At 40.0% G+C, this 72089-nt stretch overlaps 3 protein-coding genes across 4 annotated transcripts; all 3 read left to right on the top strand.

The window, feature by feature from the left end:
- The first annotated feature begins 3787 nt into the window (after positions 1–3787).
- Positions 3788–5483, top strand: LOC148097624 (tripartite motif-containing protein 16-like). The gene has a single exon (XM_087832207.1). The coding sequence runs from the start codon at positions 3788–3790 to the stop codon at positions 5444–5446; it is 1659 nt and encodes a 552-aa protein (XP_087688333.1). The 3' UTR covers positions 5447–5483.
- A 37191-nt stretch (positions 5484–42674) lies between these two features.
- On the top strand, positions 42675–44763 carry LOC148097623 (zinc finger BED domain-containing protein 4-like). The gene is made up of 3 exons (XM_087831296.1): positions 42675–43257; positions 43319–43537; positions 44759–44763. Exons 1-3 carry the CDS (start codon positions 42696–42698, stop codon positions 44761–44763), a joined length of 786 nt encoding a protein of 261 aa, XP_087687422.1. The 5' UTR covers positions 42675–42695.
- Positions 44764–51451: 6688 nt separating this feature from the next.
- On the top strand, positions 51452–57855 carry LOC148097622 (tripartite motif-containing protein 16-like). 2 transcript variants are annotated; one of them, XM_087832407.1, is made up of 2 exons: positions 51452–51658; positions 55842–57855. In XM_087832407.1, exons 1-2 carry the CDS (start codon positions 51617–51619, stop codon positions 57492–57494), a joined length of 1695 nt encoding a protein of 564 aa, XP_087688533.1. In that variant the 5' UTR covers positions 51452–51616; the 3' UTR covers positions 57495–57855. The 2 variants fall into 2 exon arrangements, with proteins under 2 accessions (XP_087688533.1, XP_087688534.1); XM_087832408.1 differs by lacking the exon at positions 51452–51658 and having other exon boundaries at positions 55833–57855.
- The last annotated feature ends 14234 nt before the right edge of the window (positions 57856–72089 follow it).

The raw sequence follows: 72089 nt of genomic DNA, 5'->3' as shown, positions 1-72089 counted from the left end.
AGTGAGATCATTAACAACACTGGCTACGGATACCGACTACGGAACGGAGCAGTTGTCAGCCACCTCCTGTACATGGATGACATCAAGTTGTATGCCAAGAGTGAACGAGACATCGATTCACTGATCCACACTACCAGGCTATACAGCAATGACATTGGAATGTCGTTCGGGCTGGAAAAGTGTAGTCGGATGGTAACAAAGAGAGGGAAGGTAGTCAGAACTGAGGGGATTGAACTACCAGAAGGCAACATTGCAGACATAGAGGACAGTTACAAGTACCTGGGGATCCCGCAGGCGAATGGGAACCATGAAGAGGCCGCTAGGAAAGCTGCAACCACCAAGTACCTGCAAAGGGTCAGGCAAGTCCTGAGGAGTCAGTTGAACGGTAAGAACAAGATCCGGGCCATCAACACGTACGCCCTGCCCGTGATCAGGTACCCTGCTGGGGTAATAGGCTGGCCAAAGGAGGAGATAGAAGCCACTGACATAAAGACAAGAAAGCTCCTTACCATGCATGGAGGGTTTCACCCCAAGTCCAGCACCCTGAGGCTGTACGCTAAGCGGAAGGAAGGGGGCCGGGGACTGGTGAGTGTCAGCACCACAGTCCAGGATGAGACAACGAACATCCAAGAATACATCACGAAGATGGCCCCAACTGACAGCGTGCTCAGTGAATACCTCAGGCAGCAGAAACCCAAGAAAGAGGAGGGAGACGAGGAACCATCATGGAAGGACAGGCCCCTGCACGGTATGTACCACCGGCAGATAGAGGAGGTGGCTGATATCCAGAAATCCTACCAGTGGCTGGACAAAGCTGGACTGAAAGATAGCACAGAGGCACTAATCATGGCAGCACAAGAACAAGTTCTGAGTACAAGATCCATAGAGGCTGGGGTCTATCACACCAGGCAAGACCCCAGGTGCAGGCTGTGTAAAGATGCCCCAGAGACAATCCAGCACATAACAGCAGGGTGCAAGATGCTAGCAGGCAAGGCATACATGGAACGCCATAACCAAGTGGCCGGCATAGTGTACAGGAACATCTGTGCCGAGTATAACCTGGAAGTCCCGAGGTCAAAATGGGAAATGCCCCCAAGGGTGGTGGAGAATGACCGAGCTAAGATCCTGTGGGACTTCCAGATACAGACGGACAAAATGGTGGTGGCTAACCAACCGGACATAGTGGTAGTAGACAAACAGAAGAAGACGGCCGTAGTGATCGATGTAGCGGTTCCGAATGACAGCAATATCAGGAAGAAGGAACACGAGAAGCTGGAGAAATACCAAGGGCTCAGAGAAGAGCTCGAGAGGATGTGGAGGGTGAAGGTATCGGTGGTCCCCGTGGTAATCGGAGCACTAGGTGCGGTGACTCCCAAGCTAGGCGAGTGGCTCCAGCAGATCCCGGGAATAACATCGGAGATCTCTGTCCAGAAGAGCGCAGTCCTGGGAACAGCTAAGATACTGCGCAGGACCCTCAAGCTCCCAGGCCTCTGGTAGAGGACCCGAGCTTGAAGGATAAACCGCCCGCAGGGGCGTGCTGGGTGTTTTTTTTTTTTTTTGTGTGTGTGTGTGTGTGTGTATTTAACACTTAACATGTAATATATTTAGTTTTAAATTCAGTGTTAACTGTATCTAGGTTCAAAGTGTTAATCCTATCTTGTTTTAATAAAGAACTCTGTCATATGTGTAACCCACCTAAAATTTGCCTCATGAAAATGAACTGCTGTTACCAAAGAATGTCAGTAGGTGGCACTATGAGATTGTTTAGTGTTTGTGAACTTGAGTTGAGATCTATAGAGAAGGAGAATAGCGCTAAGGCTACGTATACTGGTCGGAGCTACTCACCGAGTTCTTCTTTAATCCTTGTTCAAGAAAAAGGTTATGTGTGAAGACACAAATTGGATTTTACTTTTCCGCTTGTTGGGAAATGCGGACACTTTTTGTTGATGCCGATGTACCTCTGTTTTTGTGTTTTTTGTTCATTTCCGGTGAGTTGACTAACTGCGCTAGCATAGCAAGCTAATCGTTAGCTAATCATTAGCTTAGTATAATGTAAATTTCATGTGTTCCTTTTAAGTGCTGTATTATCTTTTTATTTCTTCACTTGTGAATGTTTTAAACCAATCGGAAATATTTATTTGGAAGCTAGTAGGTAAGTTTTCTTTATTGTAATGAGATGATAAATATGAGCAGTCTTTGGCTAAATAGTACTGCGACCACGTTTTGCACTTTCCTCGTGCATCAGTAATGTACATTCTCTCAATTCATTGGATTGATGTGACTGCTGTTCACAAAATATGAGATTTGAGTTAAATTTGTACGATGTGGAAATTGTTTTAAGGTTTTCTGATTAATTTTATTATTGATTGCATTAAGTCGTTATATACAAAGAGTGAGAGGCATTTGGTCACTAGTGTTGATTAAGTTGTTATATGATATTCATGTAAAATATGTTCACTGCCCTGTGCAGGTTGGTTTTTTTGTTGGAGTCTTAAGTTGCGAGCCAGGGTTCCGGATCCACAGCTGCGATGCAGGAAAGATTTCCAGCCTACTTAGAAGTGACAACTGCGTTACTTCTTGACAGATAAGCTTATGAGATCTCAGAACAATACACTACCCGTGTAGTACTACTAACATTAACACTATACACACACACTCACACACCTCAACTGCAAAGACTGAAAAGAACTCTGAACTCTAAAACTGAATACACAGACTGACAAATATGGACTATTGGAACTGTTGTGAACTGTTGGATGACTGTTTTTGTTTTTGTTTTGAATAAATGTTGACTGTTCTTTTAGCTGTGTGTCATTCGCTCCTTAGTTGATTCCTAGAGACCATAAGCCTAAGATCCTAACTTTCTCTACATTCAGTAGTGGTAAAGTATCGTGTATTACATATGCAAAACTAGGGTGGCAAGAGATCATTTTAGGGTAGCACATGCCACCCCATAATACCCCTCTAGATCTGCCCCTGCCTGGTGCTGAGCTCCAGATTTTCCAGAGAGAACGGCGGGCAGGAAGACAGGCAGGTAGGAGCAGAGCGATGACTGAATCCAGAGAGACGCTTGTAGGAGGAGAGTGTAAACTTTGTAGCAGTGACCAGAGTCCAGAGATTACTGAGGAGTTTGGAGTGAACCAAAATGCCTTATTTAGAAGAGTTAGTGAAACAAATTGATCTTATCCTGTCTTGTGTTACAAAATATAAAACCTCTTTAATCCACAAGGGTGTAACCATGTTATCCTTGCATCTGTGCATTGTCATTTTGTACAATCCAGCTAACGCTTCCAAGTTTGTGTGTTTTTGTTTTTTCCTTCTGACCAGATGCAGCTTTTTACACAATTTTGTCAGTGTCCTTATACCACCATGCTGTGTCTATGTGCTGAAAGAAAATGATTTCCTTTTAACTTAAATCAATCAAGAAGTACGCTTTCATTAACTCATTAACACAAGACATTTTGTAGAAGCAAAGTTAAAAATTAACAAGGTTAGGTAGGTCAAAGTTCTTTACTACATACTGTAAATGAAACAGAACACACCCTGGAACTCATAAAATAAGCATTTTATGAGTTCTTGGAGCCTCCCTTCACAGATGTGTCTGTATCAGGATGGGTCTAAACAACATGGTGTAAATGCAGTTGCTGGTGAGCCTCATTTCCTGTAGGAGGTGAAAAAGAGCAGAGATCTGTTTCCCTTCAGAGCACAGAGGTTGTTTCTGTTCAGAGGAAGTAAAACTGTCTGACAGTCACTGAGAGACGGTGAAACGGCACAGCACATGAATCAAATGGATCAAACAAAAATCTGCTGTTCAGTCTGTTTGGATCTACTGAAGGATCCGGTGACTATTCCCTGTGGACACAGCTACTGCATGAACTGTATTAAAAGCTTCTGGGATGAAGAGGAAAAGAAGAAGATCTACAGCTGCCCTCAGTGCAGACAGACTTTCACAGCGAGGCCTGTCCTGGTGAAAAACACCATGTTAGCAGATTTAGTGGAGGAGCTGAAGAAGACTGGACTCCAAGCTGCTCCTGCTGATCACTGCTATGCTGGACCTGAAGATGTGGCCTGTGATGTCTGCACTGGAAGAAAAATGAAAGCCTTCAAGTCCTGTTTAGTCTGTCTGGCATCTTACTGTGAGAAACACCTTCAGACTCATTATGATTCACCTACATTCAAGAAACACAAGCTGGTGGAGCCCTCCAAGAAGCTCCAGGAGAACATCTGCTCTCGTCATGATGAGGTGATGAAGATGTTCTGTCGTACTGATCAGCAGAGTATCTGTTATCTCTGCTCTGTGGATGAACATAAAGGCCACGACACAGTCTCAGCTGCAGCAGAAAGGACTGAGAGGCAGAGAGAGCTGGAGGTGAGTCGACAAAACATCCAGCAGAGAATCCAGGACAGAGAGAAAGATGTGAAGCTGCTTCAACAGGAGGTGGAGGCCATCAATCAGTCTGCTGATCAAACAGTGGAGCACAGTGAGAAGATCTTCACTGAGCTGATCCATCTCATCCAGAAAAGAAGCTCTGATGTGAAGCAGCAGATCAGATCCCAGCAGGAAACTGAAGTGAGTCGAGTCAAAGAGCTTCAGGAGAAGCTGGAGCAGGAGATCACTGAGCTGAAGAGGAAAGATGCTGAGCTGAAGCAGCTCTCACACACAGAGGATCACATCCAGTTTCTACACAACTACCCCTCACTGTCAGCACTCAGTGAGTCTACAGACTCATCCAGCATCAATATCCGTCCTCTGAGCTACTTTGAGGATGTGACAGCAGCTGTGTCAGAGGTCAGAGATAAACTACAGGACATTCTGAGAGACGAATGGACAAACATCTCACTGACAGTCACTGAAGTGGATGTTTCACTGTCAGATCCACCAGAGCCAAAGACCAGAGCTGGATTCTTAAAATATTCATGTGAAATCACACTGGATCCAAACACAGCAAACAAAAAGCTGTTATTATCAGAGGGGAACAGAAAAGCAACAGCAGTGAATCAACAACAGTCTTATTCTGATCATCCAGACAGATTCACTGACAGGTTTCAGGTCCTGAGTAGAGAGAGTCTGACTGGACGTTGTTACTGGGAGGTGGAGTGGAGAGGGAGAGGAGTTCGAGTAGCAGTCGCATACAAGAATATCAGCAGAAAAGGATGGGGTAATGAATGTTTATTTGGACTTAATGACAAATCTTGGTCATTAGATTTTTTGAACAACAGTTATACATTTTGGTACAACAACATCCAAACTCGTGTCTCAGGTCCTCGTTCCTCCAGAGTAGGAGTGTACCTGGATCACAGAGCAGGTATTTTGTCCTTCTACAGCGTCTCTGAAACCATGACTCTCCTCCACAGAGTCCAGACCACATTCACTCAGCCGCTCTATGCTGGACTGAGGCTTTACTATAATTATGGAGACACTGCTGAGTTGATTAAAGTGAAATAGACTGAAGTCTTTCATATTGTGGGTTTAAATCTGTATTTTAGTTTCATTTTATTTTCTCTCCATCATTTCTGCACAGAGATCAGCTGTCAGTCAAACATTATGGGTGGTACCTCCACATCTTCTAGTTGTTCTCTTGATGTTTCTGAGTTTTTAAAGGAGATCTTTCCTGTGACTGTTTATGGAGGCTATCACTGCTCATCATCATTTTGATTTACTAAAATATTTCTCCACATGAAAATGTAAACTTCTCTATCCTCTAAATGTTTCTGGAATATTTGTATTGAAAAATGTCGACATTTCTCTTCATGAGTATGGCAGACCATGTGTGTGTGTTTGTGTTTGTTTTTGTCAAAATCATCAAACAAATGAGGAAAAACTGTGATTTTAATGAATGAATTCATATATTGTGTTGATGTTTTATTGTGTGAATAAACTGGAAGGTTTGACTATAAATCAAACTTTGAACAAAGTCTTTTCTTCTGTCTTCATTCCAGGATCTCACTCAAATCTGATGCAGAAAATATGAAACTAATCTGAGAGAATAACTGAAGCAGTTTTCCTCCTGAAGCATCACAAAGTTCAGAGTTCATGTTTAGAGCAGAAGATTCAGCAGTCGCTCTGTGACCTTTCAACTTTCTTCACTAAAACAGCTTCATTACAGAGAAACAAGTCACATTTTCTTCATGTTCTTAAGTCCTTACAGATGTTTTAATGGTCCTTGAATGCAGCATCAGTGTCGCAGGTTTAAAAGGTCACTTTCTGTTGTGTTCAAAGATTTCCTTCAGATATGGTCTTTAATCAGTAAAGCCAGTGATACAGCAGTGTCATTAGCTGTGTTATTGGCACCAGGCTGTGTTTATGTATGTATTTAATTCTGTCTGAGGATGTCTTCAGCATGAAATGATCATTTGCTCAGCTGCTGTGTCTCATCTCTTATCAGACATTGGTTGGAACAGAGTTTTGTTGCTGACCATCTGACAAGAGGGTGAAGAAAAGCTTCAGGCTTCATTTGGACACTACGTTGGACAGAAGTCTCCACAAAAATGACTCAGAAACACAAATATTATTAATGAAAGTCCAAATGTCAAAAAGGGGTCATACATGATCCTGAGAAATGTCCTTGAACATTTGAACATGAGTCAGAGGGTTGTCAGGTTTCTACACTGCATCGTGGCATCAAGCCTGAGATGTCTGTGTAAACAAGTATGGAGGACACAAATGCACAGACGCAGTCGAGCTGTTTACTGCTGATGAGGAAGGAAAATAGTCTGTTGGATATTAAAGCAGCATTTATTAGAGTAAGAACAGATACTTGTGTCCTTCATTTGATCCCCGTCAATTTACAGAAGACTTAAGGACCCTTTGACTTCTAACATACAGCTGCATGTTTACAATTTTATTATTGATTTATTTCTAGCAAAGCGAGACTTTACTGATTAAAGACATATAATCAGACATATTACTGTTACTTTCTGAAAAAGACTCACATAAAGCAGATTTATCACAAGCAAACATCAAGACACATCCTTCATGGCTTAAAGTTGCAGTGGGACTCTTTCGCCATCTGGTGGTTGTAACAGTTATGACAACTGTTCCTGCATATATGTCCCTCCTCAGTGTGAAGAAGACTGGACTCCAAGCTGCTCCTGCTGATCACTGCGTGTTCCTCCTGTGTCTAAAATCTATTTCCATTATGAATCAGGAAACTGTTTGCACCAATCATAAAGGCAATAAAATACGTCACACACTAAGAAATAACAAAAAGGAATTGTGGATTTCAAGGAGATTTTTCCCTCGTTTTTTGAAATCATAAGAATACAAACTAATGCAAGACTGTCATGTTTTCATAAGTTTGTAGAGACACTGTTCTGTTGTATTCTAGGACATCAGTCACTTTTTAAATGCATGCTACTCCTCCTCCTCCTCCTCCTCATCATCATCATCATCAGCACTGACTAAAACCATTGTTCCAGACCTGCAGCTAAGATACTCGAGTATCTTCAAATATGAAGCTGAGTATTACTTCCATACTTTCCTCCACTGCTGATGACCTTGTTACCTGCTGCTCCCTGTTAATGATCAGCCTCAGTTCTGATAGTAAACTGTTGGCTCTCGTTCTGTCAGCTTGTTGCTCAGTGATGTCTTGTTTTCATTTTCCTTCTTCTTCAAATGTGTCTTCCTTTAACTCTTTGCTTTTGTTTCTGCTTCAAACACCAAATGATACACGTGCTGCACCTCTGATGGTTTGTCAGAGAGCAGAACAATTTACATTACAGAGAATATTTTACAGTTGAACATAAACTTTCACTTTTTTCCTCTAAAGTGTGCTCACTGGTTTTTCCAGCTGCTGTGAGATGTTTATGCCTGACTGTAAAGATGGAAATAAACACAGATGGAAATGTAGCCCTGTCTGAAATTATTCGGGCTTGCAGGTTAAAGAAAAAAAGTCTACTGTTATAAAAATGGTTAAAATATAAATAGTTGATAAAAGGTTTAAAAATCATATGCTTTAAAGTTAAGAGTCCAATAAAAAAAAATGGTTTCATGATGTAGAGTTCATTTTCTGTGCAGAATAAATATGTTGGCGTGTAACCTTGTTTATTTACCCATTTAATGTCAGTTACCTCAATGTTGTTTTGTCATTGGTTGTTTGTGCTGACGAGCCAGTCAATGTCATTCTTCTCTGTTATGGGGGCGGGACGAGTGGTAAAGTTTGTGTGAATCTGTGGGAGCGGACACAGAAGCTAAGTCCGAAGAGAGAGATGTCGTAAGGCAAACGTGGTGTGGATTTTACATCTAAGAGTATCATTGAGGTTGACTACCCGTGGTCCTGATATTTCTTATTTGTGATCTGCAAGAGGTAAATGAGTCTGTGTATCTTGACATTTGTACTGTAACTATTCGTTATAGTGGTAAAATGGCGCGATGTGTGACGCTAACTAGTGGCTTGCTAATTAGCGCAGCTTACCGCGTTATGTGCTGTGATGCCATGCTGTATGTTAAGCTCTGTGATTTTTAGTCAAAGCATGCTAATGCTAAATCGTTATGTGATAGCATTTGTTATTGTAGCTCAAGTGTTTTAATATGTTTAGAAGCCGAGGGACGCTCTGAAAGGAGAGGGAGAGAGAGGTTTCTGCCCGGATGGACCCTGCTGTTTTCTCGCCCCTGACTGTCTTCACTACTGGTGAACTAACTGCTAACTGCCCGTTTGTGATTGCCCCACTAACAAACTCATTGGACTCGTGAGTACTAACTGGAACTAAAGTGCACGTATTTTGTTTATGGCTCAGTTTGAGTGAAGCGGCCATCAGTTTTAGGCCTCACCGCCCCCGAACTTCGAATCAGGCCTGCAACAAGCACTGTGCTACAGGTGTAGTGTGGACAGGTTAAAGTGTGTGTGTGTGTGTGTGTGTGTGTGTGTGTGTGTGTGCCCACTGTTACAAATTTGGTTTAAATTGAGTAAGTGTGTAGTTGTAAGCAAAGCTATTATCAAAGGTTGAAATTCATCCCTGTTAAAGGTGTGAGCTGTTGTAACTGAAATAACAGTTGGCACCTAAGAACGAGGTATTTTGTGTTGATAATCTTTTATTGAAAACCCATGTAGTCACTTTTACAGTATTTTTGTTTGTTTATTTGACTTCAATTCGTTTTATAAAAGTAACTGTTTATTTTATTCATTTCTTTGCTGTCTAAATAAATACCTGGTGAGGGATTTAATTTGTGTAAAATACAGTTGTGGTGGTCCTTATTAATTCAATTAGAGGGTATCAAGTATCATGATTAGTAGCACTATGAACCCAGGCCCAGTCTCATTGTACTAAATAAATAATCATTTATTTTTTGTTCATTTGTCTAAATTCTGGGAAAATAAAGAAGTTTGTATTTGTTTCAGATACAATGAAATCATATTTTGACATATTGGAAGATGACATGGAGCTGAAAAAATACTACAGGTATAAATGGAAACTACAGTTTATTTCTGTTATTTCCTGTGATAGTGTTTGTACACTCGCTCATGATAACTGTTCATTCAGCTGCTGTTTTTGTCTGCTGGACATCTTTAGCTTTCAGTAAGGATGCATTCATAGATCAGCACATCTTTTTGAACCACATTTCTTATGAGACTCAGAGTTTACATTTTGGAAATGTGGTGAGACCTGGGGTAGAAAGAGACTGAAGCCAGCTTCAACCTCGGCAGTTTTGTGTGTGTCTGAAGCAGAAAGATAAGAACTGTGTGGCCAACTCATCACACACATAATCCTGAATCAGAAAAACAGCATCAAGTGTTGTAATTGTTAAACACAGAAGTGTGATTTATATGTGGTTTTACTGATGGTTAACACAGTCGCACAAACACCTGAAACTGATCAAAATATAAAACAACATATTAAACATAAATATGTGCCAGTTACCAGAACTTATATGTGGTTTCACTGAGGTTTAATTATGCTCAGTTTATCAATACTCACTCATACAAAAGTTTGTTATGTTTTATTGATTATTTGGCTTTAGGTTTTCCAGTTTTCCAGCTGCTGCTGTTTAATGTTTGCCTGGAAAAATAAATTTCAGTTAGTATGGGAAGTTTGGTTAAGCTGGTGGAAAACAATACTGTTACACTGACCTTTTGGATAAGATTGTCTTACCTGTGGTTTCTCTGATGTGCACGACAAAACAGTCTCCAGGCAGCTTGAGGCCCATTTAAAGGTTCCTGGTGGTACCAAGTGATTGAAGAGAGGATTGAAAAGCCATATTAGTTTATTGTAGATTGTAGTCAGTTGGCCAAGCTTGTAATGAAAAACGGTTCATTACTCGAAGCTTTCATCACAGTCCTCTTTGGTGACATCTGGTGGACAAATATATGAAGAGCAGCTTGAGTCTGCAGCTTATAATGAACTGCTTCATTATGATTGCCCACTCTGCAGAGCTGACAGCTTGTGTTTGATGTCATGTGACAGTTCTGTGTGTAACGGGCTGATATGTTGCTTTGAACGTGAATTTTTGGGGGTGAAAAAATTATGTTATCATCAATCAATCATGTGGTCAGAAGAATCTGTGCTTACCTTACAGGAATGTTTTAAATTTACAGATTGGGAAGTTTTTATTCAGTCTTGATGCTTTGGTGGATGTTAGCTCATATGCAGTTTTTTGTAAAGACATGATTATACCCCTTAAGCGTGCTAAAGTGTACCCTAACAATAAGCCATGGGTCACCAAATGCATCAAATCCTGTTTAAGGAAAAAGAGACAGGCTTTTAAAGAGGGGGCTGTTACTGACTTTCAGGCAGTCACCAAAGACTTGAAAATCGAGCTCTTGAAAGCAAAACAGATCTACAAAAACCTTCTTGAAAGCAAATTTGCTGCAAAAAATTTTGGGTCTGCCTGGACTTGTATGAAAACCATATCAGGGTTTCAAAATCCCCAGAGCAGCAGTCAGATCATTGTAGACGGTTTTAAGTCAGACAGAGATTTGAATATGCTTTATGCTCGTTTTAGTTCTTCTGAACTGAAACAGAAACTGAAAGATACTCAACACTTCATCACTGAACTCAGCCATGTCCAAAAGGCCTTTCATACAGTTAATGTGAACAAGAGCCAGGGCCCTGATAACATTAGTGCCGCCTAATTAAATCTTGTGCTAAAGAGCTCAGTCCTAAATTTCAGGTTATTTTTAATAAATGCTTTCAAATACAAAATGTGCCCTCGCTTTGGAAGGAAGCTGTCGTCGTTCATGTCCCTAAATCTAGTCGTCCAAACGTCCTGAATGACTTCAGGCCTGTTGCCTCACCTGAGTTGTCATGAAAGTCTTTGAAAAAATCATCAGAAATGTGATTATGGAAGAGATTGAATATCAGCTGGATCCAATGCAATTTGCGTCCAGGCCCAACAGAGGAGTGCAGGACGCGCTTTTGACTCGACTAAATCTGATTCTTAAACATGTAGAGAGTAAAGGGACTTTTGCAAGACTTCTTTTCATTGATTTTTCTTCTGCTTTTAATACAATACAACCCCATATTTTAATTAAAAGACTTTTAGAAGAGTTTGAAATCAGGAAAAACCTGGTTTGCTGGATTTTAGATCTTTTAACTGACGGGTCACAAAGAGTGAGAATAAATGGGGTTCTGTCTGACCCAGTGTTCTCCTCCACAGCTTCTCCTCCAGGGTGTCTCTTATCGCCCTTATTATTCATTCTCTTTACAAACATGTGTCAGAGCAGATATGAAAACAGGGCCATCATTAAATTTACAAATGACTTTGTTATTGTCAGCTTACTGAAAGAGGGTGAAACTCACCACGGTCCAATCATTGATGACTTTGTTCAGTGGTGGGAGGAGTCTTATCTCCAATTGAACATATCTAAAACCAAAGATATGGTTATTGATTTTAGGAAACAACAAAATGGGCACAGAGTCACTTTAATTAAAGGTCAGAAAATAGAGCAAGTGCAATCATATAAATATCTTGGGACCATAATCAATGAAAAACTGAACTTTTATTGCAAATCGGTCTGTAAAAAGGGTCACCAGTGCCTTTACTGCCTCAGGAAACCTGCTCATTTCCACATCGACCGAAAGATTTTAACTTTGTTTTATTGTTCTTTTATTGAGTCTGTTTTATCTTTTTGTTTGGTGGCATGGTTCAGTCAGACCTCTGTCACAGAGACAAATTCACTGAATTAGTGAGATGGTCCAGTCGTCTGATAGATGAGTCACAGGCCTGTTTAGACTCCCTGTACTCTAAACAGGTACCACAGATGGCTTAATCAATCCTTAAAAATGGTTCCCATCCTCTACGGGGTGGATTTAGCTTCTTTCCTCAGGACGGAGGTTTCTAGTTCCAAGATGCAGGACAAAGCATTATAAAAACAGCTTTGTCCCTGCTGCTGTCACTGAACTCAATAAGAATTGTTTTTGATTTGATTCATTTTGTTTAATTACTAAATGTGTGTTTTGTCAGGTTTCATTAGGTGTGTGTGTTTGTGAAGGGAGGCCAAATGCTATCATTGTTCTGTAAAGCAAATTTACCTGTGGGTATAAATAAAGGAACCTTAACTTAAAGCTTATAGGAGGTTGTGAGGTCACTGCCTCCACCTGATTATGTAATTAACCAGCAGACTGGTACGTTTATATATAATATACTATAAGTTATATCATTATAATTATGTGTATATCATATTTCTTATGTACATTTTAGACCTGGGAGCAGAAATACTGATGAACTGGTTTTTATTCAGGAACAGGCAGAGCGTCCTCTCTTCCTGGCTCCATGTCTATAATTATGTCACACACTGATTCACTCTCACAAAATCACCAAAACACAGCACAAATCCCATAAATGATTCAATTCCTTATAAATCATTGAATCAGGTACTGAAGCAGAGACGTGCTGAATGAAGCTTCAGACGACATTGATCACGTGACTCTGTTCAGTCAAACCAAGCCTCAGCAGCGTTTCTGAAGCAGTGTGTTGATTTTTTTGACACATGTGCCGGAGCTTCAGCTTCAAACGGGCCGTCACCATCAGAGTTGCTGGAACCATGTCCCACTACTGGGCTGGACTGGGACACAAAAAAAAAATCTGCATTTTTGGTCCAAGCACCCCAACCCCACATTATATTTACACATATATATGAATAACATAATTTCATGTGCTGTTGTCACAACACATGACTATGTGAAGCCAGACAGCCAGTGAACAAAATAAGTCCACACAAGGCTTGCTTTTCTTGATTTTACTGAAGATCTGTTTAAAACTTGTTTTATAAAGTGAAATTTATGAAAATAAAAAATAAATTAATAGCTAATACACACATCTTAATGCCAGACTTAATGATTAGCCTAGCTTAAACACATGCACATTACATTACATGGACTAAAATGTTGTGCCAAACACACATCCAAGTTCTTTCTGAACGCATTAATAGTCACAAAGATGAAAGTCTCCTAAGGCACAAGCGTGTAGGGTACATTTAGCATGTACATGAGTTGTTGTCTGCGTTATTTCTGCTTCTTCACAACATTACTGGTGACGATCCGGCAAAGATAGATTCAGGCGTGGTACTGTGTGTGCGGGGCGGGGTGCAAGTTTAGACTTCCCCATTACAAACCCAGTATGGGATTGTCCTTCATTATCAACTGTATGCAGATAAGCAGCGGGGGGCCCATGACACGTTGGGATAAGTGAGCATCAATATTGTCTCCTTTAATGCCCGAGGATTATCTGTTGGGCACAGTGAATTTGACCAATCACGCTGTTTAACTGTGGATAAACGTTTGACGTCCTGTGATATATTGTGTGTTCAATAAACTTTTTTACCTAAGCAAGATCTGGAAGAACTGAACTGTTTGCACAACGACTTTCATGGAGTTGGTGAATCCACCACTAATCTGAGCTCTAGGGTGGTTTGTGGGATAATTTCTGGTGGTGTCACTATACTCTGGCACAAGAAGTATGATCAGCTGGTTAATGTTGTCAGACTGAATGTTGATTGGGCTATAGGAGTTGTTTTATGCTTTGTTATTTTTTTGGATTTTTAAAGTTGGTGAATAAACACATGGTTGGTCTGCACCTCATCTCTGCCGAAATCCTCCTGTTTGAACCCAGCTGCTACAGGGCATCCTAACATGAAGCAACACACTGGAGCCACTAATCTCAGAGAATGTCTGACTTACAAAATGTAAGATTTAATAAAAGAAGCTGCACAAAATAAATAAAAATGAATAAATAGTAATTAACAAACACAGTTATAAAGTCAAAGAAAGTATTTCTCTGTATTTGAATTGGAAACAATTAATGTTCATGTGAAAAGAAGAAGACAAATCTAACTGAAGTAGACTTACAGAAACTGGATGAAGTGAATTATATCCATATAGAATAGAATAGAATAGAATAGAATTCAACTTTATTGTCATTGCACATCCACAGGTACAGGGCAACGAAATGCAGTTTGCATCCATCCAGAAGTGCTTTAGCCGTGATAGAGATATATTACAATATATATTAGCAATAATATAGATATGTAAGTATATTACAGAAATGGGTCTATTGTGGTATGTTATAATGTACACGGTATGAAGTATGTTATGAATATTCTATAACTATAAGTATGAACAGGATATAAATATGAAATAAAAAACTATACAGAAATCTGAGATATACAGTTATACAGAAATGTGAACTATGCAAGTTATAAACAGTTGTAGGATTAAAAATTATCGTATGTACAGAATGATTATTTACACAGAACAGTTAAGATAAGTGAGATATGTGGATAATTTCTACAGAGGCTATAAAGTGCTGGTGGTTGTGAGTGGTGGTTCAGTCCATGTTATTATTGTGTGTTTGAGGGTACAGTTGTCCATTGTGTGTGTAGGTGGTTGTGGGTGTGTGTATGTTCAGTCCATTGACTGTAGAAAACATGGACGACGCGACCCCGCCTCCTACCATTGTGCAAAAATGAAGCCAAAATACCCCGCTTGTGGAGGCTGCCATCCTGCAAATTTGGAGCCAGAGTCTGCGCAGGAGTGACTTGAGGTGGAGCGACTGTGTAACGCTCCCGCCCACACACCCGCTGGACGTGACCGCAAACACGCCCCCTACACTTTTTACGTAGCCCGGCTGCTCGAGTTTTTTTGCTGGTTTACCGCGACTGACGACTCGTTTAATTAAGGTAAATACAACCATGTCACTGTTATAAAAAAGACACACAGCTCATCATCTTATAGTTCTAAAATCGCTCTGTTGTTAATTCGTTAGTTAGATTAGCCCAGGGGTGTCGGACTCCAGGCCTCGAGGGCCGGTGTCCTGCAGGTTTTAGATCTCACCCTGGGTCAACACACCTGAATCAAATGATTACTTCATTACCAGGCCTCTGGAGAACTTCAAGACATGTTGAGGAGGTCATTTAGCCTTTAAATCAGCTGTGTTGGATCAAGGACACATCTAAAACCTGCAGGACACCGGCCCTCGAGGCCTGGAGTGCGACACCTGTGGATTAGCCGCTAGCATACGCACTGTGTTGGAGGCTTGTTGCTAGCTAGTTAGCGATGCTACACACCTGCTACTCTTAATAGTCTTCAACACTTATGTTTTTTTATCCATTTTTAGACAGCGATGAGATCAGCTGCACACTCCACGGAGGCCCAGAGTTACTGTTAATATCAAAAATATAATGCTGTCCTTTGAGATTTTAACATAAGACTGAGTGTAATGGATCTAAAACTGTTTAAATCTTCAGAGCCCTCTACAGCCTGGTAACATAGAGACTTTAAATACATCAGCAGAACGTTTCAGTAGTGTAGTCTAATTTGTTCTTTTCATTTAATAATAGAGTCCATATTATATCAACAGCTACATTCACCCTGGAGAGAAACTAGTGAGGGAGACCATCAGGACCAAGCTGGGTTTCCTGGGTCCAGAGGTTTGGAGAAACTTCTTCCCTTTCTTTCATCACAGCTGTCCTGTGCCATAAGTTCTGTTGACCCGCTGTAAGAGGCATCATTTAAGAAACACCAGGAAGACTGAAGCTCATGGCATTGATCAAGCAGGACTCATGATCTTCACCAGCAGCTCCCTCACAGGGAAATCTTCAGCACTCCTCCGTAGGCCCGCCCCAGGAGATGGATAAACCCAGCATTTCATCAACACTGTGATGAGACCTTTGGTTTGTTTAATGTTATAAATACTCAGATACTCCCCAGAGGCTCCGGACTTTTACATAAAGATATTATATTCAGTCCTGTAGAAAGTTATAGATTTAAAAGTATGTGATCCTCTCTTGTTACTCTGGTATGAATAACTCTGAATCACTTTATGGTAAATAACACACTATGTGTAAAAAAACTGAAAAAATTCCAGATGGCAAGTTTGTAGTTCAGCATACAAGTGACGACCTTTGACCTTCATCAGGTTTTATTTAATTGTGTTAGAGAAAATCTCATATGCTCTTCATGCAGCTGAGTACATCAAGTGTTTAAAACGGAAGCTGTGCAGGTCTGAGATCAGCAGCTTTGTGAAACACCAAACTGAGGTCCTGTTAATGCTGATATATAGTGACACAGTTACATGGGTGATTAATCCTTTTGTTTTTTTGTCTTTAACTTTATCAATAAAACAGCTGCAGCTTTCACTACAGCACGTGTGGTACTTTAACCTTTGTACTGTTTTCATCAGTTCATTTTGCAGTTAACATGTGAACATGTTGGATGATCTGTCTGCTGTCACTGGGTGGTGCTGAGGTCTGAATCTGAGGGCAGCTCCTGTAATCACAAAGACAACAGAACCATCAAACTCAGATATAAATTTTATCCCTCAATATTGAAATAAAGCTGATTCTTCTGTCCTCACACACTCAGGATCTGAAGTTCTTCTCTTACATTTTTTTCAGTATTACAGTACACTACAGTACTTTAATCCATAGTTCCTGATTAATGAGGAGTTACTGAAGTACAAGCTTTTAAAAAAAAATGCTACTGTCTTTACAGATGTGGCAAGAGATTGAAAACATGCTGTTGTTTGCACATATTTAATATTCAGCTCTGCACAGGAGCTGAAGCAGGATGCAGCCTGTTGCTTTAACAGTATAATACTTGTAATAAAAGTACAGTAACAGTATTTAGTGACTGAGCAGCCCGGAGCGTTTCTCTTGATTTCTTTAGTAAATTCATTCACCTGCACAGCTAAACAAACCCTGACAGCCGAGTGCTCATTTTAGCTAGCTAGGTCTCAGGAGCTAGCTAAGGACGGTAGTTACGGATTAGCTGATGTCACGGGGTGGAAAGGGACAAGTTTTTAGGTTTTTTTACTATGCATGTTTTGCTGTGTTTTATCGTTTTTAATATTTTAATATTGTACATTTGTTTATATTTTATGAGTTTTATTGCATGTTTTTTATGGTATTATTGGATGACTTGTCCTGGAAAGACTCCGCCCCTACCTAATTACCAACCTGAGCACACCTGGGAGGTCCCGGAGGCCAATAAGAGGGCCTGGAAGACCACACAAAAGAGAAGGCTTGAGGAACACTTTGGGGAAAAAGAGGCTTGAGAGACGGCAGGCAGGTGGTGTCAGGCGGCGGCGCCTGCAAGCCGGAAGGCTGGTGGAGCTTGGCGTCAAGCGAGACGGGAGGACACAGCGCCGGCAATCGAGAGACGCAGAGCGAGTGGCTGATTGCTGCAGCAACGCGAGACCCGAGTACGCATCTGTGGAGAACTGGAGGCGAGGAGACGGGCTGGTGCCGAGTGACGGCTATAAAGAAGCGGCGGGCGGAGTTGAGAGCTCTGCCCACCCGGGGTAAGTCTCTGGACTTTCCCCTGTTAACGATTGAAAGCCGTCTGAAAGAACAGTAACTGCCGCTGCCTCCCTCCTTTAGCGCACCGGGCCGCAGAACGTGGGAAGGAAGGCGAGGACGCCGCCGGGTTCCCCTCCTGCACCGCTCCGCTGGATTTTTTTAACTTTTTAGTGACTTTTATATCGTGGCGGACGCCACCGGATTTTAATGTTGTGTTTTAATTTTATTGTGTTGTTCCCTGGCCAGGGTTGTTTTAATTCATTTTACACTTTTAACTATATAAATATAATAAATTATATTTTAATTATACAGTTTTAAAGTTGTGTGCTTTCCCTTGGCGGCTCCACTGCTCTATCCGTTTCGGAGGAAGGTTTCCCCTCCTTTAAACGAACACTGGAACAAAATAATCACCTTCCCTCCGTTACACTTACAAACACGTTTAACTTACTGAAAAAGTGCAGCAGGGCCTCGGGTCCTTCTGTCGGGTAGTCCAGTTTACTGAAGAACACCTCAGGCTGTCAGGTTAAAACACTCGGTCGTGTTTTCGTAGCGTAAACGCTGGGCGTCCTCTCAGAGCCTACGCTCTATCTGCTATTCGCGAACAGAGATACGCAAGTTTCTCCGTGACTGCAGCTGTCAGTCAAAGCTCTTATGATGACGTTTCACCCCAATTTAACATCACCGCGGTAGGAATTAGAATCAAACTTATGGGAAAGGAGACCCCTTGAACATCAATCAGCGTGATGAGAACTATTGAAAACAAAAGAAAGAATCTTTGGAAAAAAATTATCTAAGGAGAATTAATTTATTTTAGTCTGACCCCAGTCCCATCCGCTAACATGGAGGAGGCGGGGTTTATGACCTATACTGCAGCCAGACACCAGGGGGCGATAGAGACGTTTTGGCTTCATTTTTGGGGAGCTGTCAAGTCGTCCATGTTTTCTACCGGCCTTTATAAACCAGAAGAACTAGGTCAAAGGGTGACAAGTTTCCCTGGCAACAGACTTTAGAAAGGAGAAGTAAAGAAAGGAGGAAGTTTAGTGCAGAGCTACACCGGAAGTCTGACACAAAGAAAGAGGAACTGAGTAAACTGAGGGTGTGTGTGTGACGTAGCCGAACAAGACACACAGAGTCATCTTGTGATTTTTTTTTTTTTTTTTTTTTTTTTTTTTTTCCCAGAGCTGTGGGTGCATGAGAGCGCCTAACAGCTCCCCATTCCCAGGAATGCAAAATAAAGATCATTTTTGAGTTAGACCACTTTGAGCTGTGAGTCTTTCTTCGCCGCCAAAAGAATACAAAGAACTGAATTTAATAAAACTCTTTACATGTTCATGTGGCGAAAGAAAAATTATTTTCTTATAACTAAAATAGATCGAGAAGTATGCTTTCATTAACTCATCTATATAAAACATTTTGTTGAGGGTACAGTAGCCGTGGTAGTTTATCTTGAAACAACAACTGTAATCTCAATATACTTCAACTATTTCCTGGAAAAAAAATTTAACTTTAACCTCAAAATAAGTAGTTTTATCTTAAGGAGGCTCTAATACTTTGTAATAAACAAACCACACCCTGGCTCTTGTCACTGCCAGGATATTTCTTTAGTGCCTCCCTTCACAGATGTGTCTGTATCAGGATGGGTCTAAACAACATGGTGTAAATGCAGTTGCTGGTGAGCCACATTTCCTGTAGGAGGTGAAAAAGAGCAGAGATCTGTTTCCCTTCAGAGCACAGAGGTTGTTTCTGTTCAGAGGAAGTGAAACTGTCTGACAGTCACTGAGAGACGGTGAAACGGCACAGCACATGAATCAAATGGATCAAACAAAATTCTCTGTGGATGAACATAAAGGCCACGACACAGTCTCAGCTGCAGCAGAAAGGACTGAGAGGCAGAGAGAGCTGGAGGTGAGTCGACAAAACATCCAGCAGAGAATCCAGGACAGAGAGAAAGATGTGAAGCTGCTTCAACAGGAGGTGGAGGCCATCAATCAGTCTGCTGATCAAACAGTGGAGCACAGTGAGAAGATCTTCACTGAGCTGATCCATCTCATCCAGAAAAGAAGCTCTGATGTGAAGCAGCAGATCAGATCCCAGCAGGAAACTGAAGTGAGTCGAGTCAAAGAGCTTCAGGAGAAGCTGGAGCAGGAGATCACTGAGCTGAAGAGGAAAGATGCTGAGCTGAAGCAGCTCTCACACACAGAGGATCACATCCAGTTTCTACACAACTACCCCTCACTGTCAGCACTCAGTGAGTCTACAGACTCATCCAGCATCAATATCCGTCCTCTGAGCTACTTTGAGGATGTGACAGCAGCTGTGTCAGAGGTCAGAGATAAACTACAGGACATTCTGAGAGAGGAACGGACAAACATCTCACTGACAGTCACTGAAGTGGATGTTTTACTGTCAGATCCACCAGAGCCAAAGACCAGAGCTGGATTCTTAAAATATTCACGTGAAATCACACTGGATCCAAACACAGCACACAAAAAGCTGTTATTATCAGACGGGAACAGAAAAGTAACAACAGTGAATCAACAACAGTCTTATTCTGATCATCCAGACAGATTCACTGAATGGTGGCAGGTCCTGAGTAGAGAGAGTCTGACTGGACGTTGTTACTGGGAGGTGGAGTGGAGAGCGAGAGGAGGTTATGTAGCAGTTGCATACAAGAATATCAGCAGAAAAGGATGGGGTGAATGTGTATTTGGACATAATGACAAATCTTGGTCATTAGATTGTAACATCAACAGTTATACATTTTGGCACAACTACATCAAAACTCGTGTCTCAGGTCCTCGTTCCTCCAGAGTAGGAGTGTACCTGGATCACAGAGCAGGTATTTTGTCCTTCTACAGCGTCTCTGAAACCATGACTCTCCTCCACAGAGTCCAGACCACATTCACTCAGCCGCTCTATGCTGGACTGAGTGCTTACTATGAATATGGAGCCACAGCTGAGTTGATTAAAGTGAAATAGACTGAAGTCTTTCATATTGTGGGTTTAAATCTGTATTTTAGTTTCATTTTATTTTCTCTCCATCATTTCTGCACAGAGATCAGCTGTCAGTCAAACATTATGGGTGGTACCTCCACATCTTCTAGTTGTTCTCATGATGTTTCTGGGTTTTTAAAGGAGATCTTTCCTGTGACTGTTTATGGAGGCTATCACTGCTCATCATCATTTTGATTTACTAAAATATTTCTCCACATGAAAATGTAAACTTCTCTATCCTCTAAATGTTTCTGGAATATTTGTATTGAAAAATGTCGACATTTCTCTTTATGAGTATGGCAGACCATGTGTGTGTGTTTGTGTTTGTTTTTGTCAAAATCATCAAACAAATGAGGAAAAACTGTGATTTTAATGAATGAATTCATATATTGTGTTGATGTTTTATTGTGTGAATAAACTGGAAGGTTTGACTATAAATCAAACTTTGAACAAAGTCTTTTCTTCTGTCTTCATTCCAGGATCTCACTCAAATCTGATGCAGAAAATATGAAACTAATCTGAGAGAATAACTGAAGCAGTTTTCCTCCTGAAGCATCACAAAGTTCAGAGTTCATGTTTAGAGCAGAAGATTCAGCAGTCGCTCTGTGACCTTTCAACTTTCTTCACTAAAACAGCTTCATTACAGAGAAACAAGTCACATTTTCTTCATGTTCTTAAGTATTTTCAGATGTTTGTAATGGTCCTTGAATGCAGCATCAGTGTCGCAGGTTTAAAAGGTCACTTTCTGTTGTGTTCAAAGATTTCCTCCGATTTTATTTATTTGTAGCAAAGCGAGACTTTACTGATTAAAGACATATAATCAGACATATTACTGTTACTCTCTGAAAAAGACTCACATAAAGCAGATTTATCACAAGCAAACATCAAGACACATCCTTCATGGCTTAAAGTTGCAGTGGGACTCTTTCGCCATCTGGTGGTTGTAACAGTTATGACAACTGTTCCTGCATATATGTCCCTCCTCAGTGTGAAGAAGACTGGACTCCAAGCTGCTCCTGCTGATCACTGCGTGTTCCTCCTGTGTCTAAAATCTATTTCCATTATAAATCAGGAAACTGTTTGCACCAATCATAAAGGCAATAAAATACGTCACACACTAAGAAATAACAAAAAGGAATTGTGGATTTCAAGGAGATTTTTCCCTCGTTTTTTGAAATCATAAGAATACAAACTAATGCAAGACTGTCATGTTTTCATAAGTTTGTAGAGACACTGTTCTGTTGTATTCTAGGACATCAGTCACTTTTTAAATGCATGCTACTCCTCCTCCTCATCATCATCATCATCATCATCAGCACCCATGACCTCCTTTTAGTCTTTGTTTTGTTATTTTTCAGAGTTCAGGAGACGTTCTTATGGGATTTCCACAGTGTACAAGTACTGTTTAGACCCTTTACCTAAAAGAAAAGAGTAAAGTACAAAGTAGATTTACTCACTGCAGGAAAATAATGCCTCAATCTGATATATTGTCTTATATGACAAACTGAAAGTGATGCATCAAAGTGTAAGCAGCATTTTCCTGTTACAGCTGGTCTAGATGGAACTGATCTGATCTCCTTTATGTACAGGTAGATATCCAGTGGGTTTGCTAAGGGTCACAGATGAGGGGCTGTGTGAGATGTTTAATCAACACGTTCTCACTCCCAACTCGTCAAATGTGTGACGCATGGTCAGGCTCCCTCTGCTTCACTTATCGACGTGCAGGGTCCTCTCATTGAATACTATGCTGCTCCCTTAACGTTGCTTATTGACGACAAGAGATTGCGCGGAAGAGCCTGTTGTCTGTATATTTATATATTTCCGAAATCACATTGTAGTGACGTATACTGAACACAATAAATTATATAATGTAAACAACTACCTGAAAAACAGGAAAACGACACTTTTGTATCGTTTATTGCATTTATGGAGGGAGTGATGTATGCTGGGTAATGGCACAGCTAGCGACTGGGTGACTTTATTCACCCGCTTCGGCTGTTATCAGTCCGTACAATGGGCGTTATTAGCACAAATCAGTCCCATAGATATGGGCCATCTCCTGCTAGATTGTTCAGAAGGTTGTTATCATCCATCCAGATGGAGGATCACTAACAGGAGCGTGGGAAGACTCCAGAATCCACTCTGGCTGGAATCCGGTGGATGCAGCAGTGTTTACAGGTAAGACCATTTAAACGGACAGCATTTATAGAATGACTATTAAAAGTCAGCGAGTGTCAATAATGTTAATGTGGTTATGTTAGTAATACACCGAGTGCTAATATAACAGCTTTAAGATGCATTTGTAGATATTATTACGTGTTTTACCGTCTTTATGGTGCTAGCTTAAAGTTACGGTGTAAACGTTAGCTTATATTGGAGTAAAGCTGTTACTGTTTAAACGATGTTAGCACAGAAATATTAGCTTCTGTCATGACTGATTAAGTTACTAGTTAGTAAAGTTTCCAGTAAAGTGTTTAATCGCAGCCACAGATTGACAGCAAATATCTCGATTAGCTTCAGTGCATCTGTAATAAATATGTGCAAGTTTCAGTGCTTCGTTTAAACTGTATGATACTTATACTGACCCAGGGTCAGTGTAAAATACAATCCTAGCTGGGTGAACAAAGCCTGGCTCCTTTAATCCTGCATGACAAACCTCAGGATGCAGGTTATTATTACTCTTTCCTGCTGGCACACCTGTCACACCTGAGAGTCAGCTAGAAACGTACAGTGACGTGGACATCATGCAAAGACTGCCAGACTCTGTAATACTGTAAATGATCAGTGACTCAGGTTAACACTAAACTTTAAACAGTCCCTCTGTGTCTCTGTGTGCTGAACATTTAGGATTGAGTCAGGCTGCATCAGCTGAAGCTGTTATTTGTATATATCGGTATTTTTTTAAATTCAGGTGTGGGGAAAATACATAAGACTGCAGTGAAGCGATGCACCAGATTAATCCCTGGCCAAAGGTATCGTACTTAAATCAGAGTACTGATCCAGCCACATCAGCCTTTTGTGAGGTCTGTTTAAAGTAGACTTAAAATGAACTGCAGGTTCCTCAGAGGTGGACTGTGAGCACAGAAACACATGTTCATACATACAGCTGCAGCAAACTTACATTAATTTTAAATAGATTTGTTACTCTGATGTCTGTCTCTGTGTTAGTCCTCTGACAGACTGGTGACCTGTCCAGGTGTGCTCTACCTATGACTACTGGGACAGGCTCTAGCCTCTGTAATAGAAATTTTCTGTTATTCTCATTTAAAGTTTTTAAGTGCTTATGCATATGCTTAGTGACACTGTTATAGACTGTTCAGTGAAAGTTTCTAAAACTAGATGAACTTACTTCAGCAGTTTGAGAAAACAAATCCCTTTACAGGTGCTGATAAGGCCAAGGGCACAAAACAGCGTAACCATTGATCCGTTAGGTTTCATAACGAGACACGTGAAGTGTGGTAGGATCAGTTTGTAACTTCCTTGGAATGCATAAAGGAGTAGGAGCACCACTTCTGTGGCAGCGCTGACATGACTGAACTGTGATGTTTGATGTGTGTTGGCTCTCCTGCGCGCAGTAATAAATAGCTTGATCACAGCTCTTTCTGTGTTGCAGACTTTATTTAAAAAATTCCACGACACCCCCCACCCTCCCACTGTGAACCTGAATTGAATATTCAGAAGACATTTGTTTAAATAGTTCTAGAAATCTGAGCTGTTGGTGTGTCCTTGGATTGTGTGGTAATAATATTAGAGCTGACAATCTTTCTTACTGAATCTCTACTATGAGTCATGTTACCTGAGATTAATTCTATGTTTACCTGTCAGCCTGGACAAATGTGCTGTGTGAAGGAAATGAAATTCAATCAGATCTGAACTGCGTGCATTTAAGGAACCTGTTCATATTTAATTGAAATATGAACCAGTGTTTTTATTGCTGATTCCAAGATAGTCTTTGTGGAAATCCTGTTTGGCTTTTTGTTATTTTAATTCTCTTTTCCATTTTCCAGAACAGTTCTCCACAGTCGCTGTCCACATGGGTCAGTGGGACCAAGAAGCACTCTGCTAATGTGTGGACTCTGACCAGCAACATCCAGCAAGACCCAGACAGCGTTTTCTATCTCCCAGCTGGAGTTTTTTGTTTGTCTGTGACTGGAGAGTCAGATTTTTGTTGAGCTTCACACTTGCAGAGGTAAGTCAGTTTGCAGAGATCCCTCCCACCCTGGCTTTATGTGCTAGATTTCTTATCTGAAACAGTAATATTTCAGTGACTGCTGCTTATACCACAGGTTAATACACTCTACTGATCCCTGATGGGAGAATCATCACCTCTGACAGCAAAGAAGCCTGGTGGATGTTTGTTTACAGTCTGATGATGGGACATCATGCTCTGCATCTTCAAAGTTTACCTCCTCATTATTATTCATACCCAGTAATGTGAAGTATGCTTATATCTACTATAACTGAACCAACCTGGTGCTCTTCATTTATGGAGGCTGTTGAGTCTGAATGTTGGATGTTGTGTATCTCGTGTTCTCTGGGCTTTGTTGTCCTCAGTCTTTTTGCAGGATCAGAAAACAAAACCAGGAGGCGTGTAAATGTTTCTTCTCCATGATGTTTCTTCAAATGTTTCTTCTGGATGATGATAAGACCGTGACATGGGATGCCACCTTTGGTCTTGTGATGAAGCAAAGCTCAGGAAGAAGTGTGATTAAATGGTACCCACATGTGTGCTGCTGAGAAGGATGTACAGGGGCACCTGCAGCCAAATCCAAGCCTCAGGTTAGTTGTAGTTGCAGAACGCTATAGGACTGAGACAGCTGAGGCATCAAATGTTTGATTAAACAGATGAAAAATAAAATGATCACTTCTTAAAATCTGTAGCAACTTCAAGTCTGTCAGCGTGCTGAGCATGCTCAGAATGTGACAATATATTTTTGTTCAATATTTAATTTCTTTCAGTTGCAGTTGTTAAATGAAAAAAAAATAAAAAAATGTATTCTTATAATTTAGCAAACTAATTTATCAAAATATATATATATACATATATCTGTATTAGTTTTAATAAATTAATTTGACACCTGAATTGAAAATACCGTATTGTATTCATACAGAATCAGTATCATTGTTTGTCTGTTCACTGATTGTTGAAACTAAGAGCTAGTTTGATCTGTTTAGATCTAAAGTATTCAAAGTTGAGCTCTAATGGTTCTTCACCCCTGTGTGTGTGATATGTGATTTCCTACATGCTGGCAGAGCGGCAGTTTGTGCTCACAGATGGTGACGGTGTGGAGAGACGGTGGTGTTTCCTCAGAAGAACCAGCAGAGTCACAAAGGACACCAGTCCATCTCACCATCTCGACTTGCTGACTGATGCTCGTCTGCACTACACAGAGGAAATCAACTGACCGAGGTTTGTCCAGTGCAGTGTTATGAAATGTATATTTGTTTTATGCTTACAGATATGTTTTTCTTGACAGAGGCTCTGCAGAGTTTAGACAAAGCAGAGAAAATATGTGCTTTACATTTTACTGTGATTTACTGAGATATTTCTTGCCTGATGTTCAGCAGGAATGGAGAAATAGAATCAAAGGGAGATGTTTTTGCTGTTTTTGTAATGATGGAAGTAAATCTTGAATATTATATATTTGCTTGGTTATATTAGGAGTGTTTCTGAGTGAGGGAGAGAGGAGTCATCATCCAGGTAAAGTGACGTAGATCAGTGGATACACTTGTCTCCCCTTTAAAGGAGACGATCCAAGTCATCCTTAAATGTTAGTGCTTTCAAATACACAAACATTTTTAAAGGACAAAAATGAACATCCAACTTTGACTGTAATACAAAATAAATCTTTGCATGTGTGTTTTCAAACTCTCAGATGGGCAGCATATCAGTCTTGGACTGTGTAACCTGCCGGAGCAGCACTGGATGATCACCACACGTGAGCATGTTCCTGCAACATTCAGCATCTGATCTGTCATCTGTGTGCTTCTGCTTTTGGTAAGTAGAGTTACCCAACTACAGTAACTCTAAACACATGCCATCCATTTCCAATGGCCTGGTTACTTCCTGTCAGTTATTTTAGAAACCATGTGGTCACCTGACCTAACACTGTTTCTTCTTCTTCCCCTTAATGTTGAAGTGTCAAACAGCTGGAGAGGAAACTACACCAGTGTACTGGGATGTTTCAGCAACACGTGCCAGATGCTGTTCCTTCATGGTGACATCATCAGAGACAGCCCCGCCAACCTCAGGACCTCGCCATTGATCATGATGATTATAATGATGACAGCGAGCGGAACTAAAACTGTAAAAATCCACGACCAGAATGTTTAGATGTTTTCTAATTATTAATGAATACTGAGTTTTTGTCTCTCTTTTTTTCCTCATTTGTTACTAACAAAGTTCACCAAACTCACACAGTTTACATTCTGTATGTTTCCATCAAGGTTTATTTTCTTAGAAATCATCGTTTTTCTCCTTTTCTCTTTTTCTCTTTTGTAATTGATGATAATACAGTGAATATACTTTTATTGCGTCACACATTGCTTTAAGTTTTTCAGAGTCCAGTTATTTTTTACTGCTGTTTGAATTCTCTGTATGTTTGACCCTGTAGACTGTTTGATGGACTGCTTGTCTTCCTGTTTGTAACCGCCGCCTGTTTTTGACTAAAGATTTGGATTTCTGACTTTAACACAGCCTCTGCGTGTCCTCCCTTTGTGTCCTCTTCCTCTGTGAATGTGTTGCATGTGTCACAGATTCATTTTATTAACAGCTTTCCCACAGTGAGTTGCAGCAGCATTCATTCACAGCACATTTCAGAAGGATTCAGATTAATACAGTGATCTTATAGTCAGAATGATCCTGACAGAGTGCCATTGTAAATTATCTTTCATCAGGTAAATTTTAAAGTTCAGTATTTCAAAGCAGGAGTTATGAGGAATCATATTGGAATTAGGACTGTAACAATATGTACTTACAAAGTCTAATTTTTTTAACTATACTAGAATATTGGAAGAAAATCAACTTTTAGTGTTTTCCGCATATTAATTATTCTGAAATAGAGACGGTGACCCTAACTGTACAGAAGCACACTAAACAACTGACAGTCTAACAGACATCATTGGCCCGAGCCGTCATGCACAGTGAGTCTGATCCTTTGCTGTGAGAGTCTGACAAGCATGTTTCTGGTCAGTTTGGAAGAAATAATATCACAATGTTGATCTTTTTTCAACATTCCTTCTTTTTTACAACATAAACTGTGATCAAAGCTACTTATGTTCACAGCATGTAATAATACTGACAGTCCAGGGCATTGTGGTCTGTTGAGCTAGGGTTAGGGTTAGCAATTCAGACATATGTAATCAATATTAAACGTCTCTGACATGGGCCACTGTCTGCAGTGTTGGGAAATCCATACCAGGCTGGAACGAGTCAAGGTAGGTGAGCATCCACGAGACGACACAGCAGATGCATCCTACTAATACTGACAGGACCAGGAGACTCCAGAAACCGAGCATCTTCTCTTCAGTGCCATCCTCTCCTGTCACCCTCTCTGCCCGCAGCTCTTTGAGTATGGGGTAGATAAGGGCGCAGAGAAACCCTTATTACTAATTTGTATTATAATTCAATTTTCATGAAATATTCATATTCAGTATCGGTCCTTTTAAATTATAACCACGTATCCACCCAGGCTCATGGTGGGGCAGGGCTCTGTCCTGGGATGCTTGAGTACAAGGTAATGTACACATGACCAGGTATCCAGTCTGTCAGAATTGTTTTCAATATTTGGTTCAAACATATGAGTGAAAACAAAAATCCAACTAGGATTCTTGCATATGATGAATGAAGTCTGTCTTTGACTGTATTGTACAGCTGATCCATCAAACCCCCAGCAGGTGAACCTTATGCATGACATAACATGGCAACAATGTAAAAAATTAAACAGCAACAGTCTAAATGTAAAGTGCATTCTAAAGTCCTCTTCAATAAATTATATGCAAAGAGTCATTCAGGACTGTAAAACGTGAACTACAGAACCCAGAGTCTTCATCATTAAATCTCTGGTTGCTTCATTTTTCTATCCTATATCAGATACTTTAAAGGTTAGGTTAGGTAAAGTTGCACTGTCATTGTGAGGCAAAGTGCTTTATGTGTGTGTGTGCGTGTCATGAATGGCTATAAAAGGCCTATAATTAAAGAACAAAGCGGGGTTTGAGTTCGAGTTGCGGCAGACTGTCACTACTTGTAAATGGAACGCAGCCTTCCTACGGCGGACAGCTAATAACAGGAATCGGACGCGGTCCACCCAAGTCCACAGCAACCACCATAGCAACCGCCTAGCATGACCTTAAAAACATATTCTGTCTTCATAACTATCAAAAACGTGAAATGATTTGCAAAGTGTGAAAGTGTTACAGCTGTAGAGAGCTATGGCGGTATCTTTGGAAACTGTTTACATAGCTAATAATATACGATGTAACCATGGAGACAGTCAGTCACGTGAGCTAGCGGCGCGCGTTTACTACAGTAAATAAGGTGATTGTGTGCACAGCGCGTCCACACGCTGCACAGGGTAAAGACGTTACTTCAATATTGTTTTATATTGATATATATTTGCCTTCTGTTGACCATCACCTCAGGTTCACCATTACAGTTTCAGCATACAAATGCACACTGTCTAAATATGAACACATTCAAAAAACAAAATCATGTCTCAGAAATAAGCACAGCTGTTCATGTTTGTCATTATAGTTTTATTTGTAAGAAAATTATGAACTTCATATTGTGCATCAAATAAAAGAACATTTCACAACTCTGTGAAACAGGTAACAGAAATGTCTCTAATGTAGACATGTACAGTGTAGTGTAAGCATTAAAAGATCATAAAGGAAACACTAACATTTATGTGAAACTAATTGTAATAAAAAATGAACAGGTGCTTTATAGATTTAAAAGAAAGAATCTGAAAACAACACTTTTTTGGTCTAAGTGATCAAAGTAGAAAACAGAACTGATGTTCAAGAACAAACCGTAGCTGCACTAATATTACACATCTCCATTGTTGTGGTGAACAGACATGTTGCTTTTAAAACCACATGCAGTGTGTGACCATGACTGTTCATTGAGACCATGAACGCCACCTCGCTGAAGCAGTCTTCTTCTTCTTCTTCTTCTCATTAAAATAGAAGCAGAAGGAGCACGAGCTGCTTTGATCTACTGAAAGGAAAAAGCAGAACATCTGAGCTGAAACCAGTCAGCTGAAATCTTTAAGACAGGAACAATCATTCAATGCAGTGTCTCAGGTGGCTTAGCCTGTTACAACTGTTGATACAAGCTAAATACGGTTAACACACAGTGTCAGGGAACTCCAGTGTGGGAACTAGTGGCTTTAGGTTTGTAGTCATTTAACTTTCATCCATTCATTCCTTTAATTCAGGAGGAAGAAATGCCAGGTTGGTGCAGGCTGGTTACATGCATTTGGTCCCATGCTGTCTTTAACTAAATGACTTGGTTCATTTTATGGCTGGGCTGTATGTGGGGTTATATCATGTTATTTGGGCAGGAGTACCTGTCCCCTGTTAGACTTAGAAAGTTTCTCCATAAGTAGAGTTTCTAACTCTTCTAGCACATCTGTGGCTGACAGCTTTTTGGTGGCTCTTTTTACCCCACACTGGTTGTGAGTGTGTAAATAGCCCCACTAGTTCTTTTGGGTTGCAGTTAACTTGGGAGGAAGGGGTGGGTCTGCCATGACTAGATGAATAACAATTATCTGGGATACATAAATTTCATAATGCATGCATATATCTCTATAAACCTGGCCTGAGTGCTGCCATTTTTTTACATTCAGTTATTTCTCTTAGAAATGTTGGAACTAAATAATGAATGTGTTCCAGTTAAATGCAAACACTGGTCAGTGTAAATGGCTCATTGGGACACAGAAACCTTTAAATTAAACCTGATATCTAGTGTCAAACAATATCAAAGCTGTAGAAGATGTTTACAGTCAGGATTTATAAAACTATGATTGTAAATAAATTCAAACAAGTGAGCTTTTCTCTTTGTGCTGAATATCAACACTGTGATTTCTTAGACTGTAAGCTTTACTTTAGCACAACCAGTTGTAGAAGCCGTCACTCCAAATGTCTTTTGATAACAAGAAAAAAATACCTATAGAGTACACGGCCTGAAGTTCTTCTCCGACATCTTCTGCCATCAGCTTTGTCTGCTGGTTTGAAGACAATAAACCACAAAAAAGATGATTTAGTCACTTTGTCTGTGTCATGCAGCTCGAATGTGTCGTGTAACGATGTTGAATAGCCGTCGTTATCCCTCTGCTGTGTCAGTAGGATTGTACTGTACAGCATCTCATTGATATGTGAGGAATGCTAATGTAACACGATAACAGACTTACATCATTAAAATATAAAGGGCAGGAGATATTTAGATATTTTTTATATTTATATTACATTTTATAGCTGACGGATATTACTAAATAGATAGAATTTACTATATAGCTGGATGAACATGAAAAATATGTCTATAACAACAAATGACCATGAGAGCCAGTAGAATTAATTCAACTGGACACTCAAAAGACGTCCTTAAATGCTCTTTAAGTGGCAGAACAGATGAACAAACAGTTAATCGCTTACTTGAGATGAAATCTGCTCAGCTACTTGGAAAACAGCTTCTAACTGGTTCCTCCTTTAACAGGATGACTGCTCAGGGGTAAGGCCATCATGCAATCCAGCAACCTTTATGGTTCTGCTTTGATTCACCAGGAACTATTAGGGAAACCGTCCAGCGCCTCCTGTGAAAGACACAGGGATAAACACAAACATTTATTAACATGTTCCACAGTGTTCCAGTTTGATTTTCTCATCCTGTGGACAACAACATACAGGGATGCAGGTTTATTGTTAACGTTTGTAAGGTTTATTTAGTGAACATATCCAGCTGCAGCTCCACTGTGATCCTGAACTGGATAAGCACTTAAGAAAATGTGTCAATAAATGGACATACATCAACTTACTATATTTATCCAAACAGACTGGACCAATAATGCTTCACTGAGTTAGAGACTTTAACAGTCTCTTCTATGTAAGAATGTCTCGTGCTGATAGACCTGCAAACTTGACAACAAAGGTTTTTCAGACTGCATGTAGCTGTCCTCTATGTCAGCTAACACATTTACATTTATGTCACACTTATTTCTGCTTTCCCATTTTATAATTATTACTTACATTTTGATTAGATACCTTGAGTTTGTAAATGATCAGATTACATAATTGGAATACAATGTATCCAATTCAGGGTTGCGGGAGGATGAAGCCTATCCCAGCTGATACAGGACAAAGACAGGACAGGCTGCCAGTTTATTGCAGGGCTAACACAATATGTGTAACAGAAAATCCACTTAAATGTTGGATATTTCTTATAATAATTATAATTATGACTATTATTTAAAGGTTTCTTCATAAATACATTTTGATTTTTTATAAATCAAACTAAAATATAAACCCGAGCTGTTTCAGATTCTGACCTCTGACCTCAGTGACCTGGCTGTGTCCTCACTGCAGCTCCCTCTTGGAAGTACGTCTGCTTCTTGTCTTCCCCCAGTGTTGACCGCCTGCCCTTGATATCACGTACTGTAACTGAAGAACAAAAAAGGACAAACACTTGCCTTCATTTAAGAAGTACATTCATACAGAGATAATCTATGGAAACACACTAGTTCACCCTTTTGGGAGGAATCAGTTCCTGTGAAACATTTCTGTAAATGAACATCATGTGGAGAATGAAGGAAATGAGTTCTTCAGGTGACTCAGCAGTCCCACACTGACAAATGAAATCTAGTTAAACTATTAAGCATATTTGCTCTTCTGAAATCTGTGTTAAACAACAACAAACATAAATTAGTAACAAAAATACAGCTGAGTAGAGGCTTTACAAACCACCAGCAGCCATAATGCTAAATTTTAATCTTCAAATGTTTCTGAGCCGTCTTCAACCTGCTTTTAACACATTAAAGTCCCAATAAATAAAGTCAATGCAGCCTGACTCAATCCTAAATGTTCAGCACACAGAGACACAGAGGGACTGTTTAAAGTTTAGTGTTAACCTGAGTCACTGATCATTTACAGTATTACAGAGTCTGGCAGTCTTTGCATGATGTCCACGTCACTGTACGTTTCTAGCTGACTCTCAGGTGTGACAGGTGTGCCAGCAGGAAAGAGTAATAATAACCTGCATCCTGAGGTTTGTCATGCAGGATTAAAGGAGCCAGGCTTTGTTCACCCAGCTAGGATTGTATTTCACACTGACCCTGGGTCAGTATAAGTATCATACAGTTTAAACGAAGCACTGAAACTTGCACATATTTATTACAGATGCACTGAAGCTAATCGAGATATTTGCTGTCAATCTGTGGCTGCGATTAAACACTTTACTGGAAACTTTACTAACTAGTAACTTAATCCGTTATGACAGAAGCTAATATTTCTGTGCTAACATCGTTTAAACAGTAACAGCTTTACTCCAATATAAGCTAACGTTTACACCGTAACTTTAAGCTAGCACCATAAAGACGGTAAAACACGTAATAATAACTACAAATGCATCTTAAAGCTGTTATATTAGCACTCGGTGTATTACTAACATAACCACATTAACATTATTGACACTCGCTGACTTTTAATAGTCATTCTATAAATGCTGTCCGTTTACACCTCCCGAAGAATTTTGTCTGGGCTCTTATCTCACTTTTTTATTTCAAACAATCAACAGAAAATTTCACAGACATAGTTTTATGTAAGGTTTTTAAGGCTGTGGTGTTAATTTTTAAGTAACATGAGCCCAGCGGCAGCAGCAACGCTAGGCTAACACTAACTAGCTAGCAAGATTATAATCCTGGTGCTAAACTAAGAGAAGCCACAAAATCAGTTTGAATAAGAGTAAACATTTACTCACCAAGTCAGTGTATCAGGTAAAGATCCACAGCAATGACAATAATATGTTGAGCTGAGGCTTCTCCAGGTTTGCTCAACATATTCCATAACAAATGCTGGCACCGTGAACATGCGGACTGATCCGAGAGGGAGGAGGACGGTAGTGACGTGGCATTTTCAAAACACATTTTTCATCCTTCCGCCCTGAGAAGCAAAACTTCCAGCTTAGTTAGTTTTTCTAAGTTAAGACAAGTGAAATAAATTGAGTTTCTCAGCATTTTTGCATAAAAAGTACTGGTAAGTTATTTAAATGTAGTTCTAATAAGAAATAGTTAAAAATTGAGTTGAGCCTATTTAATATTTTAAATGAAACCCAATATTCCATTGTACAGTGTAGGTTTCCATGTGTAATTAGTGTGTAAGAATATTGCAGAAGAAGCTTAATGTGTACTTTGTAAAAACGATGAAATATAAAAAGCTGGCTGAAGAAGAAAAGATAAATGGCCTTTTTTTCAATAGATCTCTCGGCCGGCCGTTTGGCCTATGACATGTGGCGGAAGGCTCTGGTGCAGAGCGCCGCCAGCTCGAACCCCTCACGAACTCATTGCCACGGCCCTCGCTTGGGGGGCGGGGAGACGCATACTCGCGTTTCCTTTTTGCCTTTTCCTGCTCTCGCCAAGTCCTCCGCCCCCTCTACATCTCTCTTATTACCTTTTATTACCCCAACAAAATCACAATCACGCTTACACTCATGCCTTAGTTAGACAGCGCAACTTTTTTTTTACTTACAACTTTATTTCAACAACAACAATAACAACAAATAGAAAAATTTGCCATCAGTATAGCTAAATAGCACATTTTGGTAAAAAAGCACAAAATCTGATAAGACATCGTATAGAAGCAGAACTCAGTCATACATGTGACAGACAGTGAGGTGGAATTATTCCTCAATATCACACTGGAATATGAAACAGCAAAAAAAAACAAGAAAACGTGGACTGGGAGACTTGTCAGGGGAAATAAGGTTAGCCTACCATAAATGTATAAACCAATGCCCTACTGTATTTCAGTAGCCCAATTATAGATGCCTTTAGCACCTTTAGGTTTGACCTAGTAATGATACAGCTCGGCTTCATTTCTTTAACTACTGTGTAGCTTAACCTATACCAAGTCATCATAATCACACATTTATATTCATCTCAATCTGCAGTGTAACTGTGTTGCTCTTCAATCCCTACCTCAACAATGTTGTACACTTAAAAGTATAGGAAAAGACAACACTTAACCTAAAATATTTAAGTCGAGCACTTAAGGAAATATTCATCTTGGCATTCCACCACTCATTTATTTTTAACATTTATTGTGGTTCATTTGTTTTTCATTATTCTACCTTTTGTCAAGGCAAAACTCAAGGGCTACAGACAGGACAGACTTAAAAGAAGACTTTCAACTGAAACACATTTGCGTAATGTTGCAGAGGTGGACATACAGATGAAGAAAAGAATTCTGGATATGATGGAGTCATCTGAGAGGCCAGCTTCTGAACATCACAGTAAATTATAAGTCACTCTTGAGAGACAAGTTCAGTTGCAGATGGATTTTTACTGCTAAGACAAGTCATGCATCCACCACCACAACCTTTCAACCTGCCACCACACCATGGTCTATGCGTGTGCACCACCACCACACGCTGTACCTGGCTCATTTTGAGTACACTGTACAGCCTTGTTAGTTCCCAGAACTCGAAAAAAATTGAGGAAACTCGTTGCCTCAAAAAAACTAAGTAAAGCTTACTTAAGATGACTGTTAGGACAACTTACACATTGCAAGTCTGCAGTATTAAGAATAACTTGATATTTCTGACTGTACAATTTTAATTGTTTACCTACTGACAAACATTTCAAGTTCAACTAAATGAAAAAACTATTTGTGGTAACCTGAATATGATTAAAAAAAATTAACAACACTTTTTGTAATGATGTTAAAATCAGCCCAACTTTTATTTTCAAACACAACAAAGTATAACAGCCAACATACTGGACACTGTTCTGCTGAACAACAAACAATTATATTGCCATCACTGTTATAATCTTACAATGAAACAAAGTCTCAGATGTAATTATTCTGAAAATAAGTTTAGGCCTACCACAAGTTTGTTTTGTACTTACATTACTTATATAATCAAAATAAAATATTTATTGTTCTGTCACAAGTGCAGTCTCTGATTTAAACAACACATTTGTTGTTCATTCCAACACAGGAGCTGGAATGTTGTAATGTTTTAAGGATGGCTTGTTTCCAGTCCAGGCATTACTGCCCGAATGACTGTCATGGATCGAGGTGATCCAAATGTAGGTGCAGAAGAAGGTCTTTAACTTCCCTTAAGTACAGTGGCAGTGGATGTGGGTTGGAGATGCAATGAGCTTGAACCTGCAGGCGACCATCTTCACTGACCACACCATCTGTGACGGAGGACTCATCTCTCCTGGTGTCCTGCAAGCAAACAATCATATTTTTTGGAACATGAACTTAATTGCTTTCTTAAAACATTTTTTTCTGCATTTGGTATAAAACAGACTCCAATTTACACAATCTCAGGCTCCCTCCCCACCAGAGAGGTGACATTCAATGTCCCAATTGTCAGTCTGGATAGCCCTGACCCCCACCCGACACACAATAATGCCATGAAAGCATCATTTTAAAAAGGGCTATGCAAACATGGCCAATAACTTTCATTCTAATGATGTGCAAAATGATTTGGGAACAAAACAAATTTTGCTGTTAGAAAACTTGCAGACTTCACTATATACAGTGTAGACCCTCTAAACTAAGTTTGGGGGATGTGATCTTTCAAGAAATGCAGACCAAACTGTTGTTGTTTGTTTACTTACACAGCATGTCTTGTAGAATTAACTGGAGTCACCAGCAACAGCATCGTGCAGTCATATCTCAAGTCTAATAACAGAAGACAGGAAAAGATCAGTAAAGAAACAACTTCCTCAAACCAAAGCACAAATAAAACGATAAGTAAAACAGGCTGATCTAAAGTATGATTAAAGTTCAGCCTGATTAATATAAATGTCACTGACAGTTGCTAATATATTGGAAAAACCGAAATACTTACCACTGAGTTGATGTCTTTCTGTCCAACAACAGGAGTGCTGATCCCGATCCTCAAAGACAGTAAGAAGCAAGCAGAGGGAGAAAAAGCAGAACAGTTTTCAGAAACTGATTTTATCCTTAATGGCTGTGCAATTATTGTAACATAGAGATTGCTTATGTTGTTAAATAAAGGCTAGATTTGACATTAATAGATGCCACAGATGTTCAAAAGCTGCCACAAAGCATGAAAAAAAAAAGGACGTCTCCGAAAACGTCAGAGCATTTTTGCAAATATGTTTTGTTTGTTTTCAACCCCCCTGCACTCTTTTGCTACTCAGGTTAAACATTATATATATAATTAGTTAGTTAGTTATGGCTATGGATTGAAAATACCCCCCACACCCCACCCTACCCCTAACGGCTACACCTCCCGAAGAATTTTGTCTGGGCTCTTATCTCACTTTTTTATTTCAAACAATCAACAGAAAATTTCACAGACATAGTTTTATGTAAGGTTTTTAAGGCTGTGGTGTTAATTTTTAAGTAACATGAGCCCAGCGGCAGCAGCAACGCTAGGCTAACACTAACTATCTAGCAAGATTATAATCCTGGTGCTAAACTAAGAGAAGCCACAAAATCAGTTTGAATAAGAGTAAACATTTACTCACCAAGTCAGTGTATCAGCTAAAGATCCACAGCAATGACAATAATATGTTGAGCTAACGCTTCTCCAGGTTTGCTCAACATATTCCATAACAAATGCTGGCACCGTGAACATGCGGACTAATCCGAGAGGGAGGAGGACGGTAGTGACGTGGCATTTTCAAAACACATCTTTCATCCTTCCGCCCTGAGAAGCAAAACTTCCAGCTTAGTTAGTTTTTCTAAGTTAAGACAAGTGAAATAAATTGAGTTTGTCAGCATTTTTGCATAAAAAGTACTGTTAAGTTATTTAAATGGAGTTCTAATAAGAAATAGTTAAAAATTGAGTTGAGCCTATTTAATATTTTAAATGAAACACAATATTGCATTGTACAGTGTAGGTTTCCATGTGTAATTAGTGTGTAAGAATATTGCAGAAGAAGCTTAATGTGTACTTTGTAAAAACGATGAGAAAAAAAGCTGTCTGAAGAAGAAAAGATAAATGGCCTTTTTTTCAATCGATCTCTCGGCCGGCCGTTTCGCCTATGACATGTGGCGGAAGGCCCTGATGCAGAGCGCCGCCAGTTCGAACCCCTCACGAACTCATTGCCACGGCCCTCGCTTGGGGGGCGGGGAGACGCATACTCGCGTTTCCTTTTTGCTTTTTTCCTGCTCTCGCCAAGTCCTCCGTCCGCTCTACATCTCTCTTATTACCTTTTATTACCCGAACAAAATCACAATCACGCTTACACTCATGCCTTTGCCTTTCACCACTTCAAAACTGCGCCTACTTCAATATTACCTTCATTCGCTCTCTTTGCTTTTCGCCTTCCTCACTACACTAAGTGCCATTTTTTAACGCTGTGTACTCACTCTATGTCTCTTACATCATATTATTCCTCTCTCCTACAGCCTGCCTTACAATTACATAAGCCTGATTAAGTTTGCAAACTCAACTAGCCAATCACCTCATTCAACCACTTGTAATCACTTTTACCTAAGCTCGGGGCCAGAATCAGCCTCCAGAAACTGGAAAATGTGAAATGAATTTTAACATTTATCACTACTAATAATAATAATAACAATTTTAGGTTTTCTTGACATTTTAAAGAATCCCACTTAGTTGCTATTCATACTACACCAAAGTCATTAGGTGACAGTTAAACAATTAAAGTTCCTGTTTTGTTTTTTTTTCCACTAAATTTTTAATTTATTTCTTTTTCTTTCTTTTTTTTTTATAGTGGAATCATTGAAAAATAGGAGATTATTTTTAAGTTAATGAAAGACTTTATATTTTATAATTACAGGACAGTCTGGGGAATCAACTAAAAGAACTTTTCTGTAATTTTACACATTAATCGTGCAGCTTCACATGTCCGGCCCACTTATGATCAAAGTTACCTGTAAGTGGCCCACAGTGTAAAATGAGTTTGTCTTATAGATTCTGTGACATGATTAGTAATACTCAGTAACATCCATCAACCTCGGGTTTCACTGGGCAAAAGGCAGCGTTCACCCTGCACAGGGTTAACACACAGTGACAGAATAGAAACAACAGAATAGAAAATATTTGACACAGAGCACTATGGTTACTGGTTTTGTCTCACCTTCCTTGACTGAAAATAGGAGGCCTGGTGCTCTGGCTCTGCAGGGATGACATGAAACATTGAACAGACTGCACCCCGGCAGCTTTGGAAACTCCTGATTTGGATGGTTTGACACATGAAGAAGAAGCTTCTGCATGCATGGACACTGGAGGCACCAGCCTGAGGTTTGATAACACAAGACCATCATTCTGCCCTAGAAACAGGAAGATAATCTGAAGTTACCTTCAGGTGCTTTTAAGAGACTCTTCAAGTGGAATCTGAAAACTGAACTTTACAGAATACCTTTCAATGAAAAAGGTTAATGTCTGACTGTCATGCTCCTGGGAATTTGACCCAGGTTTTTGAGTATGTTGGACATTTTATTCATTCTTCAGAATTATGAAATAGTTATGTTCAGGTTTTGAGAGCCTCTGAGTTTTGTTGCTTATGTTTCTAGGTTTTGGTTCTTGTTTGTGTTCATGTTTGTCCCCTTTTCATGTCTAGTCTGTATTTGTCTCATCTTTGTGTTGTCTTTAGTCTCTCCTGTTGTCGTCTCTCTGTCTCTCTATCATCTGTGTTTTGTCCTTTTGTCTCCAGGTCTGTTTATTCCCCAGTATCAAGCTTACATGTCTGAGTCTCAGTGTGCATCACTTGCTGCTTTATTTTGTTCGTTTTTTGTCTCCTATAGCTGAGCCACATTTAGTAATGCCAACATATTAAACGAACAATATTTGTCTCTTATATATGATACATCTATATACACACTGTCAAAGATACTTGTCTTTGAGTGAAGATTTAAGGTGATAGGAAATATAAATAAATGCAACTTGAATCTTTACTGAAGCTCAGTATTTGACACAGAGTTCAAACTCACTGCTGTAATAACTAATAATGATTAATATAATAACTTTAATATTGGCCATATTATATTTACATTACCAAAGTGAGATGACTTTAGTCGCGACGGAGGCTAGACCGTCCCATTTCCGGTCTTAGCGGTCTTTGAGTTCGCGGACCTTGAGGACCGTTAAGGCTGCGTACTTTAAGGCTGCAGACCCTGAACTGGGATACAGCCCTTGTCATGAGCTCACCCTTGCTGTGTGTCTTGTCTGTGTTGTAGTCAAGCTTCCTAGTGAAGTTCTTTGTACTATGGTTGCCTGCAAGTCCAGCAGTAAAGCTGCCTTTTAGGTTCACTTCTGCATCTGAGTATCTGCATGTTGGGTTTATGCCTCTGTCTGCTGCACAGCACATCATGACCAAGACAGGGTTAAATTATTGAAACTGTTCCCTGCTGCTATTACTTACAAACTAATATCGCCATCTGGTGGTTATACAGTTTATGACAAAAGTTAATGCTTGTCCCCATTTAAAGACTGCTTCCAAAAGAGGACTGAACCAAGGGCGTAGATTTGGTTTTGGCATTGGTGGGGACGGATGATTCAACCATCGAACCCTGCCTTGTTTCTTTTTTTTTTTTCTTTTTTTTTCCTTTTTGTCTTTGCTTCTTGATAAAAAAAAATTAAAGAAAAAGGAGAAATATACTTGCCTACATATGCTATTCTGCATGCTTTTAAACCACTTAAAATTACAATTCATAGTTTTATATGTGAATTAGATAATGTTAAATTACTATTAAACAAATGACTGACTAAGTATTTTAGACGTTAGTTTACTTCAGTCATATTCCATATAAATCAGGTACCATACAAAAATAAAAATAGCTTCAAATACAGTCATGACAATAAAAGAAAATGACTTTAAGAAATTAACAACATTAGTTCAGTTATAGTACACCAACATCTCTGATACATTAGCACTAAGGGAACACTGAATAACCTGCTGGGTTTTGTCCATAAAACTACTCGTCTAAGATTACCACAAAGTAAAAGATCTCTCAGCAAAATTATGCAACATTTTAGGCACTATTGCCCCGATCAAATCAGTGAGCTGGGATGTTTTATTCTAAACATGAACTACTGTTACAGCAACAGACATGGACTACTGGTGACCCACACAACAACTCAATGTCCACTATGTGAAGGAGCCAAACACATGCCTGCTCCTCTCGTTAACTGAGATAAACTGCTGGCATATTTGTTTTACATCTATACTGTCCAGTCTCTCCTGGTGGACACACAGCAGCATTGTTTAATCTCATTTGAGTCATTGTTGACCTTAGCCATCTTTTTAGTCTTCTGAGAGCACTGAAGCTTCTTTCAGCCTCAGTACATGAGTTTTATCAGTAATCAGTCAATCAATTTATCAGTAATGTTTGTAGGGTGAGTGCATTTTTACAACAATTTGTGCAAACTGCACTACAAAGTGGAATATTTGCAAAATCTTGACTACCTCGTGATATTTTGTCTCAAAAATTAACGCTATGAATATGTCAGTACCATCAGGATAAAATTATTGTGTCACCAACATTTTAACGTTAGACATATAATTTTAACAGCCTCTGTAAACTAATATCCTGGCTTGCTCGAGGCTGCCGTTTTCTCTGACAGTTTCAATCAAAATGAGAAATGCTGCTCTGAGACTGAGAGAACTGATAGTGCTGCCTGCTGTGCAGTTAGTTTACAAAACACGTTATTCATGGTTACATACAATTTTAGACTGATGTGGGCCAAAGCCTAGCATAGCCTGTAACGCTATTGTGACGAAGCTCCGAATCGTGCGTCGGGTAATCTCGGGGGCGTTTTTCTGAAGCGCGTATCGAGGCTCGCTTTGATTACGTATGCAGTGACGTTCGAGGCCTCGCGGGCAGTCCGTACCACGTGACTGATTCGGGAACTGGTTCACCGGTTCGCGCCAAATTCGAAATAAAATGGGCAGCAAAACACAGCTGATTCCCCCATCACATTGTGTTGTGGAATTGGATTACGTACGTGTTACATAGTTACTTGAGCATTTCTTCCCTCGATGGAACCAGCAAGGAAAAGAAAATTTTCCCCTGTCTGGCAACATTTTGACGTCATCTCTCCTAATAAGGTATACACACTGTAATAAAGAAATGATAAGTACCATAATATAAATAAATAATAATGAAGCATGTTTCCATTTTGCCTTTATTTACATATTAAGTACTGTACCTTCTTTTGTTTAGGCTTTGAAAGCTATGGTGGACCAAAGATACAAAGAGTCCAAACAAAAAGAAAAACTGACTGTGGCCAAGGTTTCTGCAGTTAGTTTGACATCTGATATGTGGACCTCCATTAACACAGAGGCTTACCTAGCCGTCACCTGCCATTTCATTGACTCTAACACTGCATTGCATTCTGTAGTGTTAGGTGTTCAGCACTTCCCTCAAGCACATACTGCTGTCAATTTGTCACAAGTAACAGCAGCGCTCATGTCAGAGTGGGGCATTACAGACAAAGTTACATGTTATGTGACTGATGGAGCAGCAAACATGGGTGCTTGTGCTAAGGAGCTTCGTTTGCGTCACAGTAATTGTGTGGCACATACATTAAACCTAATGGTCAAAAAAGCTCTTGATCAACACACGACGCTGTCTGACATCCGGACTACCTGTAGGAGGATAGTGGGATATTTCAAGAGCAGTACAACTGCTAAGGTTTGTTCCATTATTTCATTACTGCTTTGAGGTGCTGCTGCAGTAACACAGCTTGAATTAATCAGTTTGTGTTGGCTGTTTTTCTAGGAGAGGCTGACAGAGGTGCAGGAGCAAATGGGCCGGCCTGCACTGAAGTTAATTCAAGAGGTGGATACACGTTGGAACAGCACATTCCAAATGCTTCAACGTGTTCATGAACTCAGGGAACCTATTGGAGCATCGTTAGCTGGCCTGCACACTGATATTTGCCCACTATCCTCTGAACAGTATGACCTTATGGCAGAATGTCTTAAAATACTCTCCCCATTTAATGATGCCACCACTGAGCTGTCAGAGGAAAAGCGAGTGTCTGGATCCAAAGTAATTCCACTTCTAACAATGTTGCACCATGCACTAAATGAAGAGGAAATGGGAGTTGTCCTAACTCCAGAGAGCTCCACCATGGTTGAGTGTCTAAGGAGACAATTAAAGGAGAAGCTCTACACATTGCAGTCAATGAGCATCATGTCACTGGCAACATTGCTGGATCCAAGGTTCAAAAAAATAGGCTTCTTTAGCCCAAATAAAGCAATGGATGCTGGGAAGAGACTTATTTTTGAATGTGCTGCTATTTTGCGGCACGTGGCCTTCTCATCAGCAGCCTCATCATCAAAAGCTTCTCAGCCTGTGACTCAAGGTATATGAGCACATTTCGATTGTTATATTGTATTTAGTTACTTACATTCTGTTTGTTTTAGGTAGCAAACTGTGGCATCGTTTGGACACCACTGTTCTGGAGACAAAGACCCCAAATGCTACTGCTGATGCAACAGCTGAAGTACAGAAATACCTCCATGAACCAAATATCGGCAGACTGGAGAATCCGCTGGAGTACTGGGCTGGACACAAATTTCTTTATCCAAACTTGTATAAACTTGCTGTGGTTTTTCTTGCAACCCCTGCTTCATCTGTGCCCTGTGAGAGGATATTTTCAAAAGCAGGAGAAATCCTCTCAAAAAAGAGGAACCGTCTTAAGCCCAGCACTGTGGAAAAGCTGCTATTTTTGAATAAAAACAAATGAAAACTTTTCCCTAGTGTCATGAGCACTGTTATAAAGTCACAACCACATTCACATCACAACTCCCTCCCTTTTTGTTTCCATGTACATTCCTGTGTTAAGCTGCCAATTTATTATACACAAACATTAATTAAATTAATATAATAGAAAATTAATATAATATTAAATATAACTAATATTTAGAGTTTAGTTATTGGTGTCATGAACAAAAGTAATTTCTTTATTCATTCAACTTGAAGCGCCACACACTAGTTTGTGTCATTATTGAGATGTACATAAGCATGATTACACAGTTACACAATCATCCCAAAAACTCTGTACTGATAGTTTCCACTTTCTCTTTTGTATCAGACATACTGAGACAATATTCGGGATAAATAACCATAAAAACAATTTATTTATTCAGTTTAGAGGTTTACACATCACATCGTTATAATCATTGAGCCCGTTTCACTTGAATCGTCCACTTGATGGCGCAGTAGAGCAAATGAATCATCACAATGCTTCGAACCATGAGTCGACCAGTTGGATGGAAAGCTTCATTTCATCACGAGGCTTCATCTCACCATCACTACATGTTATGAGTGAGCTTGACTTTAAGTGACTTACAGGTTTCTTTGAAAAATACTTTCTTATATCCAGGTTCTTCCTTGTTGCTGCCGTCCTCCTCTCCTCCTCGCAGCGCAGGCTTGCCGCTGCTGAAACTAAACAGAGCTCCAATCACATTGGCCATATTTGTCACGTGACGTAGGACTCCAGTAGAGAACGTAATTTAACTCTTTCTGCACCGCTGGGTGAATGAGACGCTGACAGATCGTTTTTTTCTTTCTATCGGGTTTGTTTTTCTTTCTAATTATTGGTGGGGACAATTCAATAATCGCTGGATATTGGTGGGTCCCTTCCGTCCATGCCAAATCTACGCCCTTGGACTGAACAGTCGTTTAGCTTCTAGTTTAATCGGCTTTGCTGTGTAATCTTTGCTGCCAACAGTGTAGTGAAACATTTAAGCTGTACATGAAAGTTAATGTGTAATTATGATGATCTTTACCACAAAGATTTTAAATGAAAGAATAAACAAAGGGCATGAAAACTGATTCTTATGTCTACTGTGTATCTTCAGTGTGAATGTTGAGTTATATTTGAGTGTCTGCATTTAAAGCACATATTAATGTATTGTTTCGAAATCCATGGTGGTACACAGGAAAAATTACTAAAGAATGTAGAATTAGAACACTATCTGTATTTGTTTTTTAAATAGTTTTACATATATTTTACTATTTAAAAAAATACTCAAGAAATCAAGCTTGCTGCCTGTCTTGTACAGTAATTTCATTTGAACATAGGTTTGATTTAGTGGAGTCAGTTGTTCCCATGCATCATTCTGTAAGTGTGAGAATGAACTAAGATTAGAAAATGTCAAAATATAAAGTGTGATTTATTTTTATTCATCACAGCATCCTAAACTTTGCTGAACTTTTTGAAATATAAAATGAACTCGCTGAGTGTTGACTGTCACATTTCAAAGCACCAAGTAAAGATAAACTATTAAACTTTAACTGGGTCAGACTTGTTACTGCATGCTGTAACCAAACATACCACACCCTGAATCATGTGATTGGCTCTTGGTCGCTCTGTAAGAATATTTCTTTAGCGCCTCCCTTCACAGATGTGTCTGTATCAGGATGGGTCTAAACAACATGGTGTAAATGCAGTTGCTGGTGAGCCTCATTTCCTGTAGGAGGTGAAAAAGAGCAGAGATCTGTTTCCCTTCAGAGCACAGAGGTTGTTTCTGTTCAGAGGAAGTGAAACTGTCTGACAGTCACTGAGAGACGGTGAAACGGCACAGCACATGAATCAAATGGATCAAACAAAATTCTGCTGTTCAGTCTGTTTGGATCTACTGAAGGATCCGGTGACTATTCCCTGTGGACACAGCTACTGCATGAACTGTATTAAAAGCTTCTGGGATGAAGAGGAAGAGAAGAAAATCTACAGCTGCCCTCAGTGCAGACAGACTTTCACAGCGAGGCCTGTCCTGGTGAAAAACACCATGTTAGCAGATTTAGTGGAGGAGCTGAAGAAGACTGGACTCCAAGCTGCTCCTGCTGATCACTGCTATGCTGGATCTGAAGATGTGGCCTGTGATGTCTGCACTGGAAGAAAAATGAAAGCCTTCAAGTCCGGTTATGATGAGTTGATAAAGATGTTCTGCTATAGGAAAATATCTGCAGCTGTGTTTACATTTTTATGTTGAATATTCTTTTTAAGATTTGCTACAAAAACTGAAGCAGGATTTAAATGGCTAGTTTTGATCTTTTTACCTATAATTTGTTAAATTTTAAATTCCTTCAAGTTTTTTGTAAACTGGAGTGTCCATTATGAATAATTGAATTATTTGCACTGGTAATAAATACAGTAAAATACATTCACGAATAACAAAAAGTTTTTTCGTTTTAAATTTTTCAAAAATATAACCAAACAATACAACAATGCACCAAAATTATACAAGACTGTGGATGATACAAAGTGCTGCTGTAACTGAGACAGGGTGGGAAACTACCCTTGTAGCCCCTTAGCAGTACCAAAAGACTCCATACAGATGTTATTCATAAGTTGATTTCGTACTAAAAGAGTTGACAGTAAGAAAAGAAAAAAAAAAAAAAGGCACTCAGTTAATACAAATTCATAAGCATGAAAACAATGTAAATACAGTACGAAATTGTTTTAAATTGGTTATTTTTCATCTTGCATTAATGGTTGTAAATGCTGTTAAAATGTTCTGTGTAGTTTTCATGATGTAGATGACTGATTTATAATAAGTTACAAAATTTAATGAATATATAGTTTGTGTTGAAATGTCTTTATTTGAAATGTACATGTGTAAAGTGTAAGAGCTAGTGTCTCGTGAGAATACCCTTAACGAGAGTACACGAGACTTTGCATGGACTGCGAGGGAGCAGATGTCTCTCATGAAGCGATTTTAAGCTAAAGGTTTGCTAAAAGAAAAGGCAATACAAGGACTTAACGACCTCTTTTCAGGACAAGCAGCCAACGAGGTATTTGTCATTTGAGAAATGTTTTTTATTTGTGTTTGGACTTAATATGTGTACTGTAAAGTTGCTAATTGGTTTGTACTGTTCGCTCGGGACCAGTTCTCACGGCGTACTGGCGTAATGGCGTATCGGCGTACTGGTGATGGTGAAGCTGAGGAGAGAAGCCCCAAGTAATAAACGCCCGTTTCAAAGAACCGACCTGTGTCTGTGTTGTCGTGAAGAGAGCTACAGTGAGAACTCGCCTGCTCAACACGGGTAGGAGAGGACAGGATCGCCGCGGATGACGAAACGACGCGGATCCGGTGCATCACGTCAGATAAGCAGAGTGCATAACGCATATCGGCACAGCGTTAACAAGCAACGGTGGTTAGACTGAGTTAAAACGCTAATTTTCACGTTTAAAATCAGGAGAAGCTCTACCACAAAAGTGAAGTTAAGGTGGTGTGAGAAGTGGTTAAATGTGGAAATTGCAACTAAGAGACTCATCTGTTATCCTTGCTTGCTTAATGTAGAGATTAATCCAATGTGTTTGCATTTATAGTTGGTGTACATCATAAGGTTTAAAGAATGAACAAGTAAATATTTAACAAGCTCACAGGTTATGAGTAATTTTGAGTTTACAAAATTTGCTGAGTTTTAAAGGGCACCTTATGTGAATTTTAAAGGGGTACTATACTGATGTGAAAATTTGAAAACCTTTAGTAATGTAAATGATAAGGATTTAAGGTCTTTCTAAGTACATTTACACTGTTATTGTATATTTGTGATAAGATAATTTTGTTGTTCTTATCTGTTTGAAACTTAAGTTCAGTATTGAAGTCAACAGTGTGTTGGAAGACTCATACATACATTTATGAACCTTACTGGCTATTCAAATTAAGTCTATTGCAACTTTCACTTACACGTAGTCCAGAAGAAATCTAGTTGAAGTTTAATAGCTGCACAATCACACTGCTATAATCTCAACATGTCTAACATAAGCAGAGAGACCTGCCATAAAGATGCTGAACAATCCGCTCAAGCTGAAGCTACTGGCACTGAATCTGCAGCAGAACTAGAGGGGCTTCGAAGAAGTGAGAGGGCACGTACCCTAACAGAAAGGGGAAGAGCATACCAAGATGAGAGACTGAAGCACATTCAACGCAAATACAAAATCATCTATGAGAAGTGGAGGTGTCATGCACGAATAGGCAAAGAGTTATTAAGTGGTGATGCTTCTAAGGATGAGTTAACTGAGCTTATTGAGAACATCAAAAGCACCTGTTCTGATGTAAAGGTAGTTTATGAGGAGCTGCGTCAAGCGCAAACCCCTGAACCAGACCTGCGGCGCAGGGTTGATACATGTATGTCATTCTCAGAATTTATTATTCAAAGAGCAGAGAGACAGCTTAAAGGTCATGAAGCAGATAAAGATGAAGAGTCTTGGCCTGATGCTGGATCTGTTCTAGGCTCAACAGGTTCTGTTTCTAGACCACTGTCTCGTCAAGGATGTAGTTCTACCCACTCTAGCAGCCACTCTGTCAAAAGAATAGAGGCTGTAGCTGAAGCTGCTGCAACTCAGGAAGTCTTGGCAGTGTTGGAGGAGCAAGAAAAGGAAGAAACAGAACTTCAAATGTTAGAGGCTGAGAACCTAGCCAGACAGCAAGCAATCCAAGACAAACGTAGAAAACTTGCACGCCTAGAAGAAGTAAAGAAGCTAAATGCTGCTAGAGCTCGAGTGAGGGTCTATGATGAAGCTGAAGAAAACATAGAAGCAACTGATTTGTTGTATGGTAGTGAAGTACTGCCAGAGCTTAGAGTCGCTGACTCCACAGTACTTCCAGTCACAACCCATTCTCTCAATGCATCAAGTCCCCCATTCATTCCTCAATCCCTAGCAGTTACAAGTCAAGCTCCTTGTCCACAACAGCTACCTCAGTCTCCTCCAGCCTCAGTGTTGAGGCCTCAAGAGCGGAATAGCTTAGATCTGGTCAATGTACTAGTAGAAGCTATGAGTGCAAACCGGCTCCCAACACCAGAACCTGCGGTGTTTACAGGAGATCCCTTGAAGTTCAAAGACTGGCAACTGTCCTTTGAAACATTAATAGAAAGGAAGAACATCCCAAAGAATGAAAAATTATATTACCTAAGAAAGTACTTAGGTGGCACAGCAAAGAAGGCCGTGGAAGGATTTCTTCTATTGGGCACAGAAGCAGCATATGACTCAGCCTGGAAGCTTTTAGAGAAACGTTTCGGAGACCCATTCCTAATTGGGAAGTCACTCAGAGACAAGCTGCATGCATGGCCAAAGATAGGTTCTAAGGATGCTTGCGAGCTAAGAGAATTTGCAGACTTTCTCAAGAGCTGTGAGGCTGCCATGTCTCATGTCAAGATGCTGGAGGTCTTGAATGACTGCGTTGAGAGTCAGAGGATTCTGCTGAAATTGCCAGATTGGTTGGTTTCCAGCTGGAATCGCAAAGTGATGGAAGTCAGACAAGTAAAAGCTGAGTACCCACCATTCAAGGTGTTTGTTGACTTCCTATCAAAGGAAGCAGATCTTGCTTGCGATCCAATTTCCTCAATACAAGCACTTAAGAGTGTTGAAAGCGAGAAACCAAGGCATCTACGAAGCCAAATAGTTCAAGCAAAGACTCTGACCACAAGTACAACACAGAGCAGTATTACATCATGTGTTTTCTGCAAAAGGACAGGACACATCCTAGATAAATGCCGAAGTTTCACAGAAAAGACAGTTCAGGATCGTGTTAAGTTTGTACACACAGAGAAGCTTTGCTTTGGATGTTTGAAGACCGGTCATCACTCAAGAAAATGTGCTAACAAAAGCACGTGTGAGAAATGCCAAAAGAGACACCCAACATGTTTGCATGACGATAAGTTCAAGGAACGTCAAAGGCCAATCCACCTAAATGGAAGTGAAATTTCAAAGGACAAGGCAGGAACCACAGAAAGGACCGCAACAGCCACTTCCAACAGAGTTATTCAAGAGGGTCTAAGCACACAAACGTCTTCTATCTTGCCAGTCTGGGTGTCATCTATTAAGCAGCCAGAACAAGAACTGCTAGTTTATGCACTCTTAGACACACAGAGCGATACCACCTTCATACTAGATGAAATGGCTCAAGGCCTGAACACAAACAGAGAGAATGTCAGTCTGCGACTGTCCACAATGTCTGCCAAGTCGACAGTTATTCCATGTCAGAAACTGACAGGTCTACAAGTGAGAGGATACAACTCAGAGAAAAGGATCCCACTACCACCTGTTTTCACAAGAGAATTTATCCCAGTAAACAGGCTGCACATTCCAACCTCTGAAACAGCTCTAAAATGGCCACATCTAGAGCAACTGTCAGAAAAGATTCCACCACAGTTGGATTGCGAAGTAGGCCTTCTTATAGGCTACAACTGTCAACGAGCCCTCCTCCCAAGAGAGATCCTGTCTGGTGACGAAAATCATCCATATGCGCAGCGGACTGATCTGGGCTGGAGCATTGTTGGTTGCTCACATTCAGCAAGCGACAACAGCGATCCAATAGGATTCAGTCATAGAATCATAGTACGGCAAGTGACACCGACTGTGCATCCATCAGTTCAGCTAAAGAAGGAAGTGCACTTTGCGTGCAGGACTCAAGTCAAAGAGATCCACCCACTTGACATAATTAAGACTTTTGAATCAGATTTTACAGATCACTCAACAGATGATGATCTAGTTTCTCAGGAGGACCTCCTCTTTCTGTCTAAAGTGAAAGCTGGAATAAGACAGAAGGAAGATGGCCACTATGAACTTCCGCTTCCTTTCAAGACAGACAAACCTAATCTTCCAGACAATAAACAGTGTGCAGTTCACAGGCTCAGCTCATTAGAGCGTCGACTGAGGAGAAATGAACAATATTACACGGACTATGTCAACTTCATGAATGAAATCATAAGTAGAAGAGATGCTGAGAAGGTGCCACAGTCTGAATTAGACAACCAGCCAGCATGGTACATACCACACCATGGTGTCTACCATCCCCACAAGCCCGGGAAGATCCGTGTGGTTTTCGATTGTTCGGCACGCTACCAAGAAACTTCTCTAAATGACCATCTCTTGACAGGTCCAGACCTGACTAACACATTAGTTGGTGTGTTGTGTCGATTTAGAAAGGGTCCTATAGCCATAATGTGTGACATCGAAAAAATGTTTCACCAGTTCCACGTTGCAAGGGAACATCAAGACTATCTCAGGTTCCTCTGGTGGGATGGAGGTGATTTGGATTCTGAACCCTCGGTGTACAGGATGAAGGTACACCTCTTTGGGGCAGCTTCATCCCCCGGTTGCTCCAACTTTGGACTGAAATTCCTAGCTTCACAAGGCCAAGGCAAGTTCAGCAAAGAAGCCATCAAGTTCATCCAAAGAAGCTTCTATGTAGATGATGGCCTGACAAGTGTAAGGTCGACTGCTGAAGCCATACGCCTGGTAAAGGAATCAAGAGCTCTGTGCAAAACAGGAAATCTACGGCTACATAAGTTTGTATCCAACGATGAGAGTGTGATTGCAACAATTCCACCACAAGAATGTGTTCACACCAAAGATCTAAACATGGCTCTAGGAGAACTTCATATCGAGCGAGCACTTGGAGTTCAGTGGTGTGTTGAGGCGGATGAATTTCAGTTCAGGGTGGTGGTAAAAGAAAACCCACTGACAAGGAGAGGGGTTCTCTCAACTGTTGCCTCAGTCTATGATCCACTAGGTTTCGTGGCTCCATTCCTACTTGTCGGCAAACAGATTCTTCAAACGCTGTGTAGAGACAAGGTAAGCTGGGATGAACCTCTCCCCGAGCACATCCAGCCACAATGGGAGTCATGGCTCAAAGATCTGCCTCATTTGGCAGTTCTAAAGATTCCAAGAAGCTACCTTCCATCAAACTTTGGTGAAGTCTCACTATATGAGCTTCACAACTTTTCTGATGCAAGCTTCAAAGGGTATGGTGCATGCTCGTACCTTAGAGCAGTGAGTGAAACAGGACAGATAAGTTGTTCACTTGTCTTGGGGAAAGCAAGAGTAGCCCCTACCAAACTAACAACCATCCCAAGGCTTGAGTTATCTTCAGCTGTGACCTCAGTCCGCATTGGTGATATCATTAGAGGCGAGCTAGAGATTGAAAATGTGCAAGAGTATTACTGGACTGACTCAAAGGTGGTCCTTGGCTATGTGAACAATGATGCTAAAAGGTTCCAAACATTCGTGGCCAACCGCATCCAGCGGATAAGATCTAGCACAAAACCTGAACAATGGCGACATGTCAACTCTGAAGACAACCCAGCTGATGGAGCCTCAAGAGGATTGACTGCAGTTCAAATTAAAGAATCTAACTGGCTGAAAGGACCCAACTTCCTTTGGCAGCAAAATCTCCCACATGAAGTGGGAATGGTGGGAGAAGTTGAGGCTACTGATCCTGAACTTCGGAGAGCACATGTTCATGCAGTTAAAGCAAGAGAACAGAATCCAATGGTAAACCGTTTAACTAAATTTTCTGACTGGTCCAGAGTGGTGAGAGCCATTGCCAGGCTCAAGAGATTTGTCAGAGAGTTTAAGGGATTTCAGTCGAGAACTAATGAGTCGACTAATCTTGAAGAACGAAGAGAAGCAGAGATGTTCATCATCAAACTCATACAAGAAGACACGTTTGCTGAAGACATAAAGAAAATAAGAGGCAAGAAGGAACACACTTTGAGCAGGCACAACAGGCTACGCCAGCTGAATGCTTTCCTGGACGAAACCAATGTTCTTAGGGTGGGAGGACGGCTGTCTCAGTCAGCCTTACACCATGATGTAAAGCATCCTGCGATTCTTCCGAAAAAATCTCATGTGTCAGCTCTGCTGGTCAAACATCATCATGAGCGCATACACCATCAAGGAAGGGGCATGACCATGAATGAGTTGCGCGCAAACGGAATATGGGTCCTAGGATGTGGAAGTGTGGTCTCCTCACACATTTACAAGTGTGTAAAATGTAGACGATACAGAAGAACAACTGAGGTTCAACAAATGGCAAATCTACCAGGAGAGAGAATTGAGACATCTCCCCCCTTTACTTATTGTGGGCTTGATTGTTTTGGCCCCTTTATTGTGAAGGAAGGAAGGAGAGAGTTGAAACGATACGGATTGTTATTTACCTGCCTATGTTCTAGAGCAGTTCACATAGAAACCCTTGACGATTTGACAACAGACGCATTCATTAATGCACTTCGATCATTCATAGCTATTCGAGGACCCGTGCGCCAGCTAAGATGTGATAGAGGGACAAACTTTGTTGGTGCTAGAAAGGAGCTTTCTGAATTGCTTGAAGGAATGGATCAAGACCGTACAAGGGCGCTTGGTTGTGAATTTGTGCTGAATGTCCCATCAGCTAGTCATATGGGAGGAGTTTGGGAACGCCAGATTCGAACAATCCGAAGCATCCTGATAGCTATGCTCGACAAGTCCGCCAGCAGACTTGACACCACAACTCTAAGAACGTTTCTGTATGAAACAATGACCATAATCAACAGCAGGCCACTAAGTGTCGAGCATCTTCACGATCCTACTGGTCCAGAACCCCTCACTCCCAACCACATTCTAACCATGAAATCATCTGTAATTCTGCCACCCCCTGGACAATTCTGCAAAGAAGACCTCTATCTGCACAAAAGGTGGAGAAGAGTGCAGTTTTTGGCCAATGAATTTTGGCAACGATGGAAACGAGAATACCTGCTAAACCTCCAACAACGACAGAAATGGCAGAAGGTGTCACGAAACTTGCAAGCGGATGACATTGTAATATTAAAGGATGACAGTGCACCAAGAAACCAGTGGAAGCTTGCAAGGGTTGTGGAAGCCCTGCCCAGCGCAGATGGCAAGGTGCGAAAGCTAAAGCTTCTGCTCAGTGACACTACCTTTGATAAGGGAAAACCAATCACTAAGTCAGTTTACCTTGAGAGGCCTGTTCACAAAGTAGTTACATTACTTGAGGCCACCTAAAACACACGTAAAGCTAAATGACCTACACTTAAATGTACACTCACACATCACTTCCTTATAATTTTTATTGAGGAAAATCTCTCATTTTAAGTCAATGAGTGATTTTGGTGGGAGTGTAAATGCTGTTAAAATGTTCTGTGTAGTTTTCATGATGTAGATGACTGATTTATAATAAGTTACAAAATTTAATGAATATATAGTTTGTGTTGAAATGTCTTTATTTGAAATGTACATGTGTAAAGTGTAAGAGCTAGTGTCTCGTGAGAATACCCTTAACGAGAGTACACGAGACTTTGCATGGACTGCGAGGGAGCAGATGTCTCTCATGAAGCGATTTTAAGCTAAAGGTTTGCTAAAAGAAAAGGCAATACAAGGACTTAACGACCTCTTTTCAGGACAAGCAGCCAACGAGGTATTTGTCATTTGAGAAATGTTTTTTATTTGTGTTTGGACTTAATATGTGTACTGTAAAGTTGCTAATTGGTTTGTACTGTTCGCTCGGGACCAGTTCTCACGGCGTACTGGCGTAATGGCGTATCGGCGTACTGGTGATGGTGAAGCTGAGGAGAGAAGCCCCAAGTAATAAACGCCCGTTTCAAAGAACCGACCTGTGTCTGTGTTGTCGTGAAGAGAGCTACAATGGTTGTCATTTGATTCAAGAGTTTATCAAAATCGTAGACCACTAATTTAATAGTCGACGCGTCGTTTGAAGCTTTGTAAGATCCTGAAAGACACAGGAATAAGCAGTAGGATTTAAGAGTGTAATAACGGACTGAAACAGAAGATGGCATCAATGCGTGTTCAAGGATGCCAGCTGCCGTTAAAGGCAAAAGAAGAAGAAGCAGTCTCCGGCATCGTAGCTCTGTCCAAATTCAGGGGCGGCATCCTTCGGAGGCCTTTTCCCCGGATTTGGAGGATGAGTCATGCTAGTGCAGTAAGCTGTGCGTCCAATGGATGCATGATCTGATCAGTCAACTAATCGCAAAAATAATCGGTGACTAGTTGACGATAAAAATCATCATTTGTATCAGCCCTGCTTGGCACTGGTCATTTGTATAACAATTCTTACATAATGAGTAAAACATATGTTTGATTTATTGTAGACAGTTGTTGCCATGCTTATTTTGAGAAAAAGTCAACACGTGAGATTAGTTGTTTCTAGAAAAACTGCCATGGCTGCTGTACCCTCTACAAAATGCCTTGTTTAGATGAGTTAAGAGTGTAACAAATTCATCAGCTGTTTTGTCCCGTCTTATGGTACAAAATCCATCCTGTTTAATCCACAAGGGCAGGGGTGTCAAAGTCCTGAAACTTTTACATGTGTCCCTGCTGCAACACACCTGAATAAAATGAGTAGGTCATTAGCAAGAGTCTTGACTACATGCTGAGGTGGGAACCCCTAAACCTCAACATTTTTAACTTAACATTCAGCAATTATTTCAACTCAAAACGTTCAGTTATCAGCATTCACACTGCAGTTTCTTCAGAAAATGCATTTTCTAGTTTTAAATGAAAGTGTTTGGAAAAAATGTACTTCAACAATAAAAATGCTTTGATTGTGCCACGTTCATTCATGAGCTGCTATAACATGAATCTAATGGCTGAATTGCCACCTCAGTATGCAGTCAGGGCTCTTGCTAATTGATCTGATTTTATTGAGGTGTGTTGGAGCAGCGACAGATGTAAAAGTTTCAGGACCTCAAGGATTGAGGTTTTGACACCTGTGCACAAGGGTGTAACCATCGTTATCATGGAGCGCTCTGTTATTATCTCAAAAGGTACTATACCAATAAAGTTTTACCTTATTTAAATCATCGCCACAAGGCATTTCATATAGGCTAAGTTACTAGTTAACAAGGTTAGCTAGGTCACAATTTTAACTGCATATTGTAAATCAAACATAACAAACCCTGGCACTGATGAAATAAGCATTTATGACTTGTTGTTGCCTCCCTTCACAGATGTGTCTGTATCAGGATGGGTCTAAACAACATGGTGTAAATGCAGTTGCTGGTGAGCCTCATTTCCTGTAGGAGGTGAAAAAGAGCAGAGATCTGTTTCCCTTCAGAGCACAGAGGTTGTTTCTGTTCAGAGGAAGTGAAACTGTCTGACAGTCACTGAGAGACGGTGAAACGGCACAGCACATGAAGCAAATGGATCAAACAAAATTCTGCTGTTCAGTCTGTTTGGATCTACTGAAGGATCCGGTGGCTATTCCCTGTGGACACAGCTACTGCAGGAACTGTATTAAAAGCTTCTGGGATGAAGAGGAAAAGAAGAAAATCTACAGCTGCCCTCAGTGCAGACAGACTTTCACAGCGAGGCCTGTCCTGGTGAAAAACACCATGTTAGCAGATTTAGTGGAGGAGCTGAAGAAGACTGGACTCCAAGCTGCTCCTGCTGATCACTGCTATGCTGGACCTGAAGATGTGGCCTGTGATGTCTGCACTGGAAGAAAAATGAAAGCCTTCAAGTCCTGTTTATTCTGTCTGGCATCTTACTGTGAGAAACACCTTCAGACTCATTATGATTCACCTACATTCATGAAACACAAGCTGGTGGAGCCCTCCAAGAAGCTCCAGGAGAAGATCTGCTCTCGTCATGATGAGGTGATGAAGATGTTCTGCCGTACTGATCAGCAGAGTATCTGTTATCTCTGCTCTATGGATGAACATAAAGGCCACGACACAGTCTCAGCTGCAGCAGAAAGGACTGAGAGGCAGAGAGAGCTGGAGGTGAGTCGACAAAACATCCAGCAGAGAATCCAGGACAGAGAGAAAGATGTGAAGCTGCTTCAACAGGAGGTGGAGGCCATCAATCAGTCTGCTGATCAAACAGTGGAACACAGTGAGAAGATCTTCACTGAGCTGATCCATCTCATCCAGAAAAGAAGCTCTGATGTGAAGCAGCAGATCAGATCCCAGCAGGAAACTGAAGTGAGTCGAGTCAAAGAGCTTCAGGAGAAGCTGGAGCAGGAGATCACTGAGCTGAAGAGGAAAGATGCTGAGCTGAAGCAGCTCTCACACACAGAGGATCACATCCAGTTTCTACACAACTACCCCTCACTGTCAGCACTCAGTGAGTCTACAGACTCATCCAGCATCAATATCCGTCCTCTGAGCTACTTTGAGGATGTGACAGCAGCTGTGTCAGAGGTCAGAGATAAACTACAGGACATTCTGAGAGAGGAATGGACAAACATCTCACTGACAGTCACTGAAGTGGATGTTTCACTGTCAGATCCACCAGAGCCAAAGACCAGAGCTGGATTCTTAAAATATTCATGTGAAATCACACTGGATCCCAACACAGCAAACAAACATCTATTATTATCAGAGGGGAACAGAAAAGTAACAGCAGTGAATCAACAACAGACTTATTCTGATCATCCAGACAGATTCACTAAAAAGTGTCAGCTCCTGAGTAGAGAGAGTCTGACTCGACGTTGTTACTGGGAGGTGGAGTGGAGAGGGAGAGGAGGTTATGTAGCAGTCGCTTACAAGAATATCAGCAGAGCAGGGAGTGAATGTGTATTTGGATATAATGACAAATCTTGGGCATTAGATTTTTACAACAACAGTTGTACATTTCGGTACAACAACATCCAAACTCGTGTCTCAGGTCCTCGTTCCTCCAGAGTAGGAGTGTACCTGGATCACAGAGCAGGTATTTTGTCCTTCTACAGCGTCTCTGAAACCATGACTCTCCTCCACAGAGTCCAGACCACATTCACTCAGCCGCTCTATGCTGGACTTTGGTTTCAGTATTATGGAAACACTGCTGAGTTTATTACACTGAAATAGACTGAAGTCCAGTTTAATTCGGTATTTTGTGTTTTGGACTTTTAAAGGAGATCTTTCCTGTGACTTTTTATGGAGGCTATCACTGCTCATCATCATGTTTATTTACTAAAATATTTCTCCACATAAAAATGTAAACTTCTCTATCCTCTAAATCAGGGGTCAGCAACCTTTAAGATCCAAAGAGCCATTTGCACTGTAAAATCTAATTAGTTCCCAGAACTCAAAGAAATTGAGGAAACTCGTTGCCTCAAAAAAAATTGAGTAAAGCTTAGCTAAAAATGACTAAATTATGACAACTTATTTATTTTGAGTACACTGTACAGCCTTGTTAGTTCCCAGAACTCAAAACTATGCAAACTCGTTGCCTCAAAAAAAACTACGTGAAGCTTACTTAAGATGACTGTTAGGACAACTTTCACATTGCAAGTCTGCAGTATTAAGAATAACTTGATATTTCTGACTGTACAATTTTAATTGTTTACCTACTGACAAACATTTCAAGTTCAACTAAATGAAAAAACTATTTGTGGTAACCTGAATATGATTAAAAATAATTAACAACACTTTTTGTAATGATGTTAAAATCAGCCCAACTTTTATTTTCAAACACAACAAAGTATAACAGCCAACATACTGGACACTGTTCTGCTGAACAACAAACAATTATATTGCCATCACTGTTATAATCTTACAATGAAACAAAGTCTCAGATGTAATTATTCTGAAAAGAAGTTTAGGCCTACCACAAGTTTGTTTTGTACTTACATTACTTATATAATCAAAATAAAATATTTATTGTTCTGTCACAAGTGCAGTCTCTGATTTAAACAACACATTTGTTTTTCATTCCAACACAGGAGCTGGAATGTTGTAATGTTTTAAGGATGGCTTGTTTCCAGTCCAGGCATTACTGCCCGAATGACTGTCATGGATCGAGGTGATCCAAATGTAAGTGCAGAAGAAGGTCTTTAACTTCCCTTAAGTACAGTGGCAGTGGATGTGGGTTGGAGATGCAATGAGCTTGAACCTGCAGGCGACCATCTTCACTGACCACACCATCTGTGACGGAGGACTCATCTCTCCTGGTGTCCTGCGAGCAAACAATCATATTTTTTGGAACATGAACTTAATTGCTTTCTTAAAACATTTTTTTCTGCATTTGGTATAAAACAGACTCCAATTTACACAATCTCAGGCTCCCTCCCCACCAGAGAGGTGACATTCAATGTCCCAATTGTCAGTCTGGATAGCCCTGACCCCCACCCGACACACAATAATGCCATGAAAGCATAATTTTAAAAAGGGCTATGCAAACATGGCCAATAACTTTCATTCTAATGATGTGCAAAATGATTTGGGAACAAAACAAATTTTGCTGTTAGAAAAATTGCAGACTTCACTATATACAGTGTAGACCCTCTAAACTAAGTTTGGGGGATGTGATCTTTCAAGAAATGCAGACCAAACTGTTGTTGTTTGTTTACTTACACAGCATGTCTTGTAGAATTAACTGGAGTCACCAGCAACAGCATAGTGCAGTCATATCTCAAGTCTAATAACAGAAGACAGGAAAAGATCAGTAAAGAAACAACTTCCCCAAACCAAAGCACGAATAAAACGATAAGTAAAACAGGCTGATCTAAAGTATGATTAAAGTTCAGCCTGATTAATATAAATGTCACTGACAGTTGCTAATATATTGGAAAACCGAAATACTTACCACTGAGTTGATGTCTTTCTGTCCAACAACAGGAGTGCTGATCCCGATCCTCAAAGACAGTAAGAAGCAAGCAGAGGGAGAAAAAGCAGAACAGTTTTCAGAAACTGATTTTATCCTTAATGGCTGTGCAATTATTGTAACATAGAGATTGCTTATGTTGTTAAATAAAGGCTAGATTTGACATTAATAGATGCCACAGATGTTCAAAAGCTGCCACAAAGCATGAAAAAAAAAATGGACGTCTCCGAAAACGTCAGAGCATTTTTGCAAATATGTGATGTCTTGATAAATCGAGCAGATATTTGAACTTTACACAGCTACATTCTCGCCTGAAAATATCTTAAAAGTTTATTTTGTGACCCAGAAAAAGTAATACGTTTTTTAGCCGCGCTCCTCTGCCATTGCTGCGTTTACAAGTATGCACAGGCTCTAATGACCACCCTCCTCCTTTTCCCCAGACTACCCTTTCTGGGTCACAAAATAACCTTTTAAGATATTTTCAGGCGAGAATGTAGCTGTGTAATGCTCAAATATCTACTTAATTTATAAAAATATCACATATTTGCAAAAGTGCTTCCACGTTTTCGGAGAGCTCTGTTATCCACCAGCGCAATAGCTGACCGGGAGGTCAAGGCTTGATAGAGTCCAGAAGCACAGCTAACTCCTGGCTTATTGTTTTCAACCCCCCTGCACTCTTTTGCTACTCAGGTTAAACATTATCTATATAATTAGTTAGTTAGTTATGGCTATGGATTGAAAATACCCCCCACACCCCACCCTACCCCTAACGGCTATACCTCCCGAAGAATTTTGTCTGGGCTCTTATCTCACTTTTTTATTTCAAACAATCAACAGAAAATTTCACAGACATAGTTTTATGTAAGGTTTTTAAGGCTGTGGTGTTAATTTTTAAGTAACATGAGCCCAGCGGCAGCAGCAACGCTAGGCTAACACTAACTAGCTAGCAAGATTATAATCCTGGTGCTAAACTAAGAGAAGCCACAAAATCAGTTTGAATAAGAGTAAACATTTACTCACCAAGTCAGTGTATCAGCTAAAGATCCACAGCAATGACAATAATATGTTGAGCTGAGGCTTCTCCAGGTTTGCTCAACATATTCCATAACAAATGCTGGCACCGTGAACATGCGGACTGATCGGAGAGGGAGGAGGACGGTAGTGACGTGGCATTTTCAAAACACATCTTTCATCCTTCCGCCCTGTGAAGCAAAACTTGCAGCTTAGTTAGTTTTTGTAAGTTAAGACAAGTGAAATAAATGGAGTTTCTCAGCATTTTTGCATAAAAAGTACTGGTAAGTTATTTAAATGTAGTTCTAATAAGAAATAGTTAAAAATTGAGTTGAGCCTATTTAATATTTAAAATGAAACACAATATTCCATGGTACAGTGTAGGTTTGCATGTGTAATTAGTGTGTAAGAATATTGCAGAAGAAGCTTAATGTGTACTTTGTAAAAACGATGAGAAAAAACGCTAAATGGGAAAAGGAAAGAAAAGATAAATGGCCTTTTTTTCAATGGATCTCTCGGCCGGCCGCTTAGCGTATGACATGTGGCGGAAGTCTCTGGTACAGAGGGCCGCCAGTTCGAATCCCTCACGAACTCATTTGCCACGGCCCTTCGCTTGGGGGACCGGGAGACGCATACGCGCGTTTCCTTTAGCTTTCACCTAGTAATCATACAGCTCGCCTTCATTTCTTTAACTACTGTGTAGCTTAACCTATACCAACTCATCATAATCACACATTTATATTCATCTCAATCTGCAGTGTAACTGTGTTGCTCTTCAATCCCTACCTCAACAATCTTGTACACTTAAAAGTATAGGAAAAGACAACACTTAACCTAAAATATTTAAGTGGAGCACTTAAGGAAATATTCATCTTGGCATTCCACCACTCATTTATTTTTAACATTTATTGTGGTTCATTTGTTTTTCATTATTCTACCTTTTGTCAAGGCAAAACTCAAGGGCTACAGACAGGACAGACTTAAAAGAAGACTTTCAACTGAAACACATTTGCGTAATGTTGCAGAGGTGGACATACAGATGAAGAAAAGAATTCTGGATATGATGGAGTCATCTGAGAGGCCAGCTTCTGAACATCACACTAAATTATAAGTCACTCTTGAGAGACAAGTTCAGTTGCAGATGGATTTTTACTGCTAAGACAAGTCATGCATCCACCACCACAACCTTTCAACCTGCCACCACACCATGGTCTATGCATGTGCACCACCACCACACGCTGTACCTGGCTCATTTTGAGTACACTGTACAGCCTTGTTAGTTCCCAGAACTCGAAAAAAATTGAGGAAACTCGTTGCCTCAAAAAAACTAAGTAAAGCTCACTTAAGATGACTGTTAGGACAACTTACACATTGCAAGTCTGCAGTATTAAGAATAACTTGATATTTCTGACTGTACAATTTTAATTCTTTACCTACTGACAAACATTTCAAGTTCAACTAAATGAAAAAACTATTTGTGGTAACCTGAATATGATTAAAAATAATTAACAACACTTTTTGTAATGATGTTAAAATCAGACCAACTTTTATTTTCAAACACAACAAAGTATAACAGCCAACATACTGGACACTGTTCTGCTGAACAACAAACAATTATATTGCCATCACTGTTATAATCTTATAATGAAACAAAGTCTCAGATGTAATTATTCTGAAAAGAAGTTTAGGCCTACCACAAGTTTGTTTTGTACTTACATTACTTATATAATCAAAATAAAATATTTATTGTTCTGTCACAAGTGCAGTCTCTGATTTAAACAACACATTTGTTGTTCATTCCAACACAGGAGCTGCAATGTTGTAATGTTTTAAGGATGGCTTGTTTCCAGTCCAGGCATTACTGCCCGAATGACTGTCATGGATCGAGGTGATCCAAATGTAAGTGCAGAAGAAGGTCTTTAATTTCCCTTAAGTACAGTGGCAGTGGATGTGGGTTGGAGATGCAGGCGACCATCTTCACTGACCACACCATCTGTGACGGAGGACTCATCTCTCCTGGTGTCCTGCGAGCAAACAATCATATTTTTTGGAACATTAACTTAATTGCTTTCTTAAAACATTTTTTTCTGCATTTGGTATAAAACAGACTCCAATTTACACAATCTCAGGCTCCCTCCCCACCAGAGAGGTGACATTCAATGTCCCAATTGTCAGTCTGGATAGCCCTGACCCCCACCCGACACACAATAATGCCATGAAAGCATCATTTTAAAAAGGGCTATGCAAACATGGCCAATAACTTTCATTCTAATGATGTGCAAAATGATTTGGGAACAAAACAAATGTTGCTGTAAGAAAACTTGCAGACTTCACTATATACAGTGTAGACCCTCTAAACTAAGTTTGGGGGATGTGATCTTTCAAGAAATGCAGACCAAACTGTTGTTGTTTGTTTACTTACACAGCATGTCTTGTAGAATTAACTGGAGTCACCAGCAACAGCATAGTGCAGTCATATCTCAAGTCTAATAACAGAAGACAGGAAAAGATCAGTAAAGAAACAACTTCCCCAAACCAAAGCACGAATAAAACAATAAGTAAAACAGGCTGATCTAAAGTATGATTAAAGTTCAGCCTGATTAATATAAATGTCACTGACAGTTGCAAATATATTGGAAAACCGAAATACTTACCACTGAGTTGATGTCTTTCTGTCCAACAACAGGAGTGCTGATCCCGATCCTCAAAGACAGTAAGAAGCAAGCAGAGGGAGAAAAAGCAGAACAGTTTTCAGAAACTGATTTTATCCTTAATGGCTGTGCAATTATTGTAACATAGAGATTGCTTATGTTGTTAAATAAAGGCTAGATTTGACATTAATAGATGCCACAGATGTTCAAAAGCTGCCACAAAGCATGAAAAAAAAAATGGACGTCTCCGAAAACGTCAGAGCATTTTTGCAAATATGTGATGTCTTGATAAATCGAGCAGATATTTGAACTTTACACAGCTACATTCTCGCCTGAAAATATCTTAAAAGTTTATTTTGTGACCCAGAAAAAGTAATACGTTTTTTAGCCGCGCTCCTCTGCCATTGCTGCGTTTACAAGTATGCACAGGCTCTAATGACCACCCTCCTCCTTTTCCCCAGACTACCCTTTCTGGGTCACAAAATAACCTTTTAAGATATTTTCAGGCGAGAATGTAGCTGTGTAATGCTCAAATATCTACTTAATTTATAAAAATATCACATATTTGCAAAAGTGCTTCCACGTTTTCGGAGAGCTCTGTTATCCACCAGCGCAATAGCTGACCGGGAGGTCAAGGCTTGATAGAGTCCAGAAGCACAGCTAACTCCTGGCTTATTGTTTTCAACCCCCCTGCACTCTTTTGCTACTCAGGTTAAACATTATCTATATAATTAGTTAGTTAGTTATGGCTATGGATTGAAAATACCCCCCACACCCCACCCTACCCCTAACGGCTATACCTCCCGAAGAATTTTGTCTGGGCTCTTATCTCACTTTTTTATTTCAAACAATCAACAGAAAATTTCACAGACATAGTTTTATGTAAGGTTTTTAAGGCTGTGGTGTTAATTTTTAAGTAACATGAGCCCAGCGGCAGCAGCAACGCTAGGCTAACACTAACTAGCTAGCAAGATTATAATCCTGGTGCTAAACTAAGAGAAGCCACAAAATCAGTTTGAATAAGAGTAAACATTTACTCACCAAGTCAGTGTATCAGCTAAAGATCCACAGCAATGACAATAATATGTTGAGCTGAGGCTTCTCCAGGTTTGCTCAACATATTCCATAACAAATGCTGGCACCGTGAACATGCGGACTGATCGGAGAGGGAGGAGGACGGTAGTGACGTGGCATTTTCAAAACACATCTTTCATCCTTCCGCCCTGTGAAGCAAAACTTGCAGCTTAGTTAGTTTTTGTAAGTTAAGACAAGTGAAATAAATGGAGTTTGTCAGCATTTTTGCATAAAAAGTACTGGTAAGTTATTTAAATGTAGTTCTAATAAGAAATAGTTAAAAATTGAGTTGAGCCTATTTAATATTTAAAATGAAACACAATATTCCATGGTACAGTGTAGGTTTGCATGTGTAATTAGTGTGTAAGAATATTGCAGAAGAAGCTTAATGTGTACTTTGTAAAAACGATGAGAAAAAACGCTAAATGGGAAAAGGAAAGAAAAGATAAATGGCCTTTTTTTCAATGGATCTCTCTGCCGGCCGCTTGGCGTATGACATGTGGCGGAAGTCTCTGGTACAGAGGGCCGCCAGTTCGAATCCCTCACGAACTCATTTGCCACGGCCCTTCGCTTGGGGGACCGGGAGACGCATACGCGCGTTTCCTTTAGCTTTCACCTAGTAATCATACAGCTCGCCTTCATTTCTTTAACTACTGTGTAGCTTAACCTATACCAACTCATCATAATCACACATTTATATTCATCTCAATCTGCAGTGTAACTGTGTTGCTCTTCAATCCCTACCTCAACAATCTTGTACACTTAAAAGTATAGGAAAAGACAACACTTAACCTAAAATATTTAAGTGGAGCACTTAAGGAAATATTCATCTTGGCATTCCACCACTCATTTATTTTTAACATTTATTGTGGTTCATTTGTTTTTCATTATTCTACCTTTTGTCAAGGCAAAACTCAAGGGCTACAGACAGGACAGACTTAAAAGAAGACTTTCAACTGAAACACATTTGCGTAATGTTGCAGAGGTGGACATACAGATGAAGAAAAGAATTCTGGATATGATGGAGTCATCTGAGAGGCCAGCTTCTGAACATCACACTAAATTATAAGTCACTCTTGAGAGACAAGTTCAGTTGCAGATGGATTTTTACTGCTAAGACAAGTCATGCATCCACCACCACAACCTTTCAACCTGCCACCACACCATGGTCTATGCATGTGCACCACCACCACACGCTGTACCTGGCTCATTTTGAGTACACTGTACAGCCTTGTTAGTTCCCAGAACTCGAAAAAAATTGAGGAAACTCGTTGCCTCAAAAAAACTAAGTAAAGCTCACTTAAGATGACTGTTAGGACAACTTACACATTGCAAGTCTGCAGTATTAAGAATAACTTGATATTTCTGACTGTACAATTTTAATTCTTTACCTACTGACAAACATTTCAAGTTCAACTAAATGAAAAAACTATTTGTGGTAACCTGAATATGATTAAAAATAATTAACAACACTTTTTGTAATGATGTTAAAATCAGACCAACTTTTATTTTCAAACACAACAAAGTATAACAGCCAACATACTGGACACTGTTCTGCTGAACAACAAACAATTATATTGCCATCACTGTTATAATCTTACAATGAAACAAAGTCTCAGATGTAATTATTCTGAAAAGAAGTTTAGGCCTACCACAAGTTTGTTTTGTACTTACATTACTTATATAATCAAAATAAAATATTTATTGTTCTGTCACAAGTGCAGTCTCTGATTTAAACAACACATTTGTTGTTCATTCCAACACAGGAGCTGCAATGTTGTAATGTTTTAAGGATGGCTTGTTTCCAGTCCAGGCATTACTGCCCGAATGACTGTCATGGATCGAGGTGATCCAAATGTAAGTGCAGAAGAAGGTCTTTAATTTCCCTTAAGTACAGTGGCAGTGGATGTGGGTTGGAGATGCAATGAGCTTGAACCTGCAGGCGACCATCTTCACTGACCACACCATCTGTGACGGAGGACTCATCTCTCCTGGTGTCCTGCGAGCAAACAATCATATTTTTTGGAACATGAACTTAATTGCTTTCTTAAAACATTTTTTTCTGCATTTGGTATAAAACAGACTCCAATTTACACAATCTCAGGCTCCCTCCCCACCAGAGAGGTGACATTCAATGTCCCAATTGTCAGTCTGGATAGCCCTGACCCCCACCCGACACACAATAATGCCATGAAAGCATCATTTTAAAAAGGGCTATGCAAACATGGCCAATAACTTTCATTCTAATGATGTGCAAAATGATTTGGGAACAAAACAAATTTTGCTGTTAGAAAACTTGCAGACTTCACTATATACAGTGTAGACCCTCTAAACTAAGTTTGGGGGATGTGATCTTTCAAGAAATGCAGACCAAACTGTTGTTGTTTGTTTACTTACACAGCATGTCTTGTAGAATTAACTGGAGTCACCAGCAACAGCATAGTGCAGTCATATCTCAAGTCTAATAACAGAAGACAGGAAAAGATCAGTAAAGAAACAACTTCCCCAAACCAAAGCACGAATAAAACGATAAGTAAAACAGGCTGATGTAAAGTATGATTAAAGTTCAGCCTGATTAATATAAATGTCACTGACAGTTTCTAATATATTGGAAAACCGAAATACTTACCACTGAGTTGATGTCTTTCTGTCCAACAACAGGAGTGCTGATCCCGATCCTCAAAGACAGTAAGAAGCAAGCAGAGGGAGAAAAAGCAGAACAGTTTTCAGAAACTGATTTTATCCTTAATGGCTGTGCAATTATTGTAACATAGAGACTGCTTATGTTGTTAAATAAAGGCTAGATTTGACATTAATAGATGCCACAGATGTTCAAAAGCTGCCACAAAGCATGAAAAAAAAATGGACGTCTCCGAAAACGTCAGAGCATTTTTGCAAATATGTGATGTCTTGATAAATCGAGCAGATATTTGAACTTTACACAGCTACATTCTCGCCTGAAAATATCTTAAAAGTTTATTTTGTGACCCAGAAAAAGTAATACGTTTTTTGGCCCAGGCTCCAATGACCACCCTCCTCCTTTTCCCCAGACTACTCTTTCTGGGTCACAAAATAACCTTTTAAGATATTTTCAGGCGAGAATGTAGCTGTGTAATGCTCAAATATCTACTTAATTTATAAAAATATCACATATTTGCAAAAGTGCTTCCACGTTTTCGGAGAGCTCTGTTATCCACCAGCGCAATAGCTGACCGGGAGGTCAAGGCTTGATAGAGTCCAGGAGCACAGCTAACTCCTGGCTTATTGTTTTCAACCCCCCTGCACTCTTTTGCTACTCAGGTTAAACATTATATATATAATTAGTTAGTTAGTTATGGCTATGGATTGAAAATACCCACCACACCCCACCCTACCCCTAACGGCTACACCTCCCGAAGAATTTTGTCTGGGCTCTTATCTCACTTTTTTATTTCAAACAATCAACAGAAAATTTCACAGACATAGTTTTATGTAAGGTTTTTAAGGCTGTGGTGTTAATTTTTAAGTAACATGAGCCCAGCGGCAGCAGCAACGCTAGGCTAACACTAACTAGCTAGCAAGATTATAATCCTGGTGCTAAACTAAGAGAAGCCACAAAATCAGTTTGAATAAGAGTAAACATTTACTCACCAAGTCAGTGTATCAGCTAAAGATCCACAGCAATGACAATAATATGTTGAGCTGAGGCTTCTCCAGGTTTGCTCAACATATTCCATAACAAATGCTGGCACCGTGAACATGCGGACTGATCGGAGAGGGAGGAGGACGGTAGTGACGTGGCATTTTCAAAACACATCTGTCATCCTTCCGCCCTGAGAAGCAAAACTTCCAGCTTAGTTAGTTTTTCTAAGTTAAGACAAGTGAAATAAATTGAGTTTGTCAGCATTTTTGCATAAAAAGTACTGGTAAGTTATTTAAATGTAGTTCTAATAAGAAATAGTTAAAAATTGAGTTGAGCCTATTTAATATTTAAAATGAAACCCAATATTCCATTGTACAGTGTAGGTTTCCATGTGTAATTAGTGTGTAAGAATATTGCAGAAGAAGCTTAATGTGTACTTTGTAAAAACGATGAGAAAAAGAGCTGGCTGAAGAAGAAGAGATAAATGTCCTTTTTTTCAATCGGTCTCTCGGCCGGCCGCTTGGCGTATGACATGTGGCGGAAGTCTCTGGTACAGAGGGCCGCCAGTTCGAATCCCTCACGAACTCATTTGCCACGGCCCTCGCTTGGGGGACCGGGAGACGCATACGCGCGTTTCCTTTAGCTTTCACCTAGTAATCATACAGCTCGCCTTCATTTCTTTAACTACTGTGTAACTTAACCTATACCAAGTCATCATAATCACACATTTATATTCATCTCAATCTGCAGTGTAACTGTGTTGCTCTTCAATCCCTACCTCAACAATGTTGTACACTTAAAAGTATAGGAAAAGACAACACTTAACCTAAAATATTTAAGTCGAGCACTTAAGGAAATATTCATCTTGGCATTCCACCACTCATTTATTTTTAACATTTATTGTGGTTCATTTGTTTTTCATTATTCTACCTTTTGTCAAGGCAAAACTCAAGGGCTACAGACAGGACAGACTTAAAAGAAGACTTTCAACTGAAACACATTTGCGTAATGTTGCAGAGGTGGACATACAGATGAAGAAAAGAATTCTGGATATGATGGAGTCATCTGAGAGGCCAGCTTCTGAACATCACAGTAAATTATAAGTCACTCTTGAGAGACAAGTTCAGTTGCAGATGGATTTTTACTGCTAAGACAAGTCATGCATCCACCACCACAACCTTTCAACCTGCCACCACACCATGGTCTATGCATGTGCACCACCACCACACGCTGTACCTGGCTCATTTTGAGTACACTGTACAGCCTTGTTAGTTCCCAGAACTCGAAAAAAATTGAGGAAACTCGTTGCCTCAAAAAAACTAAGTAAAGCTTACTTAAGATGACTGTTAGGACAACTTACACATTGCAAGTCTGCAGTATTAAGAATAACTTGATATTTCTGACTGTGCAATTTTAATTGTTTACCTACTGACAAACATTTCAAGTTCAACTAAATGAAAAAACTATTTGTGGTAACCTGAATATGATTAAAAATAATTAACAACACTTTTTGTAATGATGTTAAAATCAGCCCAACTTTTATTTTCAAACACAACAAAGTATAACAGCCAACATACTGGACACTGTTCTGCTGAACAACAAACAATTATATTGCCATCACTGTTATAATCTTACAATGAAACAAAGTCTCAGATGTAATTATTCTGAAAATAAGTTTAGGCCTACCACAAGTTTGTTTTGTACTTACATTACTTATATAATCAAAATAAAATATTTATTGTTCTGTCACAAGTGCAGTCTCTGATTTAAACAACACATTTGTTTTTCATTCCAACACAGGAGCTGGAATGTTGGAATGTTTTAAGGATGGCTTGTTTCCAGTCCAGGCATTACTGCCCGAATGACTGTCATGGATCGAGGTGATCCAAATGTAGGTGCAGAAGAAGGTCTTTAACTTCCCTTAAGTACAGTGGCAGTGGATGTGGGTTGGAGATGCAATGAGCTTGAACCTGCAGGCGACCATCTTCACTGACCACACCATCTGTGACGGAGGACTCATCTCTCCTGGTGTCCTGCAAGCAAACAATCATATTTTTTGGAACATGAACTTAATTGCTTTCTTAAAACATTTTTTTCTGCATTTGGTATAAAACAGACTCCAATTTACACAATCTCAGGCTCCCTCCCCACCAGAGAGGTGACATTCAATGTCCCAATTGTCAGTCTGGATAGCCCTGACCCCCACCCAACACACAATAATGCCATGAAAGCATCATTTTAAAAAGGGCTATGCAAACATGGCCAATAACTTTCATTCTAATGATGTACAAAATGATTTGGGAACAAAACAAATTTTGCTGTTAGAAAACTTGCAGACTTCACTATATACAGTGTAGACCCTCTAAACTAAGTTTGGGGGATGTGATCTTTCAAGAAATGCAGACCAAACTGTTGTTGTTTGTTTACTTACACAGCATGTCTTGTAGAATTAACTGGAGTCACCAGCAACAGCATAGTGCAGTCATATCTCAAGTCTAATAACAGAAGACAGGAAAAGATCAGTAAAGAAACAACTTCCCCAAACCAAAGCACAAATAAAACGATAAGTAAAACAGGCTGATGTAAAGTATGATTAAAGTTCAGCCTGATTAATATAAATGTCACTGACAGTTGCTAATATATTGGAAAACCGAAATACTTACCACTGAGTTGATGTCTTTCTGTCCAACAACAGGAGTGCTGATCCCGAGCCTCAAAGACAGTAAGAAGCAAGCAGAGGGAGAAAAAGCAGAACAGTTTTCAGAAACTGATTTTATCCTTAATGGCTGTGCAATTATTGTAACATAGAGATTGCTTATGTTGTTAAATAAAGGCTAGATTTGACATTAATAGATGCCACAGATGTTCAAAAGCTGCCACAAAGCATGAAAAAAAAAATGGACGTCTCCGAAAACGTCAGAGCATTTTTGCAAATATGTGATGTCTTGATAAATCGAGCAGATATTTGAACTTTACACAGCTACATTCTCGCCTGAAAATATCTTAAAAGTTTATTTTGTGACCCAGAAAAAGTAATACGTTTTTTGGCCCAGGCTCCAATGACCACCCTCCTCCTTTTCCCCAGACTACCCTTTCTGGGTCACAAAATAACCTTTTAAGATATTTTCAGGCGAGAATGTAGCTGTGTAATGCTCAAATATCTACTTAATTTATAAAAATATCACATATTTGCAAAAGTGCTTCCACGTTTTCGGAGAGCTCTGTTATCCACCAGCGCAATAGCTGACCAGGAGGTCAAGGCTTGATAGAGTCCAGGAGCACAGCTAACTCCTGGCTTATTGTTTTCAACCCCCCTGCACTCTTTTGCTACTCAGGTTAAACATTATATATATATAATTAGTTAGTTAGTTATGGCTATGGATTGAAAATACCCCCCACACCCCACCCTACCGGCTACACCTCCCGAAGAATTTTGTCTGGGCTCTTATCTCACAAAGTTTAGCCAGGGCGGCCCCCCTGGCTAAACTTTGCTAGATCCGCCCCTGCACAGTTACCAGCCGTCAGCTGCGTAGAAAAGGATCCTGGTGTAGAAAGTAATATTAAATAAATTCTAACAACAGCTTATCAAGCTTAAACGTGCTGCTGTTGTTCAGCCGCTGGTTTCCTCTTTCTGGTGAGAAGTGGGCGATAAACAAAGAAGAGAGACGGACTCGCGACAGAAAAGCCGATCAGCTGATCATTAAGCAGTTTCACGATTGAAGTAGCAGCAGGAGAGGGAAGGAGAGAGAAGAGGCAGTTGCTCTATATATCAGTTGTTAAGCTTAACGCGGGAATGCTTTACAAACATTCAGAGATGAACTTACACACTTGCTTTACTTCTCTCTGGGAAAACTTCCTCGGAGATGAAATGTTTGCTAGCAGGCTACAAATACACACAGCCGCTCTATCACATGACCACACTGCTCCGACGTGCTACGGTTATGAGCCGAGTTATGCCGTGTCGCAAGTTTTGTGAGGTGTTTTTTTTTTATGTTTAATGGATCGGATTACATTTTTTATTTCTCTCCGATATCCGATCCAGTAATTTAGGTCAGTATCGGACCGATACCGATACGTAATATCGGATCGGTCCATCTCTAGTCATTAGGTGACAGTTAAACAATTAAAGTTCCTGTTTTTTTCCCACTAAATTTGTAATTTATTTCTTTGTCTTTTTTTTATAGTGGAATCATTGAAAAATAGGAGATTATTTTTAAGTTAATGAAAGACTTTATATTTTATAATTACAGGACAGTCTGGGGAATCAACTAACAGAACTTGTCTGTAATTTTACACATTAATCGTGCAGCTTCACATGTCCGGCCCACTTGTGATCAAAGTTACCTGTAAGTGGCCCACAGTGTAAAATGAGTTTGTCTTATAGATTCTGTGACATGATTAGTAATACTCAGTAACATCCATCAACCTCGGGTTTCACTGGGCAAAAGGCAGCGTTCACCCTGCACAGGGTTAACACACAGTGACAGAATAGAAAAGAA

This window comes from Neolamprologus brichardi, chromosome 18, assembly GCF_056152115.1.
Source record: "Neolamprologus brichardi isolate AB-2024 chromosome 18, ASM5615211v1, whole genome shotgun sequence".
Lineage (NCBI taxonomy): Eukaryota > Metazoa > Chordata > Actinopteri > Cichliformes > Cichlidae > Neolamprologus > Neolamprologus brichardi.
This window is presented reverse-complemented; position numbering and strand designations above follow the sequence as displayed.

What these genes read in the sequence shown, in the direction of transcription:
- LOC148097624 (XM_087832207.1), top strand. Translation starts at nt 3,788, where the DNA reads ATGGATCAAACAAAAATCTGCTGTTCAGTCTGTTTGGATCTACTGAAG.
- LOC148097623 (XM_087831296.1), top strand. Translation starts at nt 42,696, where the DNA reads ATGGGCCGGCCTGCACTGAAGTTAATTCAAGAGGTGGATACACGTTGG. An exon ending in TTCTCAGCCTGTGACTCAAG is followed by an intron (nt 43,258 to 43,318) that starts GTATATGAGCAC and finishes TGTTTGTTTTAG; the next exon opens with GTAGCAAACTGTGGCATCGT.
- LOC148097622 (XM_087832407.1), top strand. Translation starts at nt 51,617, where the DNA reads ATGAGCTTCACAACTTTTCTGATGCAAGCTTCAAAGGGTATG. An exon ending in TGCAAGCTTCAAAGGGTATG is followed by an intron (nt 51,659 to 55,841) that starts GTGCATGCTCGT and finishes CAGCACATGAAG; the next exon opens with CAAATGGATCAAACAAAATT.